The sequence below is a fragment of the Brugia malayi genome (genome assembly GCF_000002995.4).
Source record: "Brugia malayi strain FR3 genome assembly, contig: Bm_v4_ChrX_scaffold_001, whole genome shotgun sequence".
Taxonomy (NCBI): domain Eukaryota; kingdom Metazoa; phylum Nematoda; class Chromadorea; order Rhabditida; family Onchocercidae; genus Brugia; species Brugia malayi.
This window is the reverse complement of record NW_025062479.1, coordinates 14,607,434-14,660,405: the sequence shown is the minus strand read 5'-3', so window position 1 is coordinate 14,660,405 and position 52,972 is coordinate 14,607,434. Positions and strand designations below refer to the sequence as shown.

The 52,972-nt window shown below is 28.9% G+C and overlaps 5 protein-coding genes across 7 annotated transcripts; all 5 read left to right on the top strand.

Moving 5' to 3' along the window:
• Positions 1-320: 320 nt before the first annotated feature.
• On the top strand, positions 321-6,237 carry Bm3715 (Uncharacterized protein; the record flags this gene model as incomplete). The annotated part of the gene is made up of 16 exons (XM_043074875.1): positions 321-389; positions 625-698; positions 1,079-1,185; positions 1,317-1,443; positions 1,703-1,868; positions 2,113-2,258; positions 2,673-2,814; positions 3,353-3,430; positions 3,694-3,852; positions 4,053-4,131; positions 4,375-4,512; positions 4,691-5,131; positions 5,195-5,292; positions 5,806-5,905; positions 5,970-6,038; positions 6,203-6,237. The coding sequence occupies 16 exons, from the start codon at positions 321-323 to the stop codon at positions 6,235-6,237; spliced, it is 2,028 nt and encodes a 675-aa protein (XP_042930809.1).
• A 2,045-nt stretch (positions 6,238-8,282) lies between these two features.
• Positions 8,283-19,136, top strand: Bma-cpsf-1 (CPSF A subunit region family protein; the record flags this gene model as incomplete). Its single annotated transcript, XM_043074874.1, has 27 exons — positions 8,283-8,532; positions 8,916-9,126; positions 9,458-9,631; positions 9,811-9,922; positions 10,165-10,252; positions 10,475-10,587; positions 10,753-10,849; positions 11,462-11,667; positions 11,877-12,029; positions 12,387-12,469; positions 12,966-13,044; positions 13,300-13,419; positions 13,524-13,700; positions 13,813-14,023; positions 14,251-14,366; positions 14,522-14,731; positions 14,804-14,925; positions 15,342-15,480; positions 15,578-15,766; positions 15,996-16,220; positions 16,476-16,682; positions 16,929-17,057; positions 17,486-17,629; positions 17,746-17,986; positions 18,274-18,386; positions 18,604-18,720; positions 18,984-19,136. The coding sequence occupies 27 exons, from the start codon at positions 8,283-8,285 to the stop codon at positions 19,134-19,136; spliced, it is 4,179 nt and encodes a 1,392-aa protein (XP_042930808.1).
• A 2,569-nt stretch (positions 19,137-21,705) lies between these two features.
• Positions 21,706-38,421, top strand: Bma-gpcp-2.1 (putative 90.8 kDa protein T05H10.7 in chromosome II, putative; the record flags this gene model as incomplete). Of its 3 annotated transcripts, XM_043074871.1 has the most annotated exons (17): positions 21,706-21,766; positions 27,996-28,167; positions 28,874-29,000; positions 29,104-29,218; positions 29,507-29,664; positions 30,813-30,899; positions 33,443-33,556; positions 34,417-34,573; positions 34,662-34,794; positions 35,008-35,107; positions 35,410-35,559; positions 35,766-35,936; positions 36,233-36,363; positions 36,807-36,942; positions 37,188-37,351; positions 37,527-37,754; positions 38,319-38,421. In XM_043074871.1, the coding sequence occupies 17 exons, from the start codon at positions 21,706-21,708 to the stop codon at positions 38,419-38,421; spliced, it is 2,307 nt and encodes a 768-aa protein (XP_042930805.1). The 3 variants fall into 3 exon arrangements, with proteins under 3 accessions (XP_042930805.1, XP_042930806.1, XP_042930807.1); XM_043074872.1 differs by lacking the exon at positions 21,706-21,766 and having other exon boundaries at positions 28,016-28,167; XM_043074873.1 differs by lacking the exons at positions 21,706-21,766; positions 27,996-28,167; positions 28,874-29,000; ... (1 more) ...; positions 29,507-29,664; positions 30,813-30,899 and having other exon boundaries at positions 33,416-33,556.
• Positions 38,422-40,722: 2,301 nt separating this feature from the next.
• Positions 40,723-47,171, top strand: Bma-cogc-6 (Conserved oligomeric Golgi complex component 6, putative; the record flags this gene model as incomplete). Its single annotated transcript, XM_043074870.1, has 18 exons — positions 40,723-40,830; positions 41,278-41,412; positions 41,520-41,659; positions 42,084-42,181; positions 42,359-42,461; positions 42,573-42,643; positions 43,113-43,283; positions 43,694-43,745; positions 43,915-44,006; positions 44,291-44,355; positions 44,491-44,582; positions 44,907-45,021; positions 45,265-45,396; positions 45,664-45,834; positions 46,123-46,230; positions 46,558-46,691; positions 46,851-46,968; positions 47,142-47,171. The coding sequence occupies 18 exons, from the start codon at positions 40,723-40,725 to the stop codon at positions 47,169-47,171; spliced, it is 1,935 nt and encodes a 644-aa protein (XP_042930804.1).
• A 1,376-nt stretch (positions 47,172-48,547) lies between these two features.
• On the top strand, positions 48,548-51,657 carry Bm4874 (Conserved oligomeric Golgi complex component 6, putative; the record flags this gene model as incomplete). Its single annotated transcript, XM_043074869.1, has 7 exons — positions 48,548-48,713; positions 49,237-49,361; positions 49,834-49,999; positions 50,300-50,421; positions 50,806-50,929; positions 51,104-51,241; positions 51,572-51,657. 7 exons carry the CDS (start codon positions 48,548-48,550, stop codon positions 51,655-51,657), a joined length of 927 nt encoding a protein of 308 aa, XP_042930803.1.
• Positions 51,658-52,972: the final 1,315 nt, after the last annotated feature.

Sequence of the window (52,972 nt, the reverse complement as noted above, 5' to 3'; positions counted from 1 at the left end):
GATTTTCTAGGATATAATTTATTCGAATTTATGAAAGTGAAATATAAAAACTAATTTTTATTTTTTATTTTAATACAAAACAATTTTTTTGGTTATTTCATCGAATAGTTTACTCGAATGAGCTTTGTAGTGGAAATTTTAGTGGATGATTACACATTTCTGAGTATTTCATTGTTAACTTGTTTCTTTTTTTTCTTTTTTTGTTGATTTTTTCTGTAGATGAAAAGTTTCGTTGTTTATATTTGTCTTTTTTATTAGTTCTAAAATTGATTTTCCTGTTGTAGGTGTCGAGACAAGAGTAAGGCATCGATGATTCCAATATGTTATTGACATCCCAAACTCCGGTAGCTGAACCAACATTATTTGTTTGGCCGCATATTATCATCGCTGTGAGATTGTTAAATTTTATTTTGTTTCGTTTAAATTCTTATGCTTGATCCTTGTGCATTACGTGAAGATTTCGGCAGTTGTTGAAAGAAACTTGGATATATTTCAGTTTACCATCCTATAAAACTTTTGTTGATTTTAGCTTTCTTCCCAAAATTAAGGTAAAAAATGAACAGTGAGTATTACTGACTCGCTATATCCATGTTTTACACACATTTATCTTATATTTAATTCTAGATCTTTTCGGTAAGCACTATGGTTTCACTGCTAACACTCTGTGTATCAACACACTGTTGCCGAAATACGAAAAAGTAAGCTTTTTTCCTTAATTTAATAGCAATTACACTCACTTATACATTTCCCAATTTACTTTACTATATTTTATGCTGTCGTTGCATATAAGATATGTTCAGTTTAATGAGTAATGTAATGTGGGTGGATCAATAGTATAATATATGATGTAGAGCAGTAATATTTTTGCTTTGTAAGATAAAATGTGATAAAGAATAAAGCAAGAGAACAGCGGAGTATGCATTTATATTTATTTGATATTAGAGTGCAAGAAATAAAAAATCATATGTGTATATGTGAGAATTAAATATCACTGACTTTATTTAATTTTCTGCAACTAATTCCTGTAGTGACTTTGATTTGTACTATTTTTTTTTTACAGTTTGTATTGGAATTTCAGGAAGGAAAATCCATATGGAGAAATTGCTACAACACCAACTGCTGATGTCGCTTTTTCAACAATTGTTTGTAGAAATAGAACTAATGGATCACAGCGTCATCATCCCAGTCGTCTTTCTTGTCCTAGCTTGGTTTGTTTCATCTAAGCGAAGATTTGTAATATTGACAATTTCATTTGTGAATTAATTATTAGCTAATTATTTAAGTATTACATACATCAGTGAATTTGACCCATGCAGAATTTATGCAAAGTTCATGTTGTCTCGATTCATTTCTTTATTTTTCGGCTTCTTATGAGCGATCAGTTCATCGTCTTTCCGCACCAATTCCTCATTCTTCTGCTGCAGTGAAGCGAGCCTTACCAAAGTAACTTCTTTTTTCATGATTTGATGAATTTATTGGCCCAGTAAGTTTCATAAATCAGTTTCATCTTTCTGTTCTATGTATCATTTCCTATCGATCGTCATATTTTAATTTCATCTAATGTTTTTCGTAGTATTACAGATTGAACCTAGTGCTTTATTTTTAGACTGTAAATAATTGAAAACTTCTCTGCAGAAAATATTCGGAAAAAATTTCTTGTCCCATTGCATTGCTGTTTTGTTGTTATTATCATAACTTTTAGATTGCCTGAACTATCGGCACGACTTGAAAATAAAAATGCAAGCGCATTATATTCAACAATGGGTCATTCAATGCCTGCAGTCGGTCGAAACGGTTCATTTTTGTATGGTGAAGGACCAGCAAACCCAACTTATGAATCTATTGATATGGATCCTTTATATTCGAAGGCTAATGATTACTTTTATTTGACTTCAAGAAACAATATAATTATAAGTGCTACGTTTTTTTTCTTATATCATATACGTTTTGGCTTGTTGTTGTATAAATTTAAGTAGTAAGAAAGAGAGTAAGTCTAAATGATCAAATTTAGGTCACTGAACTTCACTCATATTTTAAACTGCTGTTTGTGAATAGTGATGGATGAATCAATCACTTTAGCTGCAAATGTGATAGAAACAAAAAACATTTTAGTTAGGAAATGGTGGTCCATCTGTGAAACGATATGATTATCCTAGTTTTGCACCACAAAATCAAAATCAACCAATAGTCGCTACTGATGATGTACTTTATCAGAGTACTTCACAGATTTATGCAGGTGTTAGCGAAGACCCGTACAGGTTTGTGTAATTAATGTTTTATTATAATCAAAACTTTTTTATTTATTGAATATCCTCCAATAGTATAAGTTTTTTAATTGTTTTTACTAAGAATTATAATTATTGGAAATTACTATCACTGCCGTCTGAATAACAGTGCAAAATAAAGGTGCTGGTCCATCCGTGCAACGATGTAATTATCCTACTTGACCCCTTTTTTGTTAAACAGGCTTCACATATGGCTGAAGAAATTTCGGAATTAGAAACAAATATCTTAGGAAAGGAAATATTATTTACTGTCCTTGACATTTGATTTTTTTTAAATAACACAGAAAACCAAATTGAATGTATGACCTGGTTAGCTATTCATATGTGTTTATAACTGAACAAAGTCATTGAGAAATTAAAGTTTATATAAATTTTCCTGTTTTTTAGCTCAATAGCAAGTCACACAGGTGGCGAAACGAATTATGACGTTGGGTATAGCCATGTAAGAGAAAGCATTAATACGGAACCGTCACGCTATTTTGCTAACTCGCAAGGACAAAATCGAACTCTTGATCATCTTTATTCACGAGTAAGTTTTATATATCTTTATGTACAGCTTTAGGCATAATCATTTGACCACCATGAATTTCTCTTTTTTTGCCTAATATTCTTACAATCTTTTTTATCCTAGAAAATCCGATGTTATAACAGATGTCCGGCTGTCACTACATTAATTCTTGTGAAGTCTAAACTTTTATTATGTTGTCTTCTTAAAAATCACTTCTAAGGACATGCAATTTTGTTGGTTTTGTTTATAAAACTGTCTGGTCGTTCGATTTTTTCTAAAATTTTCCCTTCTAGTTTTTTTTACATTGAATCATCGGCTACCAAACAGCACAATATCATCACAATTTGTATAAATGTTTAGACATTTTGCTTCTGTGGGCCCATTCTAACTTTATTTTTCCCACGCTATATTGAAAGAGTTAGCATCAAAATTAATTAAAGTCATAAGATACTTTAGAAGTACTGTCTTTGAATTGCTAGCTGAATGATTGTAAACACTTAATGTGTATAAAAGTTTTTAAGCTTATAAATAAGATTTGGTAAATATGAATACATTTTAGATTCGACGAACATCCACATATCGACCCTTGCCCTCGAATGATTTCGCCGTCGAGTATGTTTCAAGTGGAAGTGACAAGGTGAGTGTTGTTAAAAATTAAGGCAATTATTTCTTTCGTGAAAATTTTTACTTGAGTAGAACTTAAAATCTTACATTGATAATGAACATCTTAAGTCTTAAACAGGAAAGCCAGCGTACTTTTCTGCATTTATGTGGCTTTTACAAAACTAACTTGTAATTTAGTATATAATTTAGCTTATGAAAAAGGCGGTGGCAACAAGATTTGGATGATTTTTCGGATTGTCTGATCAAAATTAACTGGATTTGAGTCTTATACTTTAGACAAGTCCATCATATCGTTACATAACGGTAAGAGAAAGTGTTGATGCTATTCGACAGCGGCTGAATGAGTTTAATGCACCTCAATCGGTTAGAAATGATGGTTGTGGACCGATTCGAGAACATTATTATTCATCGATCGGTGGTAGTGATTATGAAACAGTTCAGTTTTTCTCCAAAAATGAATAATTTCCTTCTTAATGTTATTCGTATAACTTCAATATCTAGATAATTTGTTGTGAAATACATGGATTATAATCTGTTGGGATAGCAATCCTAATATCTTGACTGTAGACATCCCTTTTTTTGTTTTCTTGGTTGTTCATAATTCTCTTTGTAATTAGCATTATTCTTAGTTGCAGTTACAAATCTCAGCAGCATCGCCTAATCAGCCATCATCCGATAGTCAAGTTATCCCGTCAACATCTTGTGTAATTCATGGTTTGTTATATCTTTAAACGTAGTTAAAAAAATTTTCTCTGAAATAAGGAATCAAATCATTTTCACAATCAATGAGGAAGGATACTAAGCTACAAAAAATACTAAGCTACTAAGCTACAAAAAATCAGTTGTATTTTAAAGGCTTGAAGATAGTAATTTATTAATTTTGATTTCCGTAGAAACTCTTATTATCACTTGTCATATATAAATTTTTTGTTTAATAAATAAATGACTTTATTTTAGATATACTACCTGAGACTATGTCTGATGCTATTAGTACTTGTGAAAATATACCACCAAAACCACCCACTTCTCCAATACCTCTGCGTATCGCCGCTGTAAGAGAAGACAATTTGCAAAAAAAGCGTCCATTATTATCAGGTATTTGAACTTATAGTCTTTTTTTTTTCTTTTCTGTGAAGCTAGTTTCCTCGATAGGAGGGCTTGAAATACAGAAGTTTTAGTAAAAGAATTTTGCAGGTAAGTAAACCGCCTCATTAGGCTGTTTGGTTTTTAATTTTGTCTTTGCTCTGTTTCAAAAAAATAATGCTTGTTTCAGGCACTAATGATGACAGATGTAGTAATATTTCGGAAAAAATTCGCAGACTTAGAACGAATTTTTTTGATCAAGAATTCAAATTGTTAGATGATTTGAAAGGACCTTCATCAACTGATCTTCGATTTGAGCAGTTACTAGGAGCCACTAATCAACATGAAACATCAAAATGGATTAATTCTTTTCAAAATAACCCAAATTTCGATTCGGAACACCATGTCGATCAAGCTTCATCAAGCAACTTTGATAACACCTATCAGCATTTGCCAAAATTAACTACTGGTAGATCACAAACACATAATGCACGGAATGATACGTGGAATGCGCATCTTTCTACTGCAGAACACTGTAAAACTATTGTTCAGAATGAAAGGTCTTATAGCTCCAACAAAGCAGATGTCCCTGGAATAAAGCAGTCTGTCAAAGTTGTAACCTTTCAGCAAGGTAGCAGTTTATTCGTTCGGTACAACTGAAATTTATACATGACATTCATAGAATCGATTTTAGAAGGAAACAACGACGAAGAGCAGTGTTTCGTTTTTAAAAGACGCGACAGACTCAGTGAACAAACTACGAATAATACTAATAGTGCTTGCTTTGCAGAGGTATGCTCTAAAATTGCTCTTTTTTCTTTCAAATTTAATTGAAGGACTTTTCTACTTTTTCTTGCTGTCTTTTTTGGTGATCTTTTTGTTTAAAAAAACTTTTTTTGAAGGATAAAAAAAATCTATCTTATGCAGTTTATCAATAATATTCTAATAAAGTGCTTTATGCCATCTCTTAATGGCTGAAACTTTAGAAACTTTTGGTGTAGAATTTTTCAGTAGTGCGAGAAACCTGGTAAGTGTTACAAGCAGAGGGTGGATTACATTTTTTAATTGTATAATATGGGTCATCAAGGATACTAATTATTATGTTGGTGGTTTTTTTATCACATATGATATTTTTAGACCGCGATGGAATTCCACAAATAAGTCTATTCCCTTCGATGTTCAATCTTCTTTCGCAAATCAATTGATATCAATAAATTAGGCGTCCAGATTTTCAGATCTTTAGCCAGCCTTGTTAATCAAAATTAAAGTTAATATATTTTTCATCTGAGTATTAAATTTTTGTAGACATCTTTGGATAAAGCTTCAAACAATACTGGAGAAAATATGGAGATGCAGTTCTGTTCTCAACAACAAAGTGTGATGGATTTATCATGCGGAGAAAATGGTACTGAATTAATTCATAATGCTATAAGCTAATAGTAACTAACTGATGTGAGAAATGTTTTTAGATTCGGGAGGTGGTCGATCAGTGCAAACAGCCAGTCTTAGCTTCTCACATGAATCAATTAATGGAAATGGTTGGTTGTAAATTATCCTTTACAATAAAATAAGGACACAAAAAAATGTTTCGTGAACATACCAGATTATTCAGAATTTATCAGCAATGTGTAGGACAATACTATTTCCGAAATTTTCCTTTGGTAAAAATATCTTACTTGTTATTTTTTATCTCAGTTTATAGTTCTAAACAATGATGACAATGGCAATAGAGTGTGAACTTTCAACACCGATCCATCTTATCGCTGATCTCATCCGGTAACATTTTTTCTGTTATATAAAATTCTGTTATGTAAAAATTATTTAGGACTGTCAAGATTTTTGTAATATTTTCTATGCTTTGTTTGTAGGAAGAAGTTTTTATTCTATTCGTCAAAATTTCATAGGGCTCTCAAAAAAAAAAAAGATAAAAAAAAATAAAATAAAGTAAAAAATAAAAAAAAATAAAAAAATGTGAGCATGGAGATCCTCATTCATAGTAGTGGCACTTTGTAATGTTTTTTTATTTTTTTTTTTTTTTTCACAGGTGAAAAAATACATTCATATAAGAGCGAAACGCACAGTAAATCATCAGATGCACCGGGAATAAGCCAGTACAATTTTCTGAATAGTCTTTTTGTTAGCTATTTTAACTTCTGTTGTCTCTATTTATCCTTATTAAAATTTATGTAGTTTTACATGTTTGAGGAGTTTCAAGGTTCCTTTTCCATTAGGTGCTAATTTGCCTTCACTTTTATATCTATGAAAATAAGTCTATGTTATGTAGTTCTTATTTCATATTTCATCTCCAACATTAAGTGATAATTGACGAGAACACGGCTCTAAATGTGATAAGAACTTTTCGATTTGAAACAAATAATGTCTGAAATTTGAGCCCTAGAAATTAAATTGGGTTAATCGAGCTGTTAATATCGTAATTGATTTTGGACGCAGTGGTCGAATTTATTTTGTTGTGGTTTCTGTAATTTGTTAGACATCATTTTTTGAATGAAATTTGAATGAAAAGTTGCAAAATTTTATTTAACAAACTTTTGTTAAATAAAGGATGGCATAGTTCAGGTACTAAACTCTGTTTCTGTTGTGATACTTATTGAAATAGCAGTGTTGGTTTACGTAAAATTTATGAAATTTATGTGAAGATGAATGTTGTGGCGAGAAGCTACGAACTGTTTGTTGTAAGCTCAAGGATTTTAGGGATACCGTGAACTAATGGTATTTCAAGTTTTTTTTTTTGCAAAACCTAAAATCATTAAAAATTTGAAATTAATTTCTTCATTACTTAGGTCTCTGGTCTCCTATGCATTATTGATTCGGGTGACTTTCACATATCATTTGTATTATTATTATTCCTCTTATATTGTTTCTTGCACTGGTTTTGTTCTTTGTTTTTCTCACTAATTAATAAAACTGTAAAGTCATTTAAGCTACTGCTATATTTTTGTAATATTGTAAATTCAGTTTTGAAGTGGTAATAACATCATCTATATATTTTTAATTTTATGATTTGATTAAGCAAATATTGTGTAAGTTCTGAATTACCTGCATACTTTATTGCTTCGGCAAATGTATTAGGAATACTTTCAGAAGACTGAACAATTCAGTGTTAAATTAAGTTGTAATTTTTTTCGCAATTTTTTTTTTTTTTAAACTTCCATATCTTGTACTCTTTGAAATTACTTAGATCGCCTATATCTCCATGATTAGTATCATCAATTTTTAGTATAATATTAAATATATCTAGTAAATAAAGTTCGGTTATTAATTGAAATTTAGAAATATGCTATTATAGACAAATCTCAAAATAAATGTAAGTAAATGCTTTTGCTACCAGTTCTCTGAATAAAACTTTAAAGACTTAATATATGGTCGATAAAATTACATCTTATTATTAATATGATTAATAAAATTACATCCTATCATTAATTTGATTGGTAAGATTCATCCGATTTATAATAGTTCATTTTGTGAATTGTCACAAGACATCGTTAAGTTTAACCATCTAATATAACGATATATTTTTGTTGGTATTCTTTCAAATTGATCTTTTTTGTCGGAAAATTCGTATTGTTTGGGATTGAATAATGCGAAAACTTATTATTTAAAATACATTATTCGTTCTTAAACAGTATTAATGTAATCGATAAGATTGCATAACAAATACTATTATTATCAACGAAACATATTTTCCAAATGATACAATAATATTTTTATTTCCAAAAGAAAAAAAAAAAAACTTAATTTCAAATATATTTTACAGGTGTATAATGTATACAATTCTTCATGAAACGGATGATTCAACCGCAGTGAATTTTAGTGAATGTGGAAAATTCTTTCCGGAGAAAGGTTTACAAATAGTTACCATTGGTGTTAAATATTTACGAATTTTTCGTGCTAATCCATATGCATTATTATTAAAAGATGAGCAACAATGGGCACAAACAACACGATTAGAATGTTTATTAGCTGTGCGATTATTAGCACCGGTACAATCGTTTGCTATTGCAAGAATTTCACGTTAGCTTTTCTATTTCTATTTGTAAAAATTTATATTGTATTGACGCTTATAGTAAAAACAAAAAAGTATTTGAAATTACTTAACAAAAATTTAAAATTTCACTTATTAATAATTTAGTGCATTTTTTTTTTTTTTTTTTTTTTTTTGTTAGAGAAAGAAAGAGAAAAAATAAACATGATAAGTGATAAAAATTGCCGAGGAAAAAAAAAAGGATAAGAACTTCCTAAGAAAAAAAAAAGTACTAATAGCCTATGATGATGATTGCAGTTAGTACTAAGATCGATTTAGATTGATTTTATAAAAGGTAACATTTCGAGTATTAAATTTCATATCCTTTTAATTCACACTAATTTCTTTATCAAATGGAACAAATCATTTGTAGAGAATCCAGACTGTGACAGTCTTCTACTTGGATTCGATGATGCAAAACTTTCTATTGTTGCCGTAAATCCAGCTGATCGGTGTTTGAAAACAATTTCATTACACTGCTTCGAAGATGAGCTGTTGAAAGATGGATTCACTAAGAATTTACCTCGTCCAGTTATTCGTGTTGATCCAGGTCAACGATGTGCTTCCATGCTTGTTTTTGGGAGGTAATAATTTGTAACATGCTTTTCGAATATCATTTAAAAACATTTTCTTTCCTTTAGTTAAGAAGATTAATATATCTTATTGGTAACATTATACTTATTCCTTCCTCGTCAATTAATAAAACTAAAGTTTGTGTTTCTTCCTTAATCCATATTCGTTCAAAAAAATTAATTTTATAATTAACGATGCATATTAACTTAATACTATAAAGTGGAATATTTATTTTAATATAACTGAAGTGTAAAATTTATTGGTATTTTCAGTCATTCTTATTTAGTATTATACATTATGAAATCTTATTTCAAATGCTTCATTTGCTCATCATCGTTTCAGATACCTTGCTGTGTTACCATTCAATGACTCAAGTACCCAATTACATTCATATACAGTTCAACTTTCCCAAATTGATTCTCGTTTGGTTAATGTGGTTGATATGGTTTTTCTTGATGGTTACTACGAACCAACATTATTATTCCTTTATGAACCTGTTCAAACCACTTGTGGACGGTAATTTTTTAATTTCATCCTTATTTTACAACGATATTAATGTCAATAATTATTGTATTCTCAACGATATTAGATTAAGATAACAAGATAAAATGATGTTTCATTAATTATTTGATAGATTCCGTGTGTAGATTTTTTTTTTTTGAACCCATCATCTGATAATGGCATGTATATTGCAGTGCTTGTGTACGTTACGATACCATGTGTGTATTAGGTGTCTCATTAAATGTTAAAGAACAAGTTCTTGCTTCAGTATGGCAATTAACCAATCTACCGATGGATTGTAATCAAGTTGGTTTTTGAACTTTCAAATTTTTGAAATACTTTTTTCATTATACTTAACCTTGGTTTTATTCATCTATTTGATGTCGATAGAAAATGAAACAAATAGCACTCTTTTGTTAATTGTTGTGACCTTCGTTTCTTTGTAAATTGTTGTCTTTCATGATCACTTGTGTCCTAAAATAAATGAATTTCTTCTTTTCATTTTAATTAATTAGAAATATCTTTTTTTGCAACTTTGTTTTTTATAGATTCTTGCAATTCCACGACCAGTTGGTGGAATTTTGCTAGTTGCTACAAATGAACTTATCTATTTGAATCAGTCTGTCCCTCCATGTGGTTAGTTAACTGTTCATCAGTCATATTCAAGTTTGATTCTGTCTATCTTATTTAAAATAACATTATTAAGTTTTAAAATTAATGATGGTTTTTGTATTTTGTACAAATGCAGTGTTTATTTCCAACCTAAAGTACTAGCTATAAATACTCGTTTTTCGACTCAAAATTACAATAAAGTTGTTTTGATTTCTTGAGGCTTTGGCTGTACTATCATTTTTACAGGTATATCGCTTAACAGTTGCATGGATGGTTTCACTAAATTTCCATTAAAAGACTTCAAGCATATGGCTCTAACACTGGACGGTGCTGTTGTGACTGTTGTTTCTACAAATAAGGTTTTCTCTCATAAACTCAAACCTTTCTGAAATTTCAAAAGTTCTCTTCCATAGATTCCTTTATTCTTAGGAGCTAAAATGCTTATGATTCGTAAATCAGAATTATGGCGACCAATATTTTCAAATGTTGACAGTGCTTCGCAAATGCCTTTTCATTGTTTTCAGATTTTACTGTGCGATCGCAATGGACGATTGTTTACACTGATTTTAGTTACGGACGCAACAAATTCGGTCAAATCACTGGAGTTGAAGTTTCAGTTTGGTAAGTTAAGAAATGTTTTTCACCTTCTTTTTCTTGAAGGTTGGAAATCCGGGAAAAGGAGGTTGTCATAATTGGCTTTTTGAAGCAGTTTTCACTGATTCCCATATTTTAAATAACATTATCTCTATTATTGTAATAATCTGGGACTTTTCATTAATTTGAGAAGTACACTATCGTACTGGGATGCCAAGAATAAATATTTGTTTAATAAAATTTAATGGAGGCGGCAGCTATGATTTAAAAACAACCAAAATGTTGTAATTGTCCGAAATAAGAATTTATATAATCTGGTAGTGACAATTTTCTAGAGATATCACGAATAAACTCTACTCGCTTTCCTTAGTATGTAAATTTGGAAATTGTTAAAAGCTATAAACAGAAATTATGGGGATAGATTTTATGAAATCATCCATTTCAGTTGTTGTATTCATTTTAATTTTAGAAGGTTTTGAGAAAACTATATACTGATTTATATTCTTCACTGTGAGAAGCAATGCTGCTTCATTTATGGCTGATGACAATGTAATGTTGATCGGAGAATTGAGTTACTGTTTTCTTTTTCCTTTTTTTTTTTTTTTTTTTACTGTTTTCTTGAGGTATGGTTTACTTTAGAAACGGTAATCCCATGCACGATGACTTCCTGTGCACCTGGTTATCTCTTCATTGGCTCTCGTCTTTGTGATTCCGTATTTCTACATTGTATTTTTGAACAATCTACGCTGGAAGAATCTGCAACAAAGAAAATGAAATTGAGCACCGAACCAAATGCGAATGAAGAAGATGAAGATTTTGAGTTGTATGGCGAAGTGCTTCCGAAAGTTGGTATTTAGTTTTCTTATCAGTAGTAATGGACGAGATGCAAATGTCTGTAATAAATTTATAGCGTATGTTAATATGTTTATAGGGATATCATTCCTTTTATCATTATGAGGATATTGTTTGTTTATATATTCCAGTAACGGATATAAACTGCTATCGATTATTTTTTTTTTAAGAAAAAAGAAGTCCTTAAAAACTAGATCTTTAGGTTGCAAAACCGGACGTAACAGAAGAATTGTTGAATATTCGCGTGCTTGATAAATTGCTTAACGTCGGCCCTTGCAAGAAAATAACTGGTGGTTGTCCGAGTGTCAGTGCTTACTTCCAGGAAATAACCCGAAAAGATCCACTTTTTGATTTGGTGAGTTTTTTTTAGAAGTTTTCGAGTATTGCATTCAGCGATTTTTTCATTTACTCAATGCAAAAATTACACTAGGCGGAAGAATATAGCTTTATATGCTTATATATCTCGTTAATATGGAACTTGACATGGATATTTGATCATGTCTAACAAATAGTATGGTTTTTTGTTTGCTCATAATTATTTGTCTTATAAAGATTAAGCATGTATTTTGAAATATATTTTAGTTAGAATGCGCATTATTAAAACATTTGCTGTACAATGCATTAAAAAAGTGGATGGTTTTACTTCTATTAACGAAGCTATCAAGCAATTTTCGATAAATCAATTTTAAATTAGCACAATTTAAGCTTTTAGGTATGTGCTTGCGGCCATGGAAAATTTGGAAGCATTTGCATACTTCAAAGGAGCATTCGTCCTGAAATCATCACAAGTAGCAGGTTAGCTCATCTTTTTGTAAAAGCATTTTTTGCCAGCAAACTCCTTGAACTGAAGAGTTGTGCAAAGATTTTCTAAATATTAAATATGATGCTTGTTTAGTAAGATTTATATTGAACAGGTATTATACATTTATATGCTAACTCTCAAAAGTTTTGTTAATAGGGACTAAGGTTTGTTAGACTTCATATTCTTGTTTAGTTTTCAGGTTAGCAAGGATATGTGATTGTGGTTGACAAACTAAAAAATGTAAATTATTTGGAAATATAGTCAAATAAGAGCAAAATTTTGTTTCAGACAATTGTTTTAATGCTTTCAGTATTAAATAAAGTAGTACTTTTTTCTTTGCTTGCTACTTATGAACTTATTGATCATACGTTTATAAAGTTAAGCTCTGCATTACTTTCCTAAAAGAAGATGGAGTTTTTTATTTTTATACTTAAGTTGAAGTTGGCGGCATAGTATTTTTTATGTCTTTTTTTTTTTTTTTTTTTTCAGCATTGAAGGAGTTGTGCAATATTGGGCTGTTGGGCGCCGTGAGGATGATACTCACATGTATTTCATTGCTTCAAGAGAGGTTCACTTTTTGTTTAACTGTATATTCAATCTTGGTAAGTGAACAAATACCACTTAAGTGATTCGAGGGTTGGAATAGTGTATTTTTTTACATTAGACGTTGTATAACTTAGTAAGTGATGTCGCCATGCTGTCAACAGATACATTAAATTAAATGACTGAAATGTAGTTCAAGCATTATGAACTAAATTTCCCTGAGATATGTCCCTTTATTATTAGATAACCTGAATTTTTAATTTATATTGAAATTTGTTAGCTGGGAACTTTGGCATTGGAAACGGATAATGATTTGGTAGAACTGGAAGCGCCGATATTCTCCACTTCAGAATCAACCATTGCTGCTGGTGAATTAGCTGATGGTGGTCTTGCTGTTCAAGTATGATTTTTTGCTTTTTAGATTTTTTTAGATTTGCTTTTTAGAGAGAAAAGCACAATTTATTTTTCTAGACCGTGAAGCTTTTCCTCTTTTTTTTTTTTCAGGTGACTACATCGAGTTTGGTAATGGTTGCAGAAGGACAGCAAATTCAGTATATACCACTCCAATTAACATTTCCGGTGCGGAGTGCTTCCATTGTGGATCCATACATTGCCATATGTACTCAGAACGGGAGATTATTAATGTATGAATTAACCAATCAACCGCATGTATCTTTAAAGGTAATAAAATTGTTCTCGCATCAATTTTTTTTTAAACCAGTTTTCGGATTATTCGTTAAAGCTAATAACTAACGTCTGTTACCTTCAATTAAACCTGGAATCCCCTTTGCAGGAAATTGATATTTCGAAAAGATTACGTCATGAGACGTCGCCAATTACATCATTATCAATTTATCGTGATATGAGCGGAATTATTCGATTTTGTTCTGCAACAAATATGTCTCAACAGCAACAAGCAACTGGTGCTAATATGCATATTCCAGAGCAAGAAGATTTTGACGATGTGGATGATTTGCTGTTGTATGGAGATTCAAAAAAATCAAGTGTGTGATTATTTTTCTCAGTACATATTTCTGTTTTAAATTTTTTCCATTTATTATTTTATTCAGGTTTGAATAAAGTTATGAGAGATCTGACTGAAATATTACGCATATGACAGACTCTTTTTTGAAGCACATGTAAGATCAGTTGCAAATGCATGGAAGTTGCAAATTTCATTTCTCTAATTTTGCTGAAACTGTTAATGGTAATATTTTAATATTTGTTTCAGAAAAAGAAACGGTGTCTAAACGTAGAATTGTTGGTATGAAATTAACAGAACAAAATACTCATTTTGATACCGATGTAATCGACCCAAATACGATTGTGCCTTCACATTGGATTGCAGTAAGTATTTGATAAGATATAAAAATGTGTTTTATCTGTCTGTGCAGCATCTAATACGCTTCATGTGATCATATATATTTGTTATAAGCATTTTTTTTTTTTTTTAAATTGAACAATATTTGTCTGATGTTCATATAATGTTTTGCTATTTTTAGATTGCTCGAGAAAATGGAAACATGTACATATATTCCATACCGGAACTACATTTAGTTTATATGGTGAAAAAAATTAGTCATTTGCCGGACATTGCCACTGACCAACCGTATGTCGATGACGAGCCAGTTACGGGAGAAGGTATTGATGCAATGTCCGGAACAATGACTGATACATTTGCTGTAAAGCCGGAAGAAGTGATTATGGAACTGGTAAACATTCTATCATCGAAGTTAATTTTCAGAAAAGTTTAAAATTAATGCAGATTATTTCAAAGTTTGTAGCTTCTTGTTGGAATGGGAATGAATCAAGGACGTCCACTGCTTTTTTTACTTATTGATGATACGGTTTCTGCATACGAAATGTTCACTTACAATAATGGTATTCAAGGGCATCTTGCTATACGGTATGCATTCGCTTTCCTTTCCTTTCGATTTTTCTATTTGAAAAAACAAAATCGATTTTCTCAAGCTTTAAATCAAATAATGATTTTTGCATGATTATCTTGGAAAGTTTGATTCTGAAGAAATGCATCTAGTGTTGCAAACAATAAAATTTTTTTTAGTTCCAAATTAAAAAGTTGTACTGTAATGTGTACGATTTAAAATTATTTATTAATTTATTTTCCTTTTATTTTGATCCAGCACTAATACTTCTGTAAAGTAATATTTGATATTATTAAAGGGATTATGCAAATATTTTTATCATGCAGACCAGAAATGAGTTGATTTTTAAAATGTATATTTTAAATATAGAAATATATTTTTCAGGTTTCTTTTGAATATCAATATTAAAAAAAGTTAATTCTCATAATCGTTTCAGCTTCAAACGACTTCCATATACAACTGTCACCAGGTCATGCCGTTTTCAAGGTACAGATGGCCGAGCAGCAGTTGAATCAGTTCGAGATGCTGTTAGACATAAAACTGTTTTGCATTTCTTTGAGCGAATTGGAAATGTAGTAAGCTTTTAGCATATTTTAATTTCCTTTGCAAGAAAAAAAAGTAGTATCTACTTAAACCAGTTTTAAAATGCCTCTCTTTTATAATTTTTTTCAGTTAAATGGTGTCTTTATTTGTTCGTCGTATCCATGTATTTTCTTCCTTGAAAGTGGTGTACCACGCCTTCATCCTGTTAATCTTGATGGACCGATATTATCGTTTACTACTTTCAATAATGCAGTTTGTCCTAATGGATTTATTTATTTGACAGAACGAGATCGGTTTATGCGTGTAGCAAAGTTACCGGTAGATTTTTCATTTTTTTAAACTTTTATTTCAAGCATAAATGAAAGGATATGTTCTGAGCGAAAGTTAGCAAACTAATTACTTGTTGTAATTAGACGAAATAATTTTCTTTTTTTTTGTGTGTTTGTTAATGTTTTTTCTTTGTTTTCCTCTCATCATGAGCAAAAATTTAAGAAAGTTTGATGAATTAAATTTAATATTTTACAACAAAGAGATTGCTTTTTTCTAGAGCGATATGATACTTGATGCATCATATCCAGTTAAAAGGATAAACGTTGGAGCTACTGTACATAGTGTTGTATATTTGCTGCATTCAAATACGTACGCCGTGTTGACAAGCGAGAAGAGGAAGGTAACAAAAATGTGTGTGCTTATAAATGATGACAAAACATTTGAGGAACACGAAAAACCGGATACATTTGTGTATCCGGAAATGGATCAATATAAATTACAAGTAAATCATTTATCTTTCCTTGCTTATTGTTTTTATAATAAAAAATCACAATTGAAAGAAGTCAAGGCAAAAAAATTCTTAGCAAAATGGAGTGTTAATATTTTCCTCTGTGAGATTTTGTAATGTTCATGTTTGTAATGTTTATTAAAATAGTTGAAGACTAGTCCTTATTATTATTATTATTTTTTTTTTTTTTTTTTTTTTAAATGAAACGATAATTGTTTCTCTTTGATGGTAAAAAATATTTTGATTTAGCTGTATTCACCAGAAGATTGGAAACCAGTACAGCATGTGGAAATACTTTTTGAAGAATTCGAAGTAGTAACATGTTGTGAAGAAGTTGTTTTGCGATCTGAGGGTACTGTATCCGGTGTACAAAATTATTTAGCTGTTGGGACTGCTTGTAATTATGGTGAAGAAGTTTTAGTACGAGGCCGAATCATCATTTCAGAAATTATAGAAGTAATAATTTTGTTCAAAAATTTATTTTTAAGATTATGTTAAGGAAAATTACTTTTAAGATTAGGAATTTTAAGATCAGGATCAGTTAGCTTTTTAGATGCAATATGATTGCAAATGGTTTATGATATCATTTAAATCCATTCTTTATTTAAGTTATTTGACGTTCGCAAACAAAAGTATTTATCTGAACAATAAAATAGGGAAAAAATAAGAGTGTTAGTTTCATCTTTCTGTATGTTATTTCAGGTAGTTCCAGAACCGGGACAACCAACAAGTAAGCATCGAATAAAAACACTGTACGATAAGGAGCAAAAAGGACCAGTTACAAGCTTATGCTCGTGCAATGGTTATTTGTTAACTGGCATGGGTCAAAAGGTGTTTTGTTGATTTAATTTTTTAAATTTATTAAATCATTGAATTTTATTTTAAGGAGGCATGTGATTTCAGTTTTAATGAAGAATGAAGTTTGATGCAAAAATCTCTTTTTTTCTTTTAGCTAACACGCAATTTGAAAATTTTCTGCAAGTTAGGGAAGATAACTCTTCTTAAGCCACTATTTTATCTTTTTATCTCAATAATATTCTAAGTTTATCTTCCTTCAAGGTAATTTTATTCGAGTTTTGAATGTCAAAAAGTGGTTTGATCAAAATTAACTATTTGTTTTAGTTTTTTTTTTTTTTTTTTCTTTTTTTCAAATACAATGATTAAGAAAGAACGGCCCAAGGAGGGCCATTATAGAGCCATTATAAAACTTAAAATTGTTTCTCACTGTAATATAACTTTCTTAATTACCCTCGTTTTAGGTATTTATCTGGTTATTTAAAGATAACAATCTACAAGGAATATCTTTTCTGGACATGCATTTTTATATTCATCAGCTAATTGGTGTGCGGAATCTTGCCCTTGCATGCGACATGTATCGTTCGTTGGCTTTGCTACGATATCAGGTAATCACTTAACCTATGATGTCATTTACTTAATCATTATTTTTAGATGAAAAATTTGTGTGCTCAATAGTAATGTTAAAAACTACATAAGTGATTTTCCCTAAATTTATTTTCAGGAGGAATATAAAGCACTATCATTGGCTAGTCGTGATATGCGCTCTGATGTTCAACCACCAATGGCTGCTCAATTTCTAATTGATAACAAACAAATGGGATTTATAATGTCTGATGAAGCTGCTAACATAGCCATTTTTAATTATTTGCCTGAAACATTGGAATCATTGGGAGGGGAAAAATTAACGCTACGAGCTGAGATTAATATTGGAACAGTTGTGAACTCATTTATTCGAGTGAAAGGTGATCATCAAAATAATAAACATGAGTTATTGCTTGTTAAAAACTTTTGAAGCTTTTTCTTTTTGTTTTGATTTTTTTTTAAATACTGACAAGTAATATATACTTTTCGAGATCAGTGAGTATTCTCAGGTAGATATGCGAAATTATCATTAAAGCTTTAAATTCTCATTGAGTACATGCATATGTGTAATTGTAAGTGTGCTCTTTTCTTCTCTGCACCACAATGAAGTTGTTATTATAGGAGAGAAGAAATTTGCGGAAAATTTGAAAATGTATTGTTTTTTTAGGCCATATTTCAAGTGGCTTTGTTGAGAATGAATTATTCTCATTGGAACGACAAAGTGTTTTGTTTGCATCATTAGATGGAAGTTTCGGCTATTTACGACCTCTTACCGAAAAAGTTTGATTTCTCTCTCTCTCTTTTTTTTTTTTTTTTGCATTCTTATGACCACGAATTAGATCGATAAATTTACATTAAAATATAATGTACAGTTTGGTATAAAAAGTGAATTCCGATTTGTTTATATCAAAATATCTTAAGAATTTTGAATAGTTAATTTATATTACTCCTAGCAAATCATGACTTCATTGGTTCGTTTGGCTTTATATTTGATTAGGTATTCCGACGATTGCATATGTTACAACAATTAATGTCATCGATGGTACTGCAACCTGCTGGTTTAAATGCAAAGGGTGCACGAGCAGCTCGACCACAAAGGCCAAATCATTATCTTGTTAGTTTTCTCTTGTAAATTTTTTTTATATTTAGTCAGGCAATAAATATAATTTATCGATTTTCTTTTCTTTTTTTTTTTGGCCTTATAAGATTTTAAACTAGCTGAAATAGAAGGATGTACTTATCCAGTTAGCTATTTAGTCTTTCCATTAATACTGTGGTATTGGGTGAGCATTCAGCAAAAGGAATATTAACAAAGAAAATGGAAATGATGTATGAAGAATTCAAATGAAAGTTTTTTTTTTTTTTTTTTTTTTTCAGAACACTCGAAATTTAGTGGATGGTGATGTAGCGATGCAATATTTACATCTTTCGCTCCCAGAAAAGAATGATTTGGCGCGGAAATTAGGGACTAGTCGTTATCATATTATCGATGATCTCATTGAGATTTGCAGGGTTACTGCGCATTACTGATATCTTAATTTGTTGCAGTATGTTTTTAATTGATCTGAAAAGGTTTTAGGTGAGTTTTTTTTTATTTACATGTGGTTTTTTCTTCTTTTTTTTGTGGAATATCAAGAATACTGTAACATTTTTCTGAATATTTAAAATTTTTTTTTTAATCTTCTAGATCTTACTCTATAATTTGACATATTCCCTTGTCATTTCAACACAATAAGTAATGTGTTAGGCGTTAATTATCTTACTTTTATGGTATTATCTTACAGTGAAATCATTCTATCAACATAAAAGTTTGTTTACTGCAAAATTGTGCTTATGAAAAATTTTCCTTTGAAAAATCTATGCTTATGTTTTCTTTTAACAATTTTTTGTAATTTATTTTTTGCTCTGTAATGAAGAATTTGCATATGTATACTTTTGCGTTATTGAACATACACGAAAAAGGAATGTATCATCAAAAGGTCAAGAAAAAAATCTTATAATGAATGACTGAAATAATTGGAGTAGTTATTTAAACAATTGTTTCTTTTTTTCAAAATGATATTGCTTATGTTGAAGTTTGTTCATATTGATCTTGGACGAAGAAAAGCGCCTAAGCTGAGTTATATTCTTGAGGAAATTGTCAGGAAGTATTACATTTGATAAAAAAAAATTTTTTTTTTTTTGTTTGAAAATGCATCGAAGAGTTGATTTTGCCTTTATTTTCTTGTCGTACTTTTGCTGTTGTTTGGTTTATATGATGATAGTGAGGATGAGAAATTTAGTTAAAAATTCGAAAAATTAATTGCAATTTCAATTTAAATTTGATTAGCAATAAAAGTGCATAAAGCTTTAGTGTTGATTATCATAAATTTGTTGTCGTACTTAATTGAAAAAGTTGTTGAATTTAGTGGAATTTGTATCTATCCTGTCTTTATCACATGTCAATCATTGTGATAATTTATGGAATGCGATGCACAAATAAGTTTCATCTTTATTATTACTACTATTTTTTTTTTTTTTTTTTGTTAAATGGGATGAAATTTGAAATGTGGAGACAAGGACCTCAACGAATGAATTAATTTTTAATATATTAAATGGAATTGTTAAAAGTCGGAGGAATTGTGTCACTTAATGTTATATCGATCAATCATAGTGATTGTAAATGCAAATGTGACATAATGATATTAATGATTTCTTATTGATTAAATAGGTTAATATTAATTTAAAATTGATTAATGAAATTTTAGTCATTTTGATTGATAAATATGAGTGTTGATCAAATCCTTTTTTCATTAAAGTGATTTCAATTTAAGGATAATTTATTTCTTCATTTAAAGAATTATTAATCAAGTGCTATTGACAATCCTAGAGCGCCTTTCTATTAAGTTCACCTTTCTGAACATTTATGATGCTTTCAAGTAATGTATAAACAAAAAAGATTGTTTTTATTGAATGGAAAATCGAGAAGCAACAACTTCTGAGTAATATCAATCATCGTAAGACTTTATGTTGTGGTTTTTCTTTTCTTTTCCTTTTTTTTTGCTTCAACTAAACAAAATATTTAAAAAAGCAAATAATATTATTATCATTTCATTCACACCACGCATAATTTTTGGTCGAAATATTTAAGATAAATTAGCAATACTGAATTTTTAAAAATTCTGAAATTGTTAATATTTTGATTTTTGTTGCCATTATAATTTATCGATTTGCCCACGTTATGTGATAATTTTATATTTCATTGCTATTTTATTATTTTCCAACAAATTTAGTCTAAATTTTAAAATTAAAAAGTTATTGGTAATTAATGATGAAAATTATTGAATTCTTCTTTTCAAATAATAGTTCTAATGGTTAAAAACAGTTTTAAAAAAAGAAGATGTACTTCAAACATTTTTGATAAATGATTACAATGATGTTAGAATAATATAATCAAACCACACGCAAATACACATATATATATATATATACATATGCGGTATTTTCATTACATAAAAAGTAAAAGAAAAAAAAATTTCGATTTGTTTCAGTTTTCATTCTTCATTTTACCATGATGTCTTATCAAATATTCTTATCAGTAGAAAAAAATTTTTTATTAGTGAAACAAAAAAAAAGACAATGTTCATTCCAAACTTTTTATACAAATCAATTATATATCATACAAATCAAATGATTTAATGCTAATATTAGAAACGCTATTTCAAAAATTTCCCTATTCAGTATTTTCAATTTTTTCTTCTGTTTCATTGTTATTTCGTTGTAATTAAATTTTTCTGTTTCAAAAAAAAATTTTCTTTTCGACAAATATTATTGTTAAATAGCACATACAAATGATTTTAACATTTAGTAGTGATAGACGAGGTGTATGTATTAATTAATTAACTCATTATTCATGTACATTTATTCTAAAATTTATTGAAAAACTATTTAATAAGATTAAATTCATTGATTTCACAAATAATTAATGGTTTTGCTTTCGTTTTTTTTCTTTTCAGGAATTCTTAAAATTTGCAATCATTCGCAGTATCTCACAGTGATTGCTATCATTTAATCGTTTTCCCATTGGAAAAAAGAAAATATCACTGCCAACAGTAACAGTATGATTCATTGCAATACAAACTTCAGATTTCTTGTAAATTTGATGAAAAAAGCTACTAAAAGTAATAAATTTTTTTTTTTATTACATTAATAATTAATGATAAATCAATTCAATTGTTAGCATTGATAATGTTATCGATTTGAAAAATAAATACTGATAAATAGATAAATTAAGAGAATTGATGCACAATTATCATACTGCAAGGCTTAAAATTTCAGTGATATTATTTTAATGATGAATTAGAGAGTTATATTTTGTGATAAAAAGAATAAAATAAAAATAATTAGATAGAATAAAATAAATGATTGAGATAGGTTAGGAAAATATGCAGAAAAATATAATATATTGAATGAGACTACAAATGACTGATATTTGTTACTAATAAATATTACGTCTAAAATCCTTTATGTAATATCATTTAACAAATAAATAAATCATTTTATCATTCTCCAAATGATTTATTGTTTATTTGTCCTATTTAATTAAATATCATTGGTAAGTGCTTAATTTTTTGCCACAATTTTTTCTTTTTGTTTTTTTTTTTTTTTGTTTTGTTTTTTGTTTTTGCTGGTCATATAAAAATCCCATTGGAAGGAAAACATATTTGTAAAAATTTAAAATTAAAAATACTAACCACGAAAAATTGCGGAAGAATGAAAAATATATATTAAAATTTTCATGTGTATATTAAAAAAAAAGAAAAAAATGTATTAAAAGGAAATGGATATATATATAAATATATTTAAAAAAAATTTCAATAGATATTAAGCTTAATATATATTAAGATTTTTTAACACTAAAATTCAATTTAAAAAATTTTGAAATATTATAATTAATGATTATTTTTATGACTATTTTTTAAATTCTAAATTTATCATAAATACAAAATAAATGTAAATATGTTCTAATCGATATTTTACTGCTTATTTTAAAATATTTTGTAGTACACACGTAATTAAATCATATGTCAAATACAAAAATAATTTTTTCAATTCTTTTAAAAACAACAAAAGAAGCAAAACAAAACAAAAAATAAAATAAAAAAAAATTAAGCAAAACAAAAGAAAGTGAGTGGTTTTCCCGTTTCAAGAAAAAAAATACATTTTCCGTTAATCATATATCAAATTAGTGATATCTTTCTTCTTATTTTGAACAGTTGATCATTTCAAACACTATGTGATTTATGAATTGCAGTGGAATCAATTTCATCCATTGTTTAAAATTTTTTAAATTTGTCATGATTATTTTTCTTTTTTACGACGATCATTATCATTATTTAGTTATATAGCTTTTGAACAATGAAATGAAATCTTTCACCAAACGAGGAAAGAAAACGGAATAATTTTTTGAAATTTAAAAAGTTTTTCGAATTTCAAATGTTTGCTAGATTTCCATGCTTAAACTTTTCAATTTAAAGAGTAAGAATTTGCTATTATACCTCTCTTCTTTTTTTTGATCTCTTTTTTTCTTAAAGGTTAAAAAAAAAATTTTTTTTTCAGTTATGAACTTTTTACTTAAATCTTTTCTTTTTCAAAAATAAAAAAGAGATTTTGAAAAATTCATTAATGTTATTGTTATTATCGCTATTTTGATATAACTTACTGCTTTAAAAGATATATAAATGGTATTGTATTGCAATCCAATTTAAGATGTTCAATAATTCAATAATCTAAATTCAATATTTTAAAAAGAGAAGAAATTTAATTTAATTTAAGGAATTTGTTAACCATTATATATGTATGTATATAAAATGAAAAAAGAATGGGATAATAGAAGGGAAAATTATAAATTGAATTTAGAAAATTCTAATTGAAATAATATTCTTGTTAATGTATTAAAGATTTTTATGCAGTAATCAATTAATTAATACATTTTAGTTTTAATTTATTAGCATTAAAGACATCATAAATTTATCAGTTTGTTTATAAAAATTTAACAGAAGTGTCTGATCGATTTATATGGTAATTGAAAGAAGCGCAAAATTTATTTCCTAGAAAGCTAAAAGCTGTATGTAATATGTATGTTTCTTTAAAGTAGATTAAGCAAGAAGAAGTTAAATACGATTTTATGAATGAAAAAAATTTTTGCTCATTTTTTTTTTTCTCATCCACTATCATTTATTGATCAAACAAAAAAAAGAAAATTTCTCATTTTTTTCTTATTTACACCCTAACTTCTTTTTCTATTTTTCTTCTATCATTTCTCGTTTTATTTTATTTTAATTTTTTTTCTATTGTTTTGATTTCTTGTTTACGACGAAAGGAGAAAAAAAGAAACGAATATTTTTTTTTCTGCGAGGAGGATTTTGCTGAATAATAATGTTATATAAAATTAGAAATGGAAATTGGGATTAGAATTAAAGAAATGATAAAGATTGAAATCGATATTGAGAGAGAACTGAGATAAATGAACAATTCTGTTGTTAGACTAGTGAAGTAGAAAAGATTAGAATTTCATTTTATTGAAATGATAAGAGTAAAAGAAATTTGATTTACCATTGTTTAAAATGTTTATTTCCCTTTGCGGGGTTTCTTTCTTATAGACACACAGTCATATATAAACCACACACACACACATACACACACACGCACACATACATACATACACATATATATTTGTAGCCACTATTGCTGTTATCGCTATTATCATTATTACCATTTCTACTGGATCATTATCATTCCGTCATATCATCGTATCATACCAGTAGCCTATCATTTCATTCAGAATTGTCCCATTTTCATTTCAGTACGACAAAAGAATCTAATACTACATTGTGTATTTTACTTAGCATTTTTTGTTTAAATGTTTGATTCTTATATTGGGTAAAAAAGCATTGCGTCAGTGATATTTCAATAATTTCAACTCAAAAAAAAAATTATTTTTAAAATTTAATTAAAAGCTTTTTCTATTTTTTTTAAAACTTTATTCCATCGAAATAATAATAAGTCGCAAATAGCATTTAAATACTGTGTGGATAAAATATAGGTTAGAAAATTTAGATAAAGTAAAGATAAATCGAAAGAATAGTTGACATGGAGGGGGAAGAAGGAGAAAAAAAAGTAAAAATTGAAGTAATTGATAATTTCAGTAAATTTAAAATTTTTATTGAAATTTAGAAAATCATTTTGCAATATGTGAAGCAAAACGTGATAAATTTTTCTGATATCATTACATCATTGAGAGATCATAGATCGTTTACGTTCCATTTTTATCAATTTCATTTGATTGGTGTGAAAAGGGAATGGATGAAGGTCAAGGTCAACTTGTTGTAACAAAAGTCAAAATAAATATTCATGGCTCAGCGCTTAAGTAAACTTGAAAAGTTTTAAAATAAAATTTAAAATGAAACTAGTGAGATGAATTTTTCCAAAAATTGTCATTGTTGTTGTAAAAAATGATTATTACTGTTTATCTCTCCTTACTATTAATAATGATTTTCTTATCCTGTATAATATTTTTTAACATTTATTTTGAAAAAAAAACTTTGCGAAATTTTAATGTAAGAACAGATGTGTGCTATTTTCCACTAAAATAGAAAAAGAAAAAAAGAAAGAGATTGATATATAAATATATTTATTAATTAATCATTAACAATAAAGTATTTCTCTTTTATAGCAATTATAAACATATAATTAATCATCGTTTTTTTCACCTTTTCATAAACAACTTTTGATCGAATTATAAATTTGTATTTTTAAATCTTAAAATTATTCTTTTTATTTTGCAAAAATAAAAAAAAAAATATTTTATGGGCATTCATCATTAAAATAATAATTTTTTTACAACATTTTATTGAATTATTTAGCTATTGAGTGGGTTGTCTATCTACATGGTATATGTCAATTTCTTCATATCAAAAAAAAAAAAACTTATTTTACTATATTCAAGACAATATTAAAGGTAAGAAGAAAGAAAAAGACCGAGGGAGAGAAAGAGCATTTTATGGATATAAATGAAAGATAAATGTTCTTTAATCTCAAATTGTTAGTCTTAGATCACTCAGATTAATGTTTTGAAAAATTGTTAATTATAAAATTTGAATTTATTATTTGCATTTCTATTTTCTTTTATTTTCTAAAAAATATCATGAAAATTTCCATTTATTATCATATATTTTAGTGCAAGGAAGGATTATTTTATCATTTTAATCTTTGATATTGAAAAATAAAATTTCCATAAAGCTCAAATATTTTCCACTTTTCTTATGAATTCTCATTGTCATTTGTTTACATAAAATATTTTGAAACTTTAAAAGAGGAAATCATGAAAGGATCAAATTGAAATTGTATGATAAGCAATGATCTGTATGGTCTTTCTTTTCTTCTTTAGTGATGGAAGGATTATTTTATCATATTACAAATCTTTTTTATCTTTTATCAATCTTCCTTTTTTTTAAAAAAAAAAATAGCAATAGAATATAATTATAAGTCAACTTATACTTATTTAAATTACTGCAGTATTTGCGAACAATCTTTATAGAAGTTTTTTCCCCGTTTATTTTTTGTAATAATTTAAAATAGTAAGCACTTGAAATTGAAATTCCAATTGAATTCGATCATTTTTCTAGTCCTAAATCTTCTAAAAAAAAGCAAATAAAACTCAAAAAAAAATCTTCCTAATTTATTACAATTTATTTGGACATAAATCACTGTTATTCTTATTTTTTGATTAAATTTCTTTTTTAAAATCTTCCTTTCTCTCTTTCTCTCTCTCTCTCTCTCTCTCTCTCTCTCTCTCTCTCTCTCGATCTTCCATTTTTTCATATTAACATACTATTATTACAAAGAAAAACAATTGCAAGTGCTTGAAATTGAAATAATAAGGAAATCTACATTAGTAAAATATTTATCAATGATTGATAAGAATTTGAAAATAGCACCTATCAATTGAAATCTAATACCAATCATGATTGATTACCATTACTTATCATTCAGTTATTTCCTTCTCTTCATTATGGAAATGTATTTGTCAGTATAAATCCACTGATATCATGTATATAATAATAATAATTTGTTCAATATTTTCTTCGGCTTTATTTTATTTTGTTTTTTGTTTGATTTCCTTCTCTTCTAAACTTTTCATTCTCTCTCTCTTTTTTCGAAAAAAAAGAAATGAACCATTAAATGGACTTTCTCCTTTCTTTTATATCAAGCAATTTGAATGTCCTGTATTAAACATACTGCTATAGCTAGCTATTATCAAAGTTATCATCTAAAATGCAACTTCCTATCCCATCGATTTAACCTGACCATTGCTTTTACTCTACCTATTGGCGCAAATTGGACATCCTCGCGCGCTATGCTTCTTTTTCTCCTTCTTCTCCTCGTCCTCTTCCTCACTTGCTGCTACTCTCATCTCATTCTGCTCGTCAACATTTAGTCCAATCGATCACGTGTCCTTCACGTTCCACAATTCATATATATGTATATATATATACATACACATACACACACACACATACATAGACAGACAGACGAACAGACACACACACACACATATATATATATATATATATATATACATTATTAGGAGATTGATGCGAAGAAGTTGCAAATTTCTTCTCGCTACTATTCTCAAATAGTATTTATGCTATCAATGGGGAGTGATATCTTTAGGTGTTAATATGATTGTTGAGAAAGAAGTTCAGATGAGTAGACGTAAGTGAACGTACGAATAGGTAGTTGTATGTAAACGTATGAATGGAGAGACGTATATAAAGGTATGAATAAATAGGTAGACATATATGAAAGTATGAAAACGTATGTGGACTTATGGATACATAGATGTATATGAAAGTATGAATAAATAAACGTATGTAAACATATGAATAGATAGCCGTATACGTATTTATAATTGTTTTAGATATTGCATTTAAAGAAATTAAACCTAAAAATGAAATTTCATTTATCTTTGCCATTTTTATTTCTGAAAAAAAATAATAAGACTTTAAGAGGAAAATATTGTCAAATGTCATTAGCTTTTAATATCGGAAAAGATTTTATTCGAAAAAAAAAGAAAAAATTATGTAGAAAATACCAATTAAATAGATGATAGAAAGGGAGAAAAAAAAAGAATATTGTAATAGTTAAAAAAAGGAAAGTTGAAACTTATCAAGAGTTACCAATAAAGACTTTACTAATATGATTTTTTTTTAAACTTTCGTTTATAATTATGAAATGAATTGAGTGGCTGATGATTTAATTTAGGGTTCTTTTTGAAAATTATATTATGAAATTTATAATGAATGTTTCTGCAGTTTTGCGAAATTCATTTTCTTCTTCAAATTTCAGGTCAAGCACTTACTGCCCAAATGTCAGTTGCACCACGCACAGTGCTTCATTTTTTGGTGGAAGTTGAAGCAGTACGACCGTGGGAGTATGTATTTGTTACAGGTTCATTGCCAGTTTTAGGTGGTTGGATACCATCTAATGCGTTCGTTTTATTTCCGGATCCGGACTCTGCGTAAGTTATTTTCCTCCATTTATTATTACTGTTTCGATTACTATTATTGTTTGATTTTATTATAAACGTTCAGAAATTTCTAATGAGAAAAAATCATTTGAACAATCGAGGAATTTTTAGTTTGTTCTCCACACCTTTAAGTTTTTTTCTTCTTTAGATAGAATCTGCTAATCTGGAGGAACTGAAGTATAATTTTTACTTTTTTTTTTTCTCTTTCTTGAGGTTAAAACATTGCATTAAAGATCTATGAGTTATCTTGAAATCATAACAGTTAAATGGAACTCATTTATGTTCAAAATTATGCTTTTTTTTGAAGGCAAGATGTTTTTCAAACAGTAATATCTAAAAGAAGTAAAAGATAAAAGCTTCTAATTGCATCAGAGTCAAATTTTTGGATGATTTCTATCATGTCAAGCCAATTCCTTTCATCATGAAAGTTGTAAATTTAGAAGTTTTAATTTCAAAAACAATTAAGTAAAAGATAGAAAAGGTGGCCTATTCTGATTTTAATGATTGCGAAAAATATTCATATGATACAACTTTACTGCGCACGAAACTAAAATGCTTGATATTATGATGGCTACTGCATTGGACCGGTTTCAGTGTGAGTATTGTTTGATTTAAAGTATGGTATAGAAAAAATAGTAATAAATATCGTTTTGAATAAAAAAAAATCAATATTCTGATATATAAATATATTTTTCAGTAGGCAACGTTGGGAAGGTGAAGTAGAAATTGGATTAGATCCAGTAAAATTCCGTTATTTCATTGGATATTATTTGCACAGTGGTAAAAAAGAAGAGAAAAATGCAAGTTTTTTTTTTTTTTTTTTTGTCACGTGAACCCAGAGCAAAAAATAAAGCAAAAAATGCTCTTAATGAATGTTGGATTTTTTTAGAAATATCTGAGTAAGTGCAAAAAAAAAAAATTTTTCAGGAATTGGTCGTTAGTAAATGGGAATCATTTCTAAGTCCCAGATCCGTCCTACCAACTGTTGAATCAGTCTCAGGTGTATGCCATTTACATGTCACCGACAAATTTGGCTGGAGTTGTAAGATTTCTGTTGCTTTATTTTTCTTTAATTAGCATTTGTTCCGTTACAAATTCACCATGCCATGAATGTATTTATAACATATTTGGGGAATTGTTCAACTAAGAAATAAGGTAATGGTTCCGTTTATTTGGGTGAGTGAAGCTATCGTTGAAAACAGTGTATTTGTTGTTTATTAGGAAATGTTCTTACTTGAACGTTTCTAAGGCTATCTTTGGAATATAATGAAGCGGAAAATAATTTCTTTCAGCATTTTGTCTCATTTTGAGAACAATTTTATTGTTTCAGCCGGCAAGAACCTTGTAAGTGAAGCTTCACTTATGGGAAAGAGTCAGAATGAGATTTTGCTTCGCTTTCACGGAAGTCCATTCAAATTCTGCAAGAAACGTTATGCGGAACGTTCTTATTGCATTAAAGTGACACCGTTTGATTTAAGACATAGAGAGGTAACTTTTGTTTTGTTACTCTTTAATTTTCGATATGCTTTTTCTGATTCTTTAGGAATTTTTGGCTATGTTCTGTCATATCTTTACTGTTGGGCACAGCATTCCACGGGCTAAAAGTTATGGAAAATTTAAATATATATTTGTATACTGATATATCCTTATCTATTGAATTTTTTCTTTTTTTTTACTGGATAAAAAGGTTCCATTGTCATAGAAAATATCACATCGATATACTGATTTAACGAGTAACTTTTAGATGTTCACTTATGAATTAAAAGGACGTATTGCTTGGCAAGCATGGTCATGCGTTGTAGGCTTTTTTGAAATTATTGTTAATGTTGTCTTGTGATGTAGAATTAATCTTTTGTGATTTACTTTGTTTTAAAAGCTTTAATAGATTTTATATTATCGTTTTCTCCTACGATTTCCATCCTAGGTAGGTCATCTATATCGGTGTCAAAGTAGCTAAATAATACTGATATAAATGAGACATGTGTGTTGCAAGCTTTCATCGGTGAAAATTGACCATACATCGTTAAGGACCAATTAAGTAACGGAATTACGAAATTAGTTTCATATTTAAACTCATAATACGATTGCATCAAACATATAGCTTCAACATTGATCATTTTAGTGGTTGTATTTTCTCAGTTCACACTGTTTATCACTATTTTAGATCAAAATTTCTAAATAATCTTCAGTATCCTTATTTTTGTTACAATCTGCTAGGTTTACTACTAGGACAACCTTATCATTATTTCAAGCCGTCTCCGGAAGTAATTCATAAAATGGTGATTTTCAAACAAAAATTACTTAGTTCTCCTGCAGAAGTCTTTAATGGAATCTGGCACTTCTACAATATACATCTGTCATATTAGGAATAAGTACCTTAAGTATACTTTTTCTGTTATTAGTGTGAGTGAAAAAGAAACAACTTCAGGCTAATCGATTTGAGGTGAACTTATTAGAATATTAATTGAAACCCCTTTCAATTTGGTTGCAAGCTTTCATGATTCAAGATTTTTAACCTTGCAATTTCAACACTCTTCGTATATAAAGTAGTGCATCGATGTATGAATTTTTTTTTGTTTTTCCATTATCAGTCAACTTAGATAATAAAAGGCAAATTTTCTTTTCTTTTTTTGCAGGCTGGCAGTGTAGATGATGATGATAATGAAGAGAATCAGGATGTTATGCAACCGATACTACCATCATATTCAGTGGCACATATTGCTGTAAGATTTTATATTTCTATCACATTTTTAAAATTATTCTTTTATCATTTGTGTACATCTGCATTGTACATTTTCTAATAAATACATCATTAGGCATCAAATGAATAAAAGACTGGTAGTGTAGGTAACTGATATTTTTGCTGGACAGTTGATGAGTTCTTTAAGGATTCTTTACCAAAATATTAAAGAATAGTACATTTTAATATTTATTTAAACTACTACGCATTTGCGCCACATACGCTTACCTACATTTCATGTGATTGATGTCTTATAGTTAGGAAGTGGAACGATTCGTTTTTAAAGTTTATGTGAAGTCTATCATGTTACGTTCATTGTTTTACAATTAAATATATTGCGTAGCAATGGCTAATAATTTCCAAAAAAAGCTGGAGTTACTATATACTAATCAAGTTTATGATACCAAATACCTAATGGGATCAACTGAACGAAATATTCTAGTACTGAGTGCTAATTTTTTTTTTCAGGAAGGCATCCGTATGTTTCCATTCAGTTGCATCGGTAGATGCACTGCACTGAATCTCATTGAAAATTAATATTTTCACTTGATTGTTAGATCGACGCAATTGTTAGCAATAATAGGAAGTGGCGCAAATGTGCTGTAGTATTTACTAGATGCTATAGAAAGTCTAAATCTAAATCTTTATATTTTCAAAAAAGAGTAACACACCAAAAGCTATGCCAATTTTCACTAGTAAATGAATAGCCATTACAAAAAGAAAAAAAATACAATTGGATTATTTTTTTATGTAAAAAAGAAAGAAGACATTTTTGCAGAGATTTGTAGTGAAATATGCGATTGAAAATGCGAATTGATGGATCTAAGGATTTTATTTTACATAATAATAGGTTTAGCGTGCTGTATTCTTTTAGACTTTTTCCTATTCCGGTCAGATGCTTTTTGTTTAGCAACCAGTTTAAGAAGTCTTTGATCTTTAAATTAGTAAATCCTTATTTCCTACTAAAAGCTTCAACTTGATTTACACCTGATTTGGTTGGTAAACAAGAAATTTCCATAAATTTTGTACAGTAACTCTCTGGTGCAAATATTTTGTCAGGAATGGAGAGATTAATTTCCTTCAAAGAGCGAATTTGGTGATTAGTCTGACTGCAAATGATTTGCCGAATTTTTTACCGATTAAAATCTTTCCTGGCCATCGAAGCCAAATCTTATCTTATTTGGCAAAATCTGGATTAAAATAACATCGAAAACTCAAAAAGTTGTTGGCTTTTGGTGGGATTCACGAATGCCGTGCTATAGTTGAAAATAAGAACTCAATTTTCCGAGATGTAAAACTAAGAAATTACGTTTTCTTTCAGATTCAGATATCTTTTGTTTTGTTTTTGCTTTGAGATCAGGTTCCAGCGAAATGCAAGTTTCTAGCACTCATTAACTAGTGTTAGCTCAGTTAATAAGTTTGGTGTTTTTGGTTTCATTAATAACTGATTTCAAAGAAGTGGAGAAAGAGAGAGAGAGAGAGAGAGAGTGGCGTATCAGTTCGGAAGGCTTATCCACCAGTTTTTTCGAAGATTATTGCTCTTTGGAAATGGCTTTTGTATATCTAAATTGATTTTTGACGAAGAATTTGGTTCTATAAGTTTTCTAAAAACTTTCATTTTCAGTTAATTTTCACGAATGAGGAAATTTTACAAAAGTGAATAGTTGTTATTCTGCTTTAACTATTTGCTTTTAAAAATTTCTGGAGAAAAGTGATCGTTTGAATTTAAGTCCTTTACGATGGTTGCGCCACTCCGTTAAAGCATAATATAATTGTTGAACATGGCATTTCTTGTAGTTTAGATTGAAACGAAGAAGGGCTGTTTACTGAAGCAGTGATGGGTCTACAATCGCAATAAAAAAAAGAGACAAACATAACCAAAATCAATTAAAAAAAAAAAAAAAAAAAAAAATTATGCCGATAATTTTTGCAAAAATTTTATTTTTTCTTTAAATATTAATAGAAATGATTGATTTGATTCTCCATCACTGCTTTTTAAAAAATATATTTCTGATGTATCTTTATTTTTTGTCTGTTTTTACTCTGTGATAGTTTTCCGTTACCAGATGTAGAATTCATAGTGGAGGTCACTCTTTCAGATTTTGCCGTAATGTGCTTGCTGCAGCATTGATGGATGGTATGGAAAAATTCAGTTATAATACACTGTGATGGGTTGTATCATTTCCATCCATATATGGTCGTATGATGATGATGATGATGATGATGATGATAATGATGATAATGATAATGATGATGAGGAGAGGAATACTGTGAGAATCGAGAAAGGAATGAAATCGTAGCGATATGGAATGTTGTCTGCACAGCAGCACATAAACATACCTCGTTTTCATCATAAGCTTTGTTATTGAAGCTTACAGATGATGATGATATTGAAGAAGCTGAAACCTGAAAGTGATACCATCAACTACTATCACTACATCTATCATTTGTCATCAGCAATGAATTGAAGCACAACTACCAAATGTTTGTTGTTGTGCGATGCAATCCCGCAATTTTAATTTTCAGATTTTATCATCAGATGATCCACACTACCGCGAACAATCGCCATCCGGTGATCGCTTTAAAGTGGACAGCGATTATTTTGTTTTCCGGACGCGATCGGTGGCGGTGGAGTTTCTTGTTAGCATCAAGTTTTTTTTTTCCAAAAAAAAATGTTTTTCTTGAAATGGCATACATTTCAAGGATTTTCTATTTGAAAAGCCAAAAAATAAATATCTAACAGTTATGGCTAAAGTTTTTTCAGTAATCCGCGAGCAAAATTTTGGTAATCCCGCAAGCAAGTTTTTTGAGATCTGTAAGAGAAGATTCATATTGGGAGTATGGGTGGGTGACAAAGGATAGACGACACTTAGTTAAAGATAACTTGAATGCTTCCACAAAACTTTAAAATCTTAATGGAAAAACTTAGTATTATGGTTGCAATTTCGAATTGAGAGTGGTAAGGATGGTCATCTAGAGTTATTTGTTCTGAAAGTTAAAAAATGAAGCCCGAAAAATTTTTGTTAGAGTTTATCTACTGTTCTTTGTGTGAGAGGGAGTTTGAATATTGAGGGACATTAAAGGAGGGTACCGACTAAATTTTCAGTCCCTCAGCCCATTAAAGAAAGGTCGCACTTAACCCTGATTAAAGATGAAGACAGCAATTTCAATTAAGAGTGGTCCATTAGATAATTAATTGGCCTCTGGAATTTTGCTTCTGCTTTATTTCACATGTTCGCATGTTGAAATTGATATCGTTGAATCAAAAATTTAGAAATGAATTAAATAGATGTGGAAAACAACTGAAAATATCCTTTATAATGGAATATTGTATGATTTACCGGAGTCAATTTGATGTATTCAACATGTGAGACAGTTGAGACCGTCAATGCTGATGTTCACGAAAGCCGCCTCGCTATATTAACGCGAAAGCGGTTTTTGTCAATCATCTCGTTAAGCATATTGTTTTTAACGCTTTCGATTAGACGTAAACGTTTGAGGGTTTCCGGATAGAATTATTTACCTATGACGAACAAAATGGACCGTCTACCGACCGTTTTGCGATTGCATATGCACTGCCTTCATCATTCCACGGTACATTTGGCGTTGCTGGTGAACCACTTTTGGTAAATAATCGCCCAGTTGGACAAATTAATGGTAATGTTACATTTTGTCAATAAATCTTACATTTTGCGGTTTTTTTTTTTTATTAGTAAGATTATAATATTTAGTTATTTCTTTGCAGTGGAATATTTGTTCATTCGACCACTTTTAATATCATGTTGGACCCAGAAAATGGATGTCTCGTATGCCAAACACTGGAAAAAGCGGCAACCTCTTGAAGTTGGTCATAGGGGTATGGGTAATTCGTATACGAAGTATGTGGTTTCATTAATTAATTTATGGTTTATTTCTTTTCAAAAATTACACGATGTCACCGAAGTTTTATTGCTTTGATAGATTTCAGGAAAGTTACCATAAAGCTTTCCTGCAAAAAAAAGCATGCAACCCTTACAAAGGAGTAAGGAAGTAGGTAAATAATTATTACTCCTTCTTTTTTTAATTTCTGAATATGCATGTAATTTTTCCAGAATGAATGCAGGTCGTGAGAATACAATACATTCGCTCAATACCGCTGCAAAACGCGGTGCTGATTATGTTGAATTCGATGTTCAACTTTCAAAAGATAAAGTGCGTTTCGCGTATTTAGGAAGGGTATCATGATATTTAACAAACTTTTGTTATAAAATTCAGGAATTCACGTAAAAGTTTTGATAGTACAGAAAAGCTAAGTATTCAACTGGCATTTTTTGAAACATGGAATAGTGTTGGCTGGGAAATTTACAAATTTTTTCTCTTACTGAAGGGAGGATATTGCGTATCTTTTATAGGTTTTTATGGTTTGTAAGAGTCTAAAATTAAGCTACTGATTTGCAGTATGCAGTAGGATGGTGTTATATTAAAAAAAAAAAAAAAATTGGTCTATTTTATAGATTGCCGTTATATTTCATGATTTCCACGTTCTGGTCACTGTAGCAAAACGTCGGACTCCTCGTCTGGAAACCCAACCTCCTGAAGCTGCCAGTGATTATCATGAAATCGCTGTGAAAGATCTAAAATTGAAGCAGCTTCAGTTACTTCGTGTATGTCTACTGTTTACTTAATTTGACGGAATCTTTTTCTTGGAATCCACTAAGCATTTTTATGCCAAGTATTGATCTTTCCCTTTGATAATATGTCTCCCTGTGACTACTCAAGAGTGTGAAGACCACTTTCTTATCTTTAGTCACGTAATATATATTGGGATTCTCATAATTTGCATATTTTCAAAAATGGAAAAATTTTGTAGCTGGAACATTATAAAGCGCAGACTCAGACGAAGCAGAATTACACAAAAGTAAGTGCCGAAGCAGATGAACAAGATGAACGTCTGCCGTTTCCGACACTGGTAGATGCATTACGTCAAGTAGATTCATCTGTTGGTTTCAACATCGAAATAAAATATCCAATGATGCAAAAGGTTTCTTGTTTTATGAAACTTCTCAGTATGTCAGTTTTAGCAGTGTTGAATATTACTAAAGCAGCAGGAAGATTAACGAAAATTAATAAATATCCGAAAGGCTGAAGATTAGTAAATGTTGGATAATTGCTTCATCTAATTTTACATTTCAATGTTTATATTTGCTGAAATGGGAGCCACGAGACTTTGTTTTTGTATTAGCACTTATGAAATGTTGTTTTTACTTATGAAAAGCATAAAATTTGATAATAAAAGTAATAAACTTTCAATGTTTTTTTTTTTTTTTTTTTTTTCAGAATGGATTGCATGAATGTGAAAATTATTTCGAGCGCAATGATTACATTGACATCATTCTTAATGATGTGTTGGGAAGTGCTGGCGATCGTCGAATTGTGTTCTCTTCATTTGATCCTGACTGCTGTGCTCTGTAATTTTGCATTTTGATATTCTTTTATGATTATGTAAGGGTAAATATAAATTACACAGAATAACATTCTGTAAAAAAAATTTTTTTTCAATAAATAAATGATTATTGAAATTTTTGCTTTTGTGAAAGATGATTATGTGTTTATAGTAAGTTATTTATGAAAATAAAAGGAAACCGAAGTGTTTCTAAAAAAGAAAAATGCTAACTGAGACTTAACTCTTCGAATTATTTAAACTGAAGAGATTTTTGACGAGGCTAACCTTATCTACTTTCTGTAATATGCAATTTTCACTTTTTCCCCAATTTGTTCAATAAATTCATATCTTATGGAGTGATCAAATAATGTGGTGCACATTTGATCAAACTGCTTGTTACTTAAAGAAAATTATATTAATAATATCTTGTGGCGTTTTATGTCTTCTATAATCAAATACATATTGCAGATTAGCGGCAAAACAACATTTATATCCAGTATTATTTCTTTGCGTTGGTGTCACAACTCGTTATGAACCATTTGTTGATTTGCGTTCATCAACTTCTAATTCTGCTGTTAATTTTGCTGCTTGTATTGATATTCTGGTAAGTTTTATTGTTTACTCATTCTTAATGTTGAAAATCACATATTTAGATGCATTCCCGTATTCTTATCACATACGTTTAATTTTTAATTCGGTAATTCACTTTAGTTTTGTCTTTTTTAGTTTCAGTTTAACTTACGCCAATTACTATTACAAATAGTAAGTGCTTATGGAGATTTCAAAAAAAGGGATCATACCTTTGTGAAATACTACCTTTCGTTTAGTTCCATTATTGTAATTTTTTAGGGTGTAAATTTTCATACGGAAGACTTATTAAGAGATCCTTCGCCCATACAACGTGCTCGAAAACTTGGTTTAATATCGTTCGTTTGGGGTGATGATCTTGATAATAAAGAAAATATTGATTATTTCAAAAAAGTACTTCGCGTCGATGGCCTCATTTATGATAGGTGTGTTTTTGAAAATTATTAAGATAATTGAATGATAAATCATTATCTTTTCAAAGCACTTATAATGGTGTATTTAAAATGAATTGTACTAACTCTACACTAGCTTAATTATCCTTGATTTATATAATCTGTATTTAATTATGGTTCTTATATGAATTTTTTTTTTGTATTCTAGAATTGGCGAAATTGAGACACGTAGAAATGTTTTTCTAGTGGAACGTGAAGCAAAAACATCGTTATTTCGGCAGAGTAATTCGCCAACCACATCTCGTACCGTTTCACTTGACGAAGGACCACCGTCACCAAGTGCATCGGAAAATTCTCATTCCTCAGGATCTACTATTTCGTCGAACAATTCGTTTTATTTGAGTCATTTACAAGCTTCTTTTCCTGCCAGAAAAATGTACGTTTCCTTTTTTTTTTTTCTTCTTATATATACATATATATTTTCACTGAAGAATCGATCTAACTTCGAATTTTTTATACAAATCATTATCTGTGCGACCAGATACTTAATATAAAAAGGAGCGGTGTTGAAGGATGGTAGAGGATATTTTTTTACAATCTCAAAACCACCTAAAAAGATGCCTCCATTACCACTTGCCTAGCTGATGAGTAAATTAACTGAAATGATGAATCAGTGTGCACCTTAGTGCTCTTCTAGTGCATCGAAGATCAGTGATTTCTGGGTTGTACTTCTTCCATCACCGAAGTAATTGACGATTCTTGCATTTTTTTTAAAGTTACTTTTAACGTTAAAGATAGGTGGTTGAAAGAAGTTTATAATTTCTAATGAATGTGTCATGCGGTGCTATCTTTCACCTTTCCAAAGCTGACATTTTTTCATAGAAATTATGGATTAGAATGATATTTTCAGCGGGAAACTTGATTAAGTTTCAACATTTTCATAATAAAAAAAGAAACAACAGTACATCAGTGACTATAACTTTTTTTTTTCTCCTTTCAGGTCAATTGCATTAGAAGATGTACAAGTGAACAATAGCAATGGTTTACATGACAAAAATCTTTTTACATCAAATAATTGTCTGCACTCTGCTCCATTTTCTTAAAATTTAGTTATTACCTTTTATTCTCGACTGTTTTTTTTTTTTTTTTTTTTTTTTTTTTTTGCGCAGTTTCTCTTAAATATGTTGAAGCGCAAATGCTTCACCTAATTTTTCATTTCTTTTTTCTTTTTAATGAATAGACATGAGGTATGGGTTGGAATTTTAGTAAATTTTCTAAATACTGAGAAATTCACCATTAGTGTAAATTCATGAAATATGTTTTCTAACCTTTTCGTTTTGTTTTTCTTTCGTTTACATTTATATTGCATCGAACTTTTTATAATTAACGTTCAGAATTTCAAAAAAAAAAAAAAAAAACTTTTTCTCGAAGTTTTAATTAACTTTCTATTAAAATCAAATAGTACTAGCTCTGTTTTATAACTGTATTTTCGAACAATTGGATCGTTTTACGAACACTTGATAAGCACTAAGTGCTCGACAACTTATGATTGTTAATTGATGTTTGTGAGATTATCCCAAGTATTGTATTTCTGTAATGTTAAATTTAACACGCTCATTTAGTAATTGATTCTTTCACTGGACATTCTGAAATGTTATGTTCTGCATGTTGTATAACATTTGCAAAATGATATATGCTTAAATCATTCCGTGCATGGACATTGTTATGTTTGTTTCTTTACTTAGTTTTTGTCGAATATTTGTTGGTCAATTTTTAATGTCAGATATCGCTGAAGTTTCCTTTTTACTCGGAGATATTATTTAATTTTCTCACAGACGATCGCAAATCATTGATAAATAGTACAATACAATTTGACTTTAGATGACACTAAATATATCTATTTGCAAAGAAAGTATCATTATTAAATTTCGGTTTTGTAGTTCTTCAAGGTTTTTATTGAATCCTTTTTGGTTTTTTCTATTCTTTCTTGCTAAGTTTTGCATATTTTTTCCAACACCATATTAAAGCATCATTTCGTCATTCGAAGCGTCACTATGTTTGTGTACATAAATGTACATTTGTCACTAAACATTGAGAAGTTAAGTTTTAATAAAGAGGTTTGCTGGGTGATTCATTTTGAATCGTTAAGAAAAATCATTTTTTGATGACGGGGCACACTGCCTTTGATGTTTATATATATATATATTTTTTCCGTGATATGTTTTACGTATCCATAGTCATATTACCGTACAACATATGCAATGAATGATGTAAAATTGTAAAATTAAAGGAAAAAATGTAAAATTTCGAGATCCTTGTGATTCTTGAAATGAAAAGAAAAAAGTCTCACATAAAGAATGATACTGTTTGCATTGAGAAAGGTTTAAAACTGATAGGAAGGGAAAGGGTTCTATGAAATGTTTCAGAATTATTTCAGCAAGAAAATATCACAGGTGATAAGAGTGCCTAAGGCTGTACGGTTTTCGAATGTTAATATAAATTTTTTATATGTTGTTTATACTTTCAATCCTAGCCTTATATTTCATGCTATAACTTCATTTTATCCATCATGCAAACGAAGTGGAAAAATTATTTTAAGATGATAACATTTGGCTAAATTATCGTATTATTAATATGTTAGACTAATCATTACGTGGATCAATACTGCTTTACCCTTCCCTTCCTCTCTTCCATCGGCAACAGTTTGTTACTCATTTATAGTTTTATAATTTACTCATTGGGAAGCGTCTATATTGATATCATATAGGAAGCTTTCTAGTAATGATAAGACCATGTTTTTTACAATCTAATATATTTGGAATTTTTTATCAAATGTCCAACAAGACTGATTCATCTATGAAATATATATTTGTCCTCTTTTATTACCACTAATGATAATAAGTAGTAAATAGTTTTGTCAAAAAACAGATGACGAGGCCACACCCCCAAATATTCACATCACCGACATACCTTATTCCAATTGATGCTTCATTTTAATGCGGGCATATTAAGATTGGTTTCGCTGTGAAGTGCCACCGTAATAGTGTGTATCGCAGGCAACAAGACAAGTATTTGCACTATTTGGTTTCCAGTTTATGACTTTTTTAATTCTTTCTTTTAAATACTATGCATTAGAAGATTTTATTGAACCAAACACGACAGTTTGACAGTAGTTGGTGAATTTCGAAATTGTCAAATGTTTCGTTGTAAATTGTTTAATAAATAAACGTAAATGTAATTAATAGAGATGTAAGATGTGTTGCATATAATTTTTAGAAAATAAATCGCTATTTTGACAGGAATCTATTAAGCTTGATGTAATTTAACATGAAGTTTAGATTTTCGATATGCTATGATTGATGATGTAAGTTACTCTTACCTAATAATTTTACCATTGAAGAAAGATGTTAACCCATGGAGTAAATATTAAACCAACAAGTAGTAGTGATTCTTCAAATCCAATCAGAAAAAAAGTGGAATCATTGGTTTCTCAGAAATTACACACTGATCAGGTATTAAAGCAGTTTCTATCCATGATAGTATATATTCTCGTTGTGAATTTATATATAGGAATACATTTATCATTGTTTTTTGATTACTTCAGTCAATTTTAATGCAGTTCGAGATGTGATACTCTTTTCTATTTACTTAGTTCGCTAATTGATGATAAAAAATACTAGTACTTTATATTAATGTTGTTCCTTGTGGATCCTGGTCTAAATTAGGAAACTAATAAGACAGAAGTGACAGGCTAGAAGATTTTTCTTTTTTAAAGCCTTGAAAGTTCTGGAATGCAACAATACATGGAGAAATAATCAGCGAATTATCTTAGATTTATTCAAGTCCATTTAGAAGAGGAAATTGAATGTTCCCAAGATTTATTGTATTGTCTAATTGTGCATTTAATTATTTTCATACTGGTTTATTTATTTTAGTTCGTAATTTTTTCTTTTTTTTAGGATTTTTTAAAAATGGTGGATTATGTTGCACCAATGGTGAATAAAATTGATATTCATGTAGAACGAAGATTGATGTACGAGTTAGAGGAACGAAAAATTAAAGCAAATCGCGAGTACTTGAAAGCTTTTGGATTGGTATTTGTTTGAAGTTTTACTTTTCTGTGTATTCCAAGGCTTTCTGTTAGCAATGACTGCCATGCTTTGGATGTTTTTTTTTTTTTAGTAGTAACAACAAAATGCAGGTAAATGATCGAGTGCAAGATTTTGTGGCCAAAGTCATGCAGTTGAACAGTATATGTCAGGATATGACGAATAAAATACAGTCTAATAAAGCAAAAACGCAAGATTTATTATCTAGAACTGCTGCACTGCAGAATGAAAAGTAATTTCTTCAATAAATTTAATAACTCTAATTCAATAATATTTCATATATCCAAAGAGTAGAGAAGATGTTAACCAGTAGGTGATCACAGATTTAGGCCACGAATGAGTTTAATTTTGATCGTGATCAACCATCAATTTAGTCATTATACTGTATAATGTTATATAATTAAGATTCGATGACTTAATGTATCAGACGAAAGACATTTTTTTTTTTTATTTTCTGTTTTCTGTTTTTTCTTTATTTTCTGAGAGCTTAATATAATATTTTGTTGCTAATATCCTTCTTTGTAGTGCAAAAGTTATTTGTCATTTGACGATGCAAGGCAACAATATTTTAAATGGCAGTAACATAGTCTTATCATAAGTCTTGTAATGTGTTATTTATAAGCTAATATTTGCAATAATAATTTAGGTTTTTGCAGGCGAACACTTGAGAGAAAACAGATAGCAATTGATAATTTCTTGAGTCGTTATTCATTAAAACCTGAAGAAGAAACCGCTTTGAAAGGTTCCGATGCTGGTCAGTTTTTCTTACATTTTATATAATAAGTATTATAATGTTGAGATATCTCGATAATTATAGCGATTCTTTTAAGTCGTCTTGCTTCTATTCCTTTCATTATATGAAACATTTAGGAATTTATTAAAATTTTAGCTCAAATCTTCATATTTGAAAACAAAGCTTTTCCCTTTACAGATGGCACTGTTAATGCAAAATTTTTTGCGGCATTACAACGTGTAAAGCAAATCCACCATGACAGTAAACAACTTCTTCGATCTTCTGGAGAACATCTTGCTGCGTAGTTTCTTTAAATGATTTTATATTTACTCTTTCAGCATTTTCTGAGGATAAAAGATAATCACTATGGAAAGGTCGAATATATTAATCGATAAAAATTAGTAGTTTTTAGCTTAGAAATAATGGAAGAAATGGCAAATAAATTGGAAGAAGCGTATGAAGTGCTTTACCGTTCAATTCAGCGTATACTTTCGTCTTCATTTTAATTTTAATTAAAATCTAACCTTGATACTTCATCAAAATGTACTGTTTTTGGTAATGTAATTTGAATGAATTTTTTGTAGGATTACAAAAAAGCCTCGGGAATTAAAGTAGAAAGTATTTAAGATAAATGATATATACTTCACAAAAATCTCAGGTTATTTCAAAAAAATAAATAAATGCATTGATTTGTTACAAACATGAAAATACATTTTTATTCTTTGAAATGAACATTTTTATTTTTTTGGTGATATATAGTTATCTTCCAGTAGTTTAAGTTGCTGAATGGTTCTACTCAAATTTCATTTAAAATCGATGAAGTATCAAGGTTAAATTTTCATAAAATTTGATTTACAATGAATAATTTTTATTAAAAGTTTAGGACGGATTTATTTTGCTGTCTTGGTTGTTAAATGATGTACCTTATCATCTTCAGCTTATGAGTATTTAGGAGAATGTCGATTGCTTAATGTGGAATTCTTGGAATTAAAAGGAGTTTTGGTACAGTCGATTGCATCGCTTCAAGACCGTGAAGTGCTTTTCAAATATGCCTTAGATGAGTACACTACGGCTCGAAGAAATTATGTAGTACGAGCATATATCGATGCACTAACACGAGGAGGTTCGTTACGTTTTTTCTCTCTCTAAGTTAAGGCACAATATAATCCTTATCGTATCTATGATAGCAGTAGACTGCTTGTCAGCAAACATTTTTTACCGTTTATTTCTAAATTAAAGAACAGGCTGCATGATTGAATCTTACAGATCATTGGAACAAAGCTTGTTTCAGAAAAACCTATTCCATACAAATTTTCAATTTTTGTTTAGATATTTACATTTTCTGAGCGATATGATAATTCAGTTTAGATAAAGATAATTTTTTCTTAAATTTCTAGAAATCACTTTCTTGTCGAATATAATTAACTGATAGTATGAAGTTGCTAGGTCATTCATTAGATTTGAATTTTACTCAGCATATATTTTATTCAACTGTAACTTCCAGCGTTAAAAATTCATTATTTTCTCCTGCAGGTGCTGGTGGTACACCTAAGCCAATTGAAATGTTGTCCCATGACCCACTGAGGTAGGTTGTTTAATGCTTATATTCTCTTGATTGCCTAAGGCAATTTTTTTACAAATTTTATTTCTTTTTTTTTCACTAAGAAACTTTTTTATTTTCTGGTTAGCCAATTAGTTATTTAATATTTCGTCATACTTCGGTAAACTAAAATTTTTGATTTTTGGTAATTCAGATATATTAGTGATATGCTTGCATGGATTCATCAGGCAATGGCTACCGAAAGAGAACTTTTGCAAGCATTGCTAAAATTGTGTAATTCAGATGGTATTTGTTTTTTTCTTACAAAGATTTGATTTAGAATTTCTCTGTACGAACAAAAAAATAAAATAAAAATAACGATATTTTACAAAAAGATATGAAAAATTTGACATCCAAGAAATGTGAACTATGCAGTTATTTTCCTTTCCAGTGATATTAGGTAAGAACAACAATGCATTCTTTAGTTCTGTAACTGTATTTTATTGTTTTATTAAGCGCAAAAAACATATGTATTGAACTGTTTGTGTGAAATCTAAGAATCTATTATTTAAAAGTTTAAAAACTTTCAGTTTTAAAAGAGAACAGCATTAGTATACAGAGCCAAATTTCCGAAGCACTGTGTCGTCCGTTTAAAGTACGTAAAATGATTTTTTTTGATCACATGTTTTGCTTTTCGTCTAAATATAGGAATTTTTTTATTGGTTACCCTGAACTTATTACTCTTTATTTTAAGTAAAAAAAAAAAAAAAATTCAAGTGTTTATAACCAGGTTCGTGTCGAACAAGCTCTAACAACTGAAACGAATTGTATTGTGCTTTATCGATTGTCATGCCTTTTCACTTTTTATTTGGAAACAATGTCGTAAATATTTTTTGAATTTTCTTAAATTTATTATTACATTTGTTGTAGTCCGTTTCATCTTGAATACGTTTACTTTCTTTTTTCTTTTTCTAGGTGTTTTGAATCAAAGATTTTGTGGCTAAATTATTGCAGCATAATCGAAGTTCAGTGAAATATATAAAAAATTAAAAAAAAAAAAACAGGATGCGACGGAATGAAAGAGAAAAGAGAGTCGTTTTTATGACCAATTTTTCTTTCGATTTAGACAACTCGTTTGAATTTTGAGTCACCTCTTCCTCAATTGAAATCAAAACCCAACTGAAATCTGAATTTTTTTTTTTTCAGATCCTCCTTGAACTCGGATTCGATGTTAATTCAGACATTTACAGAGCTCAAAGAATTGACATTAAACTTGTTTTTCAGTGGATTACATTCCTTAGTTCAGAAACTTGTTGGAAAGGTTGGATTAATATATTTATAATATTTCACTGTAAGAAAGCTAAGAAAAGTGGAATTTTGAATAAGTAGATCGATTCAATTTTGATTAGTTTTAGAGACGAATAGCTACTTGTTAATACTCGGAAACTTTTGGAATACTGAATGTCTTTGTTCTTTTGATATTTCGATAAGAATAAGCAACTTTATATATATATATATATATATATATATATATATATATATATATATATAAATTTTTGTTAAGATTGGTACGCCTGATTACGATTTGCTTCCAGTATCTGCTGTTCATCAGGTACTCATATTGCTTAAAGATGTTTTGGAATCACATGATGGTGGTGTTGCTGCTGTGGCTGATAAAAAAGAAAATTTTGAAAGGGTAAGTAACTTCATTTGACTAAGAGCTACCTTAGTGCGACGCTGTTACTATATTTTATAATAGATTAGACAGGAACTTTTTTTGTTACAACTTACTAGCATAGCATGAGTTTTTTTTTTTGGAAATCGAAAACGAGTTAAGATATAACATTTTAATTTGTTTTCATGGGAAAATATGGTTCTAATGTTGATATGAACAGATGTTGACATTTCATTAGTAAGTTTTTGAATCTGGCATGTTATTTATTTTTTTTTTTTTTTTTTTCAGATCTTTACAGCGGTTCTTGATCCGCTAAATCAAGCGGTTCAATTATCAGCAACACAACTTCATTCACCTATTGATGTTGCAGTTTTTACCCTTAATTGTCTTTCCGCTATAAATTCTGCTATCATGCTTTATCAATTCACGGATTCACGCCTTGAAATGATTAAAGCTCAGGTGCGATTATATTTTTGTTGATTTCTTGGAACATATGATCTGACAGGTTTCTACCCGGTAAAAAGGAAAACTGTTATGATGGAGACTAGCAGACAGGGAAGAAAGGGAGGGATGAAACTTGGTCTTTTTACCTTTTGAATTTGTTGTTAGTCATATAATTTTATAATAGATTCTTGCCCAGTTTATTCTGAATTTTAACATAATGGCTTCTTTCGGAGCACTATTAGCTGAAGATGCTGAAATAAATTTCTTCAATATTCCTTTCAAAGTTTTCGTTCATTTTTTGAGATTGACGCAAACATTGATGTTCTTGTTAGTGAACAAGCTACCTTCATTATAACACAAACAGGATTAATTAAACTATACCGCAAAGCCTCAGCTCATCAGCCAAGCCAAGTACCATTGCATTTATTTTAAATTTTTTTTCCCAATATCATTCTAGTTTTTTCTTTGCTGCAGTTTAAAATGAAGTTGCTACAGTTATTGCTCTGTCTGTCTTAACATACTAGTCTAAACCAACCCAATAAATCAATTTTTGCTAATATTGCTATCAGACTCTAAATAAATAATATGATATGATTTTCATCGTTAGTTAGTCTTTAATTAGTTTTCAAACCTTTGATTGCAAATGCTTTCGAAATAATTGTATTTTAAAGATTTCTCATTAACTAATATTTGAAACATTGTATTTGTAAATTATTTGCTTTTCCATAATACTTTCAGGGAGCGCTTTCTGAAATCGCTGGGATGGAGCCGTCTCAAATATCGAGTACATTGCTTTCATTTGACACTTTTCTGACAAATCCTAATAAATATAAGTCAGATCAATGTGTGAAAATATCATCAGCTAGACTAAGGTATGTTTAAATGTTCATCGTGTGGTCTAATCATTTTACTCTACCATCCGTTCATTCATGTAGTGTTCAAAAAAAAAAGCTTAATGATCTGCCATTCTACCACTAATCTTGTAGCTTAGACATGTTATGTCTAAGATATTTAAATTAATTAAAATTCAGGGATACGGTACGAGAGCGGACAATCGAAACTGTGGTAGCAGCTTATAGAATAATTTACAATAAAGTAATTGATCCAAGCAACAAATACTCTCAACTACCGATTAAAACCGTCGAACAGGTACGAAATTTGCGGTTGTATGCTATAAAATAGAAGCGGTAGTTCAGGCACTTCAGTTGGTTTAATTGCTTAGAACGTTTGATTTAGCTCAAACTTTTAATACCTAGTAGTGTGGAGTGCAGTTCCATTCTTGCATTTGTACCAAACCATTTTAAATCATATTTCCATTTTAGGTCCAGGAATTACTGAAGGTATGGATGTAAAGTATGGAACTTTCCAGAACTTAGTTTCCATATTTGGTGAAAGTCGTAAATTTCTTGATCCTTTTGTTTGATATCGTTTGAAAATAACGTATTTGTATGCCTTTTGTAGCTTATAACTCAACTTTCGCGTTTGCTGTGATATTCTTGTTAAAAATTTTTAGATCTCACAATATTCAATTGATAGGATTCAAAAACTGTCTTCATTTTTCAGTATCATTTTGACATTCAATTCTGAAATAGAAAAACTGACTATTATGATACTGTTTAATTGCCAATTATTCAGGATATAAGAATTTTCTCAATGAGTTTCCGTAGTTCATAATTTTTTATTAAACTGCTAGTATGATGCGGTGTGATATGATAGATGGCTGTAATATGGTAATGTGATAAAATTGTGATTTATATTTGTTTATATTTGAACATGTGCTTACGTGTTCATTTGTGAGTTATCAAATAAAAAAAAAATGTTACTAAGGTAAAATATTCTTATGCCTATTTTTGGTACAGATTTATTTATCAAAAATTTTCATTTTCCTACGTTATTGTCGCAGGTAAAGCAAAAGAATTCTTTTTGTAATTAAATACGGTGATACATTTGACGTATTTTCTTAAAAATAAAAATAAAGGAATTGCTAAAAGATTGTGATTGTTCTGAATCATCCAGTTTGTATTTTTTATCAGAATCATTTAAAAAATTCATTTGAGAGTGTTTTTTTTTTTTTTTAATTACAGTTCAAAGGAAACTTTTTTTTGAATCCTTCAATTTTTAAAATTTGCAACGATAATTTTTATGTGTGACTATGAGATATTCTCGAAAAAGAACATTCGTAATCAGAAGTAAATTTAAAAAAAAAAAAATGATTACAGGAGAGTTGGTAATGCTAATGTGAATTAAACAGCGCTGATATAGAGTGATAAGTGCTGACGTGGAATAGTAACGCTGACGTAAACTAATAGTTTAGACACGTCAGCGTTCAATGTTGTTAGAAAAGAGAGCGATGAATAATGAAGATCGATGTATATTTGTTTTAGCAAAATTTTGGATTATTGAAATATTTGCATTTTTATTTTTTGTTAGAGGTTTTTTTTAACAAGTAAGAACGTACTGGTTGTTGTTAAATTCAAGTTGAAATGTCAGTCTTGGCAAAATTTAGGATTATTTTTGTGTTTGTATATTATATATTATATCAAATGCTGCAAAGTTTCAGTTGAAAAAATCATCTGATCGTCTTTATCGGTGTATCCGCTCATTCTTTTTTATCATTCAATTTCAGTTACCTTTGCTAATTTTTAACTGTTTTGGAATGCATCAAGGAATGTGTATGTGTGTGTGTGTGTTAATTTAATTTGTTTAGCAATTTTGCAGTAAATTGGAAATGTTTTTTCATCAGAATCGTCGACGACAGAATAATTATGGTATATATTTATTGGCATATCAGCTGTTTAATTCACGTTATATTCCACCAATTACTTTAGCTGTTATAATATTTCAAATGGCGATTTTTCTTGGTTATTTCCCTTTTCTTGCACAACATAGGGCAGGTATGTTAGTTCAGTTTATTGTTGAAGAAATTCTGTTAATTTTTAATACTGTTTGTCTTTCAAGTACATATTTAGCAATGATCTTATTTCGTGTTTTTTACTTTTAGATTTAAGTTATTTGTATTTTTTATTTTCTTTTACATCATTATATTTTTTTCTTCATTTCAATTTAATACCAAAACTTAATACTTAAAAGTAATTGTATATATAAGAATGAAAATGAATAATAGTATAAATAGGATGTTTCAGTAATGAGTAAATCTTATTTGCTAAAGAAATTTTATTTAAAAAGAGACATGAATGTCATTTAGAAATCAATATTTTAAAACAGTAAATGGGATGTTTCGATAATGAACAAGCTTTGCTGAAAAATTTGGTTCTAAAAAAAGAAAAAAAACATGAATGTCATTTAGTAATTGATATTTTAGAACAGTGTTATTATCTTTAGATGTCCTAATTGATTTCTTGCATTTTAAAAAAAGCTCATAATTTAATTAGTCTTTAAAGAAGTAATAATTTTTAGAAGCTATGTGTCTTCTGCCGTCGCGTATATTATATCGATGTGAATGGTTACGAATGCTTGCATCCACAATTATGCATGTTGATGACATGCATCTTTATTTCAATATGATCTCATTATTGTGGAAGGTATTTTCTTTTTTTTTCATTTTTTTTTTACTCAGGAAGGTATTTTTTTTTACATTCTATATATTAATAAAATATTAATTATAGTTAGCAAATAAACGCAAACGTTAATTTAGAATAGAAGATTTTATTGGTTTTCTTTAATAATTTAAGTGAATTACATGCTAATTTTAATATGTTGAAAATAGTTATATCTGAATTTCATTACGTATTATTTATGCATTCATGAGAAATTTGCATTATTAGTTATTCTTTGTTTATCTATTCATTCTTCTTGGTCATTAAATTTAAATGATAATACTTAACGAAATGTACATTAAACAAAAATCACTTTTATTAATAAACTATTTTATTTAAATATCTTTTTTCCTTCTTATATTTATTTTTAGAAATTTCATTAATGTATATTCGTCACAAGCTTTAGTAGATAGCTTTCGAGATACTCTAATAATTGCAAATTCTATGTTTATTTTAGGGTCGACGTTTAGAGCCTTGGCTGGGTTCGAATCGTTTTCTATTGCTCTTGGCAGTATTTGCCGTTGCAACAAGCAGTACTATGGTTGGATTAAGCTATTTAGCTGATGAAGTATTCTCTTTTAATGGTGGTGGCTATATGAATCAATGTGCTATTGGTTTTTCCGGTTAGCTAATTGATTCCTTTTTTTTTTTTTTTTTTTTTTTTTTTTCGGTTAACTGATTGATTCCTCTCTTTCGATTAGTTGATTGATTCCTCTTTTCCGATTAACTAATTGATTCTGTTCAGACTTTAAAATTGTTTTAGATAATATTCAGGTGGTGTGAACAATGTTTTTTCGTACAGTTTTGGCTCACCAACTCATCCATCATATATGTTCACTGTTCTACTGCTTGAATTTAAAAAAAAAAAAAAAAAAAAAAAACATTTTGTAAAGAAATAAATCGTTTCAAAATTTATTTTACAGGTGTACTTTTTGCTTTGAAAGTACTCCATACAACATATTTTCCTTATTCGGATCATAATTTATTTGGATGGCTTCCTATACCATCACAGCTTGCTTGCTGGGCAGAACTGTTCTTTCTACAAGTTGGTTAAATGTTAATTCACATAATTTTAAATATATTTTTTACATTTTTCACAACACTTTAGTTATTTTCAATATTTCTATGCTTTTCTATGCTTTTTCTATGTTTTTTTTTTTAAATTTTTTTCTCGTATGATATTATATAAATCGGTTTTATATTGTAGAGATTGGTTTTTTTAGATCTCAAAAAATTCTTTTATCAAATACACGTTTAATGTTATACACTGCAGTGAGGATATTATTAATTGATGCAATACATTAAATAATCGCTGAGAACTTGCAGAACTGATATTTTACAAATCGATTTCAAAATTATTTCAACCATTAAATCGGGCATATTTTGTACTTTTTTTAATATTATGCTACTCTAATTTCATTTTTTAAAGATGCTGACTCCCAATGTATCATTTATTGGTCATCTTTCGGGCATCATTGTTGGTTTAGCCTATACGATGGGCCCATTGAAAACAGTTGTTGACATTCTAGAAAGCATCATTTCTCTTTTACTTGGTCAGTCCTTTTTTTCCTTACAATTCTGACTCCATTTGTTGTAATAAATTTAACTTTCTTACTGTCAGTGTTCATATTGGTCCAATTTCATTTTTATTTATTTTTTTTAAAGCGATGTAGAATTTAAGTTTGGTTCTTCTCTCTCTCAAATAGCATAATATTGAATAATTCCAGGTAGTATACCGAAATCATTTTCACAGACAAGGAATAGAACAAGATCAAATAATAGAAATTGGTTCACTAATTTGAGCTTTGGAGGTAGAAACAGCGCTGCATATGAAAGACCTTCATATGGATGGGAAAATGAACAAAGTTATTGTTGTTTTAATAAAATGTGACATTCAATATATTCTAATAGATTAGTATTTAATTCCGTTTCTTGAAAGTAGTGAATCAAAGTAACAAATCCAATACTAATCTGATGTATATTGAGAGATTGAATTTTTATTTCACTTTTGATGGTGATTATACGAGTAGTTTACCATTTTATGCGAGAAGATAGGTTGAATGAAATTATTATCTTAACTAATTAGCAGACTTTAAAAAAGTTTCCTGGGGTTTAGATTTGGAACTTTATAAGTGTAATGTGAATGTTCTTTGGTATTTATTAAATCAATTCTACCAGTATGTTTAAAATTTTAGGAAATTTTAACGAGTATACAGGTGGTATGTCTGAAGAGGAGCAGCTATGGCGAGCAACACAGAGAAGTTTGTATGAAGACAGTTGATATTTGTCGTTCTTCTAAACCTTTTTTAGTATCGATATTCACTTATTATATTTTAGAGCTTCTTGCAGAGCTTTTATTAATTACATCTGTAAATGAAATTACCAAGTAAAGCAGAAATGATTTTCTATTTATTAAATGTAAAATTTAGATTTATTTAATTAATGCTTTTTGGGAAACTGAGGCACTGATATTTCCAAAAATAATTTTTCTTTTTTTTTTTCTTGACGAAATAAATATTGTGCTTATTTTAATTTAGCTCTTTTTATAAAAGAAATTATTGTGTATACATAATATTAGCTGTATTGAAAAATAAATGCACAAAATAATTACTTTCAATTTTCATAATTACATAACTTAAAATATTGTATTTCAGCAAATGTAATTATGTCTCTCTGTTTATGATTCATTAATTTTCTTTAATCAAAAATCCTAAAAGCTATAATTCCTTATCATAGTATTATTATTTTGGAGAAGTTATGAAGTTTATTAAGAAAGAAAAACAATGTTTATAACTCTTTTTTTCTTTCTGTTTAGATTAATTGTATATTAAATATGTAATTATATAAAATGTATATTGTAACCATTTGTATATTAAATGTATTTTGTAATATACAATTTGCTTAATATTTCACTCTAATGATCAACTAAGAGATGGAAAAAAAGAACTAAATATCTATAAAAATTTTTATTTTAAAATATGTATAATTGTTGATTTCGAAATATTGTCGTGCGGTGTGGCTATCATAAAATTCAAGAATGTACATTTATGGTGAACAGTATCATGGCTATTACTATCATTATGCGCCATATGGTGGTGGTTTATTGTTTATAATTATGATTCTTCTTATTTGTTGTTGTTGCATGTTAAGCGCAACGGAAATACCGCCATACGGATATTATTATGATTGTATATGTTGTGGACCATGTATTAATTGTCATCCATTTCATCGTCATCAGCATCATTTAAATCCTGTTTTCATCGTATAACTAACTAACTGATTATCAGGTAGAAATTTATTTCATTTAAATTGAAAAATTGAGAATGGAATAAACATTTTTTTCCAAGGAAAAATTTATGAGATATTAGACTTTAAAAAAAAAAAAATTATGATTAACCTTGTTATATATATATATATATATATATATATATATATATATATATATATATATATATATATATATATAATCATTTCTTTTCTGCTATGTAAAATGTAATCGACTAAATCTTTTTCTGTTCCAATTTAAAAAAAAGATTTAAGAATGAGAAAAATTCTGAAAGTTAATATTGTTTTTTTTTTTCTTTTTTTTACAGATG